At 32.3% G+C, this 72,089-nt stretch overlaps 2 protein-coding genes, 2 long non-coding RNA genes and 2 pseudogenes across 5 annotated transcripts; 1 reads left to right on the plus strand and 5 right to left on the minus strand.

Annotated features, from left to right (window-relative positions):
- Positions 1–6,653: 6,653 nt before the first annotated feature.
- On the minus strand, positions 6,654–10,128 carry LOC146914566 (receptor-like protein EIX2; annotated as a pseudogene).
- A 5,345-nt stretch (positions 10,129–15,473) lies between these two features.
- LOC146914567 (uncharacterized) lies at positions 15,474–16,692 on the minus strand. Its single transcript, XR_015016833.1, has 2 exons — positions 16,446–16,692; positions 15,474–15,729 (listed from the first exon to the last, which is right to left on the minus strand). It is a non-coding gene; the product is annotated as an uncharacterized LOC146914567 (long non-coding RNA).
- Positions 16,693–17,179: 487 nt separating this feature from the next.
- Positions 17,180–21,741, minus strand: LOC146914568 (uncharacterized). The gene is made up of 3 exons (XM_085717382.1): positions 21,316–21,741; positions 20,688–20,837; positions 17,180–17,621 (listed from the first exon to the last, which is right to left on the minus strand). The coding sequence occupies exons 1-3, from the start codon at positions 21,697–21,699 to the stop codon at positions 17,247–17,249; spliced, it is 909 nt and encodes a 302-aa protein (XP_085573508.1). The 5' UTR covers positions 21,700–21,741; the 3' UTR covers positions 17,180–17,246.
- Positions 21,742–33,461: 11,720 nt separating this feature from the next.
- Positions 33,462–37,785, minus strand: LOC146914569 (receptor-like protein EIX2). The gene is made up of 2 exons (XM_085717402.1): positions 34,160–37,785; positions 33,462–33,900 (listed from the first exon to the last, which is right to left on the minus strand). Exon 1 carries the CDS (start codon positions 37,733–37,735, stop codon positions 34,163–34,165), a length of 3,573 nt encoding a protein of 1,190 aa, XP_085573528.1. The 5' UTR covers positions 37,736–37,785; the 3' UTR covers positions 33,462–33,900; positions 34,160–34,162.
- Positions 37,786–44,094: 6,309 nt separating this feature from the next.
- LOC146914570 (uncharacterized) lies at positions 44,095–46,014 on the plus strand. The gene is made up of 3 exons (XR_015016834.1): positions 44,095–44,166; positions 44,335–44,404; positions 45,797–46,014. It is a non-coding gene; the product is annotated as an uncharacterized LOC146914570 (long non-coding RNA).
- Positions 46,015–58,328: 12,314 nt separating this feature from the next.
- Positions 58,329–68,984, minus strand: LOC146914571 (receptor-like protein EIX2; annotated as a pseudogene). Its single transcript, XR_015014290.1, has 4 exons — positions 67,864–68,984; positions 63,248–64,584; positions 58,913–59,806; positions 58,329–58,653 (listed from the first exon to the last, which is right to left on the minus strand). The product of XR_015014290.1 is annotated as a receptor-like protein EIX2 (transcript).
- Between the last annotated feature and the right edge of the window lie 3,105 nt (positions 68,985–72,089).

Below are 72,089 nucleotides of genomic sequence, written 5' to 3' on the forward strand. Positions count from 1 at the left end.
TCGATTATTCCTTCTGAGATCCTGGAGAAGAATGATGCACCTAACCTGGCTCTAGCTCAGGAGAACAAGAAGCTCAAAGAAGAAAATGAAAGGCTTGAAACAGAGCTACTAGAGCAGAAGCTGAAGATCTCTAAATTGGAAACTGATATGCAAAAAGCCAAGATCAGAGAAGACAACTACAAAAAGGAGATGGACAAGAAGTATGCTGATGTTCAAGAGCTTCTGAAGAAGATCTTAGAGAATTAAGCCAAACCCATAGTTGTGTTTTTTTTTTTTGCTTATTTTTTCTCTATCTTTTTAAGCTTTTGATATTCTTGGTTCATCTTTGCTTCTGATTCAGTTCTTTTCGCTTCTGATATTATAAGCTTCTGAATTCTTCTTGCTTCTGAATATCATTAACTGTCTATATCATGTGTGTTGTTATTTGCTTTGATAATAATGCTTGCTATGACCTGTTTATTTAATTTTTGAAGATGGTTAAAATGTTTTAAATTTATTTGAATTATGCTCTGAACCTTTAATCTTATGTTTTTCTCATCTCTTCTTTTTGTTTATGTCTTTTTGCTAATGACAAAAGGGGGAGTATATGTGATAGTATTTAAAGGCTCTGAGCCCCATTAATTAATATTTGAAAATTTTGAAAATTTCTATCCTTTTTTTGTTGTTGTTGTTTTTAACCTTAAAACGGTGTTTCAAAAAGGGGGAGTATCAAATTTCAAATAAAAATTAATTGAACCATTCTTCTTATCTATAAGTCAATTCTTTTAATTTTTTTTAAGCTCTGATATTATTGTGCGAAAAATGAATTTAATTAACCTGGATAGAACATAGGGGGAGCTTATAAACCTCACCTTAAAGACTATCAGACTCAGGGGGAGTTAGAGCTTACAAACCTCATAAACCCCATAGTCAACTCGTTAATTAGATTAACAACAATTGACAAATTTTAAATACTATTGTTTGTCATCATCAAAAAGGGGGAGATTGTTGGAACAAACAATCTCAAGACACATTGTTTAAAACTTATTTTGTTCCAATAATCATAACAAAACAACGACTTGGAAATTCTCCGATCTTCGGGGCAATCAACATGTCAAGTAATAGATAATCGTCAAGAACAAATGATTACTCATAAATTAATGATTTTGAAAAATGATCATTGTCCTTATTTTTTTTATCATTCTCGTGCATCATAGAAATTGGTCGGTTGTGTTGGAACAAAATATGTTTAACAATGAACCTCAAAGAGTTTTGATGATAACAAGGTATTAAAAATTGTAAATTGGACTAGCTAATATTTGTTCAAGTGTACAGGACCACAGTTAAAAAGTTACATCATTAATTGGTTCTGAATGAGCAAATAAAGAGCAAAAGAAAATGAAGCTTAGACGATTCTGAAGGCAATACGCTCCTGAAAGTGGAAAGCGCTCCTGAAGTCAAGCTGCTCCTGAAGATAGTAAAAGCGCTCCTGAAGAAACAGTGCTCCTGAAGAATAGTGCTCCTGAAGACAAGAGGTCTAGAAGCCACATTATCAGAAGCTGCATCATCAGAAGCTGCAGAAGCTGCATCATTAGAAGCTGCCTCATCAGAAGTCATTTCACCAGAAGCTGAAGATCAACTGAATTTGCAAAAGATTCAAAGATTGAAGAATCTACATTGTAAAAGCTGTCTATTGGATTCGGAAACATAGCAGAAAATTAGTGGAACATTGCAACGGTCATTTCAAAGGTGTTTGAAGGCATGTGCTTGCAATTTGGACGAAATCGTTGACATTGTACTATTGTACGAACTGTACAACCACCTTCTCCACTACTCTGTTTTGTTTCCACGCTACAAGACGAGAAAACAGCTCCAGAATATGGCTTCGCCTGCATAGATGTTCCTTTGGATAAGGAATGGATTTCAAATTGGTTCTTCATAGGACAACAACCAAATCAGGCAAAAGATCATTGGTGAAAGATCAAGCTTCAAACAACGACTCTTTGGTGTGCTGGCAATTTCACAACGTCTCTTTCACACCTCTATATAAAGGAGTGAAGACTTAGAGTTTTGGTAATGCAAGAACTCTAATGCTGAACGACAGACTCTCAATATTTTTACAAGTGCCAAACCTCTGCTGAAATTGTTCTGCATTCACTTAGAATTTCTGTGTCTCAAAGTCATATCTTAGAAATTCTTAAGTCCATTGAGTCTGTATCTGATTTGTATTGTGAGCACCTCTGATTGTATATCAAGTGTTCAACCTTAAACAATTTTCTGTGTAATTTTGTTTAGTTAGGAAGTCTCTTGCAGTTGTGCTTGAGCAGGAAGTCTCTTGATTGTGTTCTTGAGCAAAGGAAGTCTCTAGCTTGTGTGCTTGAGCAAAGGAAGTCTCTTGCTTGTGTGCTTGAGCAATTGTAATCAGATATTACTCTTAGTGAAATCTCCTTGGAAGTACAAGGGGGACTGGACTACTTCCGGATTGTGGATGGAACCAGTATAATTGCTTTGTGTCGTTCTTCTTCTCTCTCTCTGTTTTATTCCGCTGCATTTAGATTCTGATTATCACTTCAGAAGCTGTCTCACTTAGCTTCTGATCAGTGTGTTCAGTTTTTAGGAGAAACGAAGAATTTTTCAAAACACAATTCAACCCCCCCTTCTTGTGTTTTTCTCACCTTCAGGTTGTTACTTTCTCCATTTAATTTTAATTTTCTTTTTAGCATTTTTTTCCCAAAATAATTACCACTTCGAATTCAATGCAACATTTATCATTTTTTACGAAAGAAATTTTATATTCGTGAACCATTTGTGAGATATAGAACTGTCCTTTTCAAAATTATGTCATGATGAAAACAAGGACAGTTAGAAACATCATTATCACAATAAAGTAACGACTTGGAAATTCTCCGGTCTTCAGCACAATCAACACGTCAAGTAATAAATAATCGTTAAAAACAAATGATTACTCAGAAATTAATGATTTTGAAAAATGATCATTGTCCTTTTTTTTTTTTATCATTCTCGTGTATCACTGAAATTGGTCGGTTGTTACTTCTTTCGTTTCATTTTAATTTTCTTTTTAGGATTTTTTTCTCAAAATAATTACCAATTCGAAATTCAATGCATCTTTTATTATTTTTTACGAAAGCAATTTTGTATCCGTGAAACATTCGCGAGATATAGCATTGTCCTTTTCAAAATTATTTCATGATGGAAACATGGACAGTTAGAAAAATTAGTGTCACAACAAAACAACGATTTGAAAATTCTCCGGTCTACGGCGCAATCAACACGTCACGTCATAAATAATCGTTAAGAACAAGTGATTAATCGGAAATTAATGATTTTGTAAAATGATCATTGTCCTTATTTTTTTTATCATTCTCGTGTATCACGAAAATTGCTCTGTTGTTACTCCCTCTGTCTTATTTTAATTTTCATTTTAGCATTGTTTTTGGTCACAAAATAATTACCGCTTAGATATTCAATGCAACATTCAACATTCATCATTTATTTCACAAATATATTATCGTAACTTATTGAATTTCACTTTACTTAACTACAATTAATATGAGTATTTTATTAAATGATATTAATTTTACTATTGAAATTCAATTAACTAATCATTTTTTTATAAACGGCACACAATCTTAAAAAGACAATTATAATGAGACAGAGGGAGTACAATATTTTTATTTTTAACAAGAGAGTCTTACAAAAATAACACGAACGAAAAAGAAACGAAGCTACAAAAATATTTACCTCGCGCCACCATTAACGACTAAGTCATCGGTTATGAAAATCAAAAGTAAAACAAAGATACTTAGGGGGTGTTTGTTTGAAAGTTAAGAATGACATTTTCGGGAATACATGGCTTGGGAATGATTATACCTATGTTTGTTATGAGGTTGAGAAAATAATATTACTGAGAATGAAGTAACTTCTCATAACTTCCCTTGTTCTCATTAATTTATTCTCATGTAAGAAGGTGGTAATGTGCATTCCCATGACATTCTACGTAGAAAAAAATTGTAAATTTCAATTTTCCTTGGAATGTCAAGTTATTTGCCAAATACTTATTTTAACAAATACTCAGGAATCAAATTTTCATATTTTCATTCCCAGGTAAGTTATTCCTGAAAATAATTTGTGTATCACCAAAACAAACGCCCCCTTAACTTTCAACCACTAAAACGATAATAATTTATCTCTTTCCAACAATTGAGCAAAATACTCCTCTTTTCGTTTAAAACATCAATTATTCATATATATTTTTAAAAGGTCATGTTAACCAGTGCCCCAGGGGTACTGGTTAAGGAAGTTAAAAAAAAAGTTTTAAATTAAAAATGTCACTTTTTATACTTTTAAGACCTTGAATGCACAAATTCCAATGTAACATTACTACATTTGGCTTCCTTAAAACACTGGTTAAGCACTCGCTAACATTTCCCATTTTTAAATCACCCACATACTAGCAAGCCACAGTGATGGTTAGAAAACCTTCCCAACTCACTAAAATGAAGACTTTGTTCAACAAAGAAAAGTGGCTCACAGAAAAAATATCAAATCATGGCCCCACTAACATCCAAAGCTTTCCAAAGAAGTCGGAACCTAAGCATAAATGATATACAGTAACCTAAATGTAAATTGGGTAAATAGTATAGAACACACAAACATTATTAATATTTTTATAAATATTTGTATTTGTTTTAAAGAAAATGTTTTTGGAACGGTATCCTATATCTGTGCCAATATATAAAGGTAATACAACAAAAATTTGGGATAGACTTTTCTTTCATTTTTACCCTTCTTTTAAATTATGTTATTATTTTTATAATATTATCTAAAATAACAATTCAAAAATTAGTTAAATCTCATTAAAATATGAACAAACCACAACAATAGAAACAATATTGTTCATTTATTTGTCAAAAATATTGTATTCTCTCACTATAGGTGTAACATGTTCTTTTAATAAAAAAAAAAAAAAAGAGTAACATGTTCGATTCGTGTCAAATTAGAGTAAAAGTTCAGTACAAACCTAAGATCGAATTGAAGAGTATGTACAAACTTCAGTTAAATCATGTTTTCGTTGATGTAACAAACCAAACATCAGTGTTGCGTTGCGGTGCTACGCAAAACCCTGTCACATGTAATCATTCATTTTTGTCTTAACCTTTACCATAAGATTTAGATGCTTTCTAATCATTCATTTTAACATTCCTAAGATCAAATTGAAGAGTATGTTTCAAAATATTTGTCCTTTATTCTTTGAGAACAAAGTAAAATGGATTATGAACTTATGAAATAGTTTGAACCAAACCGTTTAAAATTTATAAGACCAAAATAAACGGATTATGAACTTCTGTGCACTGCTAAACCAGATTGAAAACAAAGAATGACATAGGCACTCATCCTTATGCCTCCTAATCTCGTGATTTTCTTCTTTGAGGTCACAATGTGAGTATACATGAAAGGATTCAGTTATTTGAAGTCAATGTCTGACCATTCCACGTCTGCATTGTCATTACTCATTCTTTTCCAATCCACAGTTAGTCGGTTATCAAATTGAACTACTGAAAGGATTCAGTTACTGAACCGTGTCACGTCAATTCTGTTCGGAAACCTTTAACAATTTGGTTATTTTTAGTTTGGTTCAAGCACAATTCATAGTTTGGTTCATTTTTTTATGCTAATTGGACTGAGAAGCCTAGGAAAAGGAAACTAATTACACTGCACAAATCCTCCGATTAAGGATAACTATTCTGATAATAAAGATATCAAACTTGAAATGATAAATGAATTTATGATTTTAATTTGTTTTATGACAAATTATAAGTACTTTCTGTAAATTTCAGCTCTCACCAGAATCCCAGCAGAAATTACTGCAACTGCAAGCTAGCTTGGTTCGACAGTTAATATCCTGCGTTGCTGCGAAAACTATTAGGACTTCAAATTGCATAGAATATCTATGTATTGAGAACTTGTGACTTCAATTTCATCTTTTCTTTATTTAATTTATATCTAAGTATTTGTATACCTTTGTTTTCCAGCTGCTTTTCATGTAGAACGCGTGGGAAAATGACATATGTATTTTTTTACTTGTAGAATACTTCATTAATGTTTATTGCATAAATATATTACACAGAATACAAAAGGTATTACAAGTTGCAACACCCAACTCAACAAGAGACTAGTGCACAAGAACTAAATGTGTAAAAGAAGGTGTCTTTTGCAAGTCTTGATTGTATAATAAAAGACAAATCGAGTGTTTTGAGACATGTTGGGAGCAAGGAGAAATCATGTTCCTAGATTTACAATGCAAATAATTCACAAACCATTCATAACAAAAGAGAAACCATTCATCTACATAGAGTAGGTCTTTGACTGCACACCTTAATCTGATTCACCACCAACGCATTATCGAGAAGATGCCACCCTATATAATAGTTTAAGTGTTAACCTCATTAGGTATAAAGTCTATAAAGTCTAAAATATAAATTTTTAGAAAACTTGTAACTTGAAACACAATATCATGAAAGATAACTTTTGAACATATATGGCTTACACTATCATCAAAGATTGATAGATACAAGTATTTAACAAGAAAAAATTACTATGAACACATTATTTTAGAAACTATGGAGACTAAAAATGAACAGTTTTTGAATAGAAATTATATGTAAAAAATATATTTTTAGATACTATAATGATATATTATGATGACAATTTTGATGTCAACTGTAAGTATATACGAGATGTCTAAAGTTAAAGTATAATTACCAGTTAAACTTTGAGCCCCCATCTGCATTTCACGTAAATTGTAACCACTAAGTTGTTCATGAACTTGAAATAAGCATGTCTCCATGAACGCTTGATTAGAATTGAGCCAAATACTCCCCAGAAGCCTATAATAAATCCAAGTGTCAGACTGATGTAAAATCCACGATCGAGAAGCTGATCTTCATCTTCTTGAACTTCTACTTTTGGTTCATGTGGTGGTTTCCCTTCAGCACACAATTTTACAAGTGGCGGCCCACAAAGATCGAGATTATCATCGTACCATGAGGGATCGAAACCTTGTAGTTGTGTACTCTTTGGTATTTCACCAGATAATTGATTATGTGACAAATCTAACACACCAAGCCGATCTATTTGGGAAAGACTAGAAGGAATTGAATCAAGCAACTTATTTCGTGACAAATCAAGAGAGTCAAGTGAGGTTAGGTTTCCAATATTTGATGGAATTTCTCCTGTGAAGTTGTTTCTTGACAAATTGAATGAGACCAGTTGAATCATATCTGCAATTTCAGGTGGAATCTCTTCTGAAAAATGATTGCTTGAGAGATCTATGACTTTTAGAAGAACCATGTCAAGAATGCATTCAATTCATATTGTTCTCCATAACCTACATTTGGGCCTGTCCTTATAACATAATGATGATCTGTAAAACCTTGTGATGAAGCTTTTTGAGTCATTAAAGTGAAATTTTTAATGCATTTGGGAATTCGTCCAGATAGATTGTTTAATGAGAGATCAAAAAGTTGAATGCTTTGTAGATGGCAGAGTTCCAATGGTAAACTTCCAAAGAATTGATTCCTTTGTAAGCTTAAAACTTGCAGCTCTTTTAATTCCCTTCCAATCCAATAAGGGATGTGTCCTTCTAATCTATTGTCTCTCATATCAAGCATTACTAACTGTGCAATTCATTAAGGAGAAAGGGATCTCCCCTGTTAAGCTATTGTTCCTCAACAGTAATGCTTGCAGTCTTGCAAGTGATCCCATTGAAGTAGGAATCTTCCCTGAAAAATTGTTGTGGCTCAAATCTACATAAACTAATGCCTTGAAATTGCTCCAACAGTCTGGAATTCGTCCAGATAATTGATTATTCGAAAGGTCAAACTGGCCTAACATTGCACCTATACCATTTCCACATAAGAATGAATGACAATCAGAGAATTTATTTTTAGACAGATCAATAACCATGGCACCTTGAAGAAATAGGGGAATAGGCCCTTCAAATTCATTTGATGAAAGATATAAAAAAGAACAACGATTTTGGACTTGAAGATTTGGAATTGATCCTTTGAGATTATTGTTTGAAATGTTGATGCTCGTGCACTCTTGTGATGATAGTTTAGCCCAAAACCACTCCGGAACATTATTTGAAATTCCAGCATTAGAAATATCAAGACGGTACAAGTGTTTTTGTGTCTGAATCCATTTAGGAAATGTAAGACCAAGTTTGCATGATCTCAATCCAATACCGCGCAGTTGAAAAGGTGGGACCCAATTTTCAGTAAATGTCAATGCTAGTGAATTGTCAGACAAGTCTAATTCCTTTAACATTGACATACCAGAAAAATGAAATTCAGAGATCACTCCACTCATAGAGTTCGAGTCCATCAGTAGTTTCCTTAGTTTTGTTGGAAATCGAATATCTTCTACTATCTTCCCGTCTAGCTTGTTTTTAGAAATATCAAATATTTCCAAAAATGAGAATATTGAAAGATCAGGTAGTGTGCCATTGATTTGATTACTGCTTACATCTAATTGTTGAAGTGAGTTTCTAGCACATTTAGATAATTGATGGATTATTACTTGAAGCTCACCACTGAATCTGTTATTGGACAGGTGCAATGATTTCAACTTACATGCATTCATCCAAAATGATTTTGGAATTTCCCCTTATAAAGAGTTTAATCTAATGAATAACTCTTCCAACTGAAATGGCAGGCTACTATCCCCAAGGATCTTTCCACTTAGTTGATTATGGGAAAGATCCAATGTTTTCAATGATGTAAATATAGAAAGGTCGGGTATAGTTCCAATGATTTCATTCAAACTGAGGTCTAACAATTGAAGTGAGTTTCTAACACAACCACTAGACAAATTTTAAAGAATTGTTTGAAGGTCTTCTGTGAAATTGTTTTGACTCAAACCTAAAGAACGTATGGTACATACATTCCTGAAGGATTTAAAGACCCCACCCTTCAATATGTTATTTGATAGGTCAAGTACCTCAAGAGACTTCATCACTATGCCATAGCCATTTGATGGTGGATCCACCATTTGATTATCACTAAGGTCAAGCTCAACAAGATTGAAACTTATATTTGACACCCACTGGAATATCAAAGATGACGCAAAGTTGTTATCAGAGAAATCAAGGATAAAAAGAGAAGAGGAAAAGTTGAACTTGGATTGACCAAGGAATGGATAAAATGATCAGAAAGGCCACAACTTCTTAGACTTAGTTCTCTCAATTTTGGTAACTTACCAACCATTTGCAACCAACTATTGGATTTATTAAGATTAGATATCGACCACATGTGAAGATGGGTTAAAGAAGTTAGATTAGACAACCACTGACCTCCATTGTGATCCTCATTGTCAATTGTTAGAGCTCCTCCTTCAAGATAAAGCTCTTTTAGGTTCGTAAGCTTTCCAAGTTGAGATGATAAATTTCCGTTTAAAGAATTTCCAATGAGATCGAGAAATTGCAAGTTGGAGAGATTACCAAGTTGAGATGGAATGTTTCCTTCCAAATGATTGTCGTTGATGTCAAGAAATTGTAACTTGGAGAGATCTCCAAGTTGATGAGGAATCAAACCATACAGATTATTCCACGAAAGGTTCAAGTATTTCAAATGCGAAAGAGACTGAAATTGAATAGGAATTTGTCCATCAAAATTACAATATGAAAGATCAAGGTATCTTAGGTTTCTTAGAGATCCAAAGAAACCTGGGATATAACTCTCTCTAAAATTATTTCTGCTGAGGTTCAAATATTGCAGTTGTTGCAACTCCAGCAGTGACTTATGGATGTCACCGCTGATATAAAATTTATTACCATCATCAGTACTAGAGTAATGAAAATCACCATGAAGGTCGAGCATAAGTACATGGCTAGTGAGGTTGCTGCAACCAATTCCATACCATTCGCAGCAATCTGCCGTCGTCCAAGATGACAACATGTCATATGGATCAGAAAGACCATCCTTAAATTGAAGGAGTGCCTGCCTCTCACTTTGAATGCATTTGACAACCTCTTTTGAACAAACAAGGTCTGCATGCAATACCAAACATATGAGAAATATGGTTTGAAGTATCAATTTCAAACAAAATGGGTTTATTATTGACATTGTGTATAAGTTGATTGAACTGTTGTGTTTACTTAACTACGGTGCAAATAGCCGAATTTATAAACATATATAACTAAAAACCATTTATAAAAAACAAAATGAGTAAGGATAACGTCGAAGACTAGAGACATTAATAAAAAAACAGAATAAGGAGATTTGGAAAATTCTGAGTCAACATTCTTAAACAAAAAATCTTATTTTTTTTTTGAATAAGCAAAAATCTTTTTTCTTGTTTATTATGTTCTAGTTTTTTTTCTTAATAGACTAATGTTTGTAATTAGCTTTTTTTACTGTAAATTTAATAATTAGTTTTATAATAATTTATTTTTTCTTTACCAATGTATTTTTTTTTAATATCAAATTTATTCTCGTCGAGTATATGCAAGAAGCATTGTGAGCTCGCAGAAAAAAGGTCAAAAATGCAAAGTGCCGCAAATATACGGAACACCAAGGCCCCAAACAAACCCCTACCAATGTATGAACTTTGATCTTTAACACCAACGACTCTTAGAAATTGTTGACTGAGGAATGCTAGGGTCACACCCTCTAACACACTCCAATAATAAATTGCCAAGTCATTCAAGTGTTACTTGTTACCGTTTACCATTATAGAGTGCAAACATTTATTTTATTTTTATTAATTTTTTGGATAGTAGCTGTTCATCTTCTTCTGGGCTTCAATAACCTCTCACAACAAGATTCTCCAACAATGACCTACCCAATCCTCCATTACATTCTATTTTTATTTTTTTTTGGTTAAAAAAAAGGTGTAACACAAAAACTTTCCAATAGTTACCTATATATTTTAGAACTACTCTTGTCAAACACGCTAAACCGTGGAGTTTTGATCGGATGTGATGCATTGGTGTTGATATAATCGCATCTCGTTATATTCTAGTTTTTAATAAACCTGTGTTATTTTTTATATTTTGAAGCTAAAAGGACATGCAAAAACATAATATATTATAGAGAAGATGTCAATTATGCCGGCACCAAAGTATTATTAAAATAAAAGAAAACTAGACTTTGCAGGCGGACCTTATTTGCATCATTATAAAAAGACTTAAAAATTGACTATGTTATTCCAAACAAAGTACCTTCTCTTAAATACATGAGAGATTCTAATTTGCATAGAGAAAATTAACGGCAAAGAATTACTCTAGTTTTGAAGTAAACCTTCATAACATAGTGCATATTGCCTTTTTCGCCATATGAAGAGTGTGTAAGTTATAATATAGGCTTAATTGCACTTTTGGCCCCCTATCTTTCCAAAACTTGCGGTTACAGCCCCCTAACTAATTTAAATACAAAACAGCCCCCTAAGTATTGAATCTTTGGCAGTTTTGGCCCCCCAAGGCCAAAAAAAAAATTTAAAAATGACACGTGGCACCTCATTTAGGGTGCCACGTCAGCGTTGGGGGCCAAAACTGCCAAAGATTCAATACTTAGGGGGTTGTTTTGTATTTAAATTAGTTAGGGGGCTGTAACCGCAAGTTTTGGAAAGATAGGGGGCCAAAAGTGCAATTAAGCCTATAATATATGATAGTACAACAAGTTGTGGATCCTAATATACATGCATATGCTCTTATGTTTATTTTGCTTGCACACTAAAATCTTGACTTAGTTGTAATCTTTACCGTTGGTGTGAACCAAGTATCTTTGTGTGTAACTATATAAATAATATTAATATAGCTAGTTATAATCTTTGTTATGGTGTATTATTTTTGGCTCATGGAGAATGTTTTGGTATCAACATGCAAAAAGTAAATGGTTGGTACTAGGCGATCAAAATACTCATTTCTTTCATAGAAATATATTTCTCTCCTTGATGATGATGATGATGATAATAATTGAATTTGTAATGTGGGTAATATTGAAAGAATGGTTCTGAATCTGTATGAATAATTTCCATAAAAAAAAAAAACAAAAAAAAAAACTGCATGAACAATTGTATGTGTCCTCTATGATTCACCTTGATCCCTTTGTTACAAATACTACATTTCATGGTATCTCTGAAAGTCACCTTACCATGTTGTATAGGTAACTAGAAATCTCTAGGACATGATGGATTCCACCCTTCTTCAAAAAACAATGGAGGATAGATTGAAACTTTATTCATAATCTCGTATTCGAGTGCTTTACCAATCCTACTAAAATCAGGGAGCTAAATCGAATCCCCTCAGAATAAGGAATATCATGCATTTTGTGATCTCCCAACATCAAAATAGTTTCATTCTAGAAAGATCTGATAACAATGTAATCTTATAGAAGGAGATCCATTCTCTTAACTATATGCAATGTTTACACCTCGTATCTATTATAGACGACTTGTTTCTTTTAATTATAACATCTTATTCAGTTTAGAACCTTAATTGTTCATTGCATCATAGCTCTCAGAAATAAAACACTCCAACCACTGTTTCCCTTGTTTCAATGGCTGTGAACTTCAATCAGTTTAATATTGGTTAGTAGGGTTTTGATATTGAGGTCAGTAAATGAGAAATAGAGAAAATAATTGGTGGATGAAAATAAGAAGACGAAATGATGTGTAAAATTGGCATTCAAACATATAAGAAGACGAAATGATGAAAAAGTAAACGCATGTAATCCACATGTACGTACTATGTTTTTTTTTACCATGTCATAGTACGAAGGGATCATTGCCATTTAAGAGTGATTGATCTCCATATGGGAACCTGTAGGGAACAACACACAAGGTGAGTTTTCTTTGATGAAAGTTTTAGTGTTTAGCCATAGATCAATAGATACAAGTTATAACATATTATCAATAATAAAGAAGGAAGAAGAACTGTGTACCTTTATATTAGATTGATGGAGGATAACCGCCGACAAGCATGAGAGGGATGACTACCCTCATTCCGTTTAGCTTTAGGTTTTCACAATACTGTTCAGAATAATTAACCGTCTAATGGGATGACGTTTAAATAGCTAAACGGCTGAGGGCAAGGACCTCTCATTGGGCTTATCTAAATGGTCCAACCCATTACGGTCCATTTAGTAACAATAGCCCAATCATTCAAATTCATCGTATAATTAGTGCTTAACGCAATAGACCATAATTTATATTATAAGATTAACTTATAATAATTTATTATTGTCAATCCATAATTAATTAATTAAATAATTAATCCAACAATCACCCACTTGGATGACAATACTCAATTACTAATATTTCACTTGTCATAAAGAATTAATTTTAAAATTATATGTATGGTCAAAGCACTAATCATTCAAAAGTGAAGTGAGCTTTAATGCTGCAGAAATTGAATCCGATAGGGAAAACAAATCATACAGGTCAAAGACTCACTTTTCAAACAAATGATGAATTTATAGTGACACATTTGAATTAAAAAAAAAAATGTGTCATTAAAGAATGGCCCAAGCATTTTTAAAATGCTATAACAAACTCCCACTAACCCAAAATATCATAGACTTAATCAAATCATTATGAGTTACAATACTCGTATATATAAGTCTGTGGTTAGTGGTTCTGCCAATGAGTTTTCAATTCCATAAAATTCATATATCCATATAGGTATAAGAATAGTAATTACTTATAGGGATAGCCTATAAAGAGAGAGTAATTACATTTAGTCAAAATCGATAAATGTTCTACGACATTCAATTAATCCAAGTTTTATAAAAAAATGTGACTATGAAAATCCATAAAAGCAAAATAGGAAATTCAATAATCCCCAAATTGGATTAACATAAACACTTAGTTTAAAGAAAAAGATGTGGATTAATGTGGTCACTAGAATGTCAATAACAAAATAACATTTATGATTATCTCAAATTATAAGTACCACAAGAACACAATATCATACTCGATAGGAGTATTGATATTATACATTGTACTTACTATTTATGACCTCAAAAAATGTGGAATGTTGGTAAAACAGAAGCACAATGTATATTTGCATGCCAAGAAGTTATTGTGCATATTCCAACAAAATTGACTTAAGCATCCAATTATGATGCTCATTGAGATTGATAGAATTTTAAAATATATCTCAATATAATAGAATGAGACTAAAGTCTCTTAAGCTATGCCATATTTTTTAGTGTGCACAAGAGTATATGGCAATGACGAGAATAATATTGTGTAATCATTTCTCTTGATCTCACATATATATAAACAAGAGTGAGATTTCTCATTTGAGCTCATAATATATAGTGTTGTGTACACACTCCCACTAATCTCACATATATATAAACAGGAGTAAGAGGGATTCTCATTAGTGATCACTGATATAAAAATATTATAATAATGTAATATTCAACAGTGGGATACTTAATTGCTAGTGCAAAATTAGTAACATAAGTGGTTATATAATTTTAACTAACAGAGTTTCGTGAACTCAACCACATAGGGATTCTCATTAGTGATCACTGATATAAAAATATTATAATAATATAATATTCAACAGTGGGATACTTAATTGCTAGTGCAAAATTAATAACATAAGTGGTTATATAATTTTAACCAACAGAGTTTCGTGAACTCAACCACATATTTTGCACATGAGCATAGCAGAATTATCAACACAAGTGGTAACTCAAGGATAATATAAAACCCCCATAAATACATATTTTATCATTGGCAGACATTATCAAAAATTGAGTTTTGTAGTTAACCACATATTCTGCATTTAGAATTAAGGAGAATGTAAATTTTAATTTAAGAATTTTATAACACAAGATCTCCTTTTTCACAATTAAAATTCCAAAGAATTTTATAAATATAGTAGCATTTATATCACAGACTATGATGATTATATAAAAAAAAAATTATCATCATATGAGTGAGATAAGTCTATTATTATTATAAAATAGGATATAAGACTCTATTCACAAATTTAGTAACTCACTCAAAACTCAAATGCTACAATTATACTTCCACACATTTGAGAAAATATCAGGTTACACGCAGCGGAAACACAAAAGACTTATACTTTATTATTATTGAGGATATAAGAGAAAATAGTTATAAACTTCCATAAGTATTAAAGAATAGCAATAATATAAAATATGTCAAAATATAGTAAAATGGTAAAATTAAATATCTCAAATATACCATTTATAATTATTTAGAATAGTGGTATAAATAAATTTTTCTCAATAGAGTTATTAAGAACTTTGAGATTTCGACATATTGCTATGTCACGACCCAAAAAAAATACTAATCGTGACCGGCGCACGAACTAGAACATTCTAGCCCGGCAAGCCTGTTGATTCAACTAGACAAACTATAAAATAAAAACAACTTCAATTCGGTTTTCACTTCAAAAAAAAATAAAAATAAAAGATAAAAAATATTTACTGAAATTTCGACAAAGTATCCTCTGTATTTTTAACATTTCCAAGATTTTAATCCTGTTTAAGAACTTGTATTCTCATTCAGAGTTTCAAATGACATATTTACATCTTTGTACATCTCAGAATAGAACATTCCTAACTCGAAGATACTCTGATTCAACATATACATAAACAAAAGAGACATTCATCAAGGAAACCTACCACCAAGAGTGACACAGATGAACTTCAAGTCTACTAGCATCTTTCTACTTAGCTGCTTGGAAATCTGAAAAAGAATAAAAATGAAAGAGTAATCCACAAGGACTTGGTGAGAGACAACAACCACCACCAACTAGAAGGGAAACACACAAGGGCACGATTATTTACTTTATCAAATCTATTGTCAATTTACAAAAAATAGTAACAGTCTAAAATTCTAATAATCTGCAACCCTTTATACGCATGAAAATCCACACATTGCATATACTTCCAATCAAATAGGTATACTTCAACGAAAAATCCAATATCGTATAGACATGAAGATAACAATACAAGCCTTTAAAAATAAATTACCGAAAATCAAAATAAAAGCCTTTAAAAATATATTGCCGAAAATCATAATAAAGCCTCTAAAATATATTGTTGAAAATCTTGATAAATAAACATTTAAAGAAAATATAGAAAACTCAATTTAGTGAAAATAAACAGAATGGACTAGCTCCATCTCGTTGATAGCCCTCTCCTCCTAATGGTGGCATTTCCATAGGGGCGGCTTCATCTAACTGATAGCTCTTTTCTCTCGAATCAAAACATAGTGTGAAAATATAGAAAACTTCGTTTAATGAAAATAATCAAAATGGGTGAATCGAGAACTAGGTCCATCTCGTTGATAGCCCTCTCCTCCTAATGGTGGCCTTTCCATAGGGGCGCCTCCATCTAACGGATAGCTCTTTTCTCTCGACTCAAAACAAAGTGTAAAACATTTTCAATTAGGGAGTTTACCTCTCATTGATAGCCCTCTCCTCCTAATGGTGGCCTTTCCATTGAGGCGGCTCCATCTAATGGAGTAACTACCTAATTGAATTAACATACTAGGTGCACCTAGGTCGTCATCATTATAACCATGATTTTCAAAACATCATTCTCAAAACATATCTAAAACCATATTTCACCATACAACGAAACTCTGTCAAAATATATACCATTAAATCTCAATTGAAAGTACACTACTTTATAAATCATCAATGAATCTAAATCCAAATTTAAATGTAGTTTATAATAATATATCAAAATAATTTTCAAAAAGGAATACATATTTCAAAACCATTGTTCTCAATATCTCAAAACTTATGCTGCAGTATGCAACCAAATCTCAATTTCAAATCTTTGCCTCAATAAATCATGGATACGTTCACCTAGAGACCATAATAATCGTAAAAACTCATTATAAATAAATACTCCCTCCGTTTCAAAATATAAGCAAAATTCACTTTTTAGGTTCATTCATTTAATGATGTATGTGGTCTATATTATGAACCACATACATCATTAAATGAATGTACCTTAAAAATGAATTTTGCTTATATTTTGAAACGGAGGGAATTGATAAAAGGGTTAATGGTGTTTTACCCCTGTAATATAGGTCATTTCGGTTTTTCCCTTGTACAGAAATTTTTGTTTTTGAATGACCAATTCCAAAAAAAAAAAAAATTACTAAAAAAAAAATACAGGGGGGAAAATCAGGGAAAATCAGAAATGACCTATATTACAGGGTAAAGCACCATTAACCCTAGTAAAATAACACTACAAAATTATAAGGTGGCATTGTTCATTTACTTCATCTTTAAGCATCTCGTGAATAACATTCTCTCCAAACCAACAACCACCACCACAAAAATAAATCCATCTACGAGCATCTATATAGTATCTGTCACGATCAGTAGTGTCTCCGGTCCATCTACCAGCTCCCATATAGGCTTTGTCACGAGAACTGAAAGTCATTTTTCTAAGCGAATTTGCACTCCTCAATAGGTGACTAGCTAACTCAATAATGTTTGTGGAGCCAACACAACCACGAAATTCCACATATTTCAAATTGTTATGAGAAAACCCCGTATATTCTCTTTTTTGCCTCAAAAATCCAACCATGTGTGAATGTTCCGGATGTAGATTTTTAATCTGAAAATTAAAAAATAAGCGCAATGCTTGTTGTTACGAAACAGTCAACGCATGAAAAGCACGAGCGTTTTTATTCTACTTAGTTTACGTTGACCAAAGTCTGATTTCCTACAAATTAGGAAGTAACCAATTTCTACTTCTTTTAAAATCAAAATCAAGACACGTAACATTTCTTCTCTTTTGTTTCTTACCATTTAGCATTGCTCAAAAAATAATGATCATAAATGTTGCGTATATGAAAATGTAAAAATTCCATTAGGCATATAAAACTAGGGCTGAGCATGAAATCTGAACCCGCCCCATTGGAAATAGCTGAACCGCCCGTAGGTTCACAGGTCCAATTAAAACGGGTCTCAGATAATAATAAAAAATGGGTCGCGTGGTTTAGACTGTCAGGCACAGTTTTTAAAAATCCAAAACCGTGTAGACCTACTACATACATACAAGAACATATTAATTTTTTTTGACGAAAGAACATATTAATTTATATATAAGGCCCGTTTGTTATAGCTTTTTTTAAAATAGATTTTTGTATTGTACTGTGTTTTTGTTATAATTTTTTTAACAAATAAATTTTTAAGAAAGCTTCATGAAAAATTCGTTTGAATAATTTATCTTAAAATGTTATTCCAAGTATTTCATCATTTTGTTATAATTTTTTTAGATACTAAAATTTTGAAAAAATCTCTAAAAAATAAAGTTATTTCAAATAGCTTTTCATAAAAATTATTTTCGAAAAATGTCATTTTGAAAAAATATGTGATTTTTACTATGTAAAATCTCGAACAATAGATATTTAAATTAGTGAATGTCAAAATCTCTTTTTTTTAACTTATACCAAAATTGTTTAAAATAACTTCTACTATTTTTGAGTAAATTTCCAAAAAATCCATTTTTAGAAATACAAAGAAAACTCCATTTTTTTAAAATCTGAAACAAACGGGACCATACTCCTATATTCTAAAAGAACTCTGAGCTTGACGTCTAAGTGTGTAGTTTTATCATATTGTTTTATTTCAAATGTCAAGTCTTATAACCAAAGAGATAAAGAGGCCAATAGTTTTTCATGAGAGTGTACTTGTATGCAACCGTAAACCAAAAGCAGACTACACAACATAATCACTTTGGTCTCCTGTTGTATAAGACTTGACATTTGAAATAAAACAATCTGATAAAAGCCGTTAACATTTATGCTTTATGCCTATATCATATTATTCCTTTTGTACTCGCACCGTCTCCACCGTTATTACTAGTTATGAAAAGAAAACTTGGCACCCTTAAAATTTTTTAAGGGTAATAGTCACTTTAATCCCTGATTGTGTAATGATTAGTTACAATAGTTTCTTTAAGTATCAGACTAGTCCCTGAAGTCAAAATAGTCCCCGATTTTAAAATGTTTCATTAATATTATCATATTAGTCCTTTAATATACTCACTTGTTGTCACATCAGTCTCTATGGAAGAGTTATTGTAAGCATTAAGAAATTAGTTTGGCGTCAAGGACAATTCTAACTAAAAGAGTACACAATCAGGGACAATTTTAGAATGTTGATGCAGAGGGACTATTGTGACCAATCATTGCACATTCAAGGAGGGACCAAATTGACTTTTACCCTTTTAAAAACTACTAACCGAAGAAACCCACCCAGTGCATAATTAAACCTCTTCGTAGTTTCCGACAAATCAAAACCAGAATATGAAGTATGATATGAAGCTTGTGAAATTCATTTCAACACATCCAAAATGGTACTAAAAAAGACATGCAGGAATCAAAACACGCCTACATTTTTTACAAAGCACTTCAATAAAACCCCAAAATTCAAAGAGAACAACTGAAACTTGAAAATCACATGGATAGAAAGATCCTTCATGGGGCAATGATTCAGAGTGTGTTCTTTTCTTTCATTCAATTGCGCTTGCGGCTATCATTTCCACGAAATTTGTAGGTTGATTAGTTATGCATTTATATCATTGTAATTAACTACGAGGGAGCTACTAATTGAGTTAAATTCTAGATTCATATTTAAGTGAGTTTAGCTCAGTAGGTAGGGATATTGCATATTACATGCAGGGTTCGAACCCCGGACACCCGACTTCTCCACATTTAAAATGTGTGAGCTAGCCACTAGGCTACTTGACCAAAAAAAATCTATTTTTTTTTAATAGATTCCTACTTTGATTATACACATAAAAATTTATCAATTTGTTCCAAAAATTAATTTAAGTAAAAAAAGGGAAATGTTAACGAGTGCCCCCGGACACTCTTTAAGCCCTTTAAATAATAACTTTTTAATGAAAAGTGATGTATTTGAATGCATTGGAAATTGTAACATTTGACTTTTAAAAAGAATAATTACTAAATTTGGGATGCTTAAAGAGTGCCCAGGGGGCACTCGTTAACAAGACCCAAAAACAAATTACAATGATCATTTAATCTCCTCCTCTCTTCCCCTTCTCTCTTGTGAGTCGTCACCAAAACCCTAGTTTCTTCTTTTTTGACCCAAAATCACCCCTCTAACTCAGTTTTCTATTTCCCTTTTATTGAAATAAGTTTTTTTACTTTTTTGATTTCGTCGCCTTAGTGCGACGTTGTTTTGTTCGTTGTTTGTCTTTCTTATTTCGTTCAGGTATTTGTTCGATTCAGATTGTCACTTTGATCCAGTGTAGATCAAATCAATGACTTTGGAGTCGTCAACGTTGCAGATCCGGAGACATGGACATGAGTATTCCAGATACTTAAATCTAGTTATATGTGTAGGCTATTAACATATGTTGTGAGTTTGTTCACATTTAGCGAATTTTCATTGTATCGATATACTCTCAATTTGAATGAATGAATATCGTTCATTTTTGTAAAAAAAAAAAAAAAAGATCATTTTTTAAGTTATCAATCAAGATGATTATAAATCATATGATATAAAATAAATTTTTAATTTATAAATTTCTTGACACGTGAAGACAGACACATTGCAAGTATTAAATACGGAAAATAAACTTCTAGTTCCATTGAAGTTAATAAAAAAAAGTGAACAACCAACAAAAGAAATTAGAGTTTGAATAACTCACCGTCAGAGAAAGTTTTTGGAGATGCTGAGAAGCCGTTGCAATATCTAAAATCCAAAAGTAGTCCCAACTAGGATCATATGCTCCCTCGATCAAAAACTCTAATTGTCTAAGATTTTGAAATCGAACCAAGACCTTCGTTAATTCCTTTATCTGTTTACAACAATAATATTTACAGTGAATTAAAAGCAACTAGTGATCAAATTAATTAAAAGAAACCTAGGAAGTGTTGCAAATTGAGAACCAATGTTTCAGAAATCGAGTGTTAACTCGCCGAGTTTACCGAGTTTACGTTTTTAGGTACCAAAATCATGTCAACTCGGAGGTAAACTCGATTTATAATTTAGTCATACTTTGCACTATTAGACTATTTACAATATTATATTAGTTTATATATGTTATGTAAATAATAAATTTTATTTAATTTTAATTCTAGGTAAACTCGTTCGAGTTCTCGAGTCGAGTTTACCTAAGCAAAACGAGCTGAGGTAAACTCTCGAGTTGTAAAACCTTGGTTGCAACGCACGATGCCGTTATCGCAATTTTCGGACCAACCGCTATCAGAGATTGGCAACCTATTATATACAAACAATAAACATCAACTAGCAAACATTGGTTTTGAGTGACTCACCAGTAAAGGGTTGATGGCCATAGATAAATTCTCAATATGTGATAATCTTGCAATTGGATTAAAAAGGTGTGGTGCATTCTCTCTCACAGCACAATTCCAGAAAACCTTCAATAACCTTGGAGCCGTAATAGATGTTATCCTCGTGGTATGAGCACTATATTCAAAGGATGAGAGATTCAATGCATCAATAGCTAACTCAGAAGGAGAGTCATTCGCCCAACCACAATCAATTATGTTCAAATGACGCAACATTGTACTGGTAATTTTGATTGAACTTATGAACACGCAGTCCTTAAAGGTGACGTCTTCAAGCTGGAGACATTCAGAAAACAAACGAGGCAAGATGTGCGTAGATAGATTTTCAAGTAGTAGTCCACCCAACATAATTTTTGTTACGTTTTTCAATACAGAAAACCCAACAGGTTTAGACAAACCTAGTATGAAGATCAAAGTTGAGGTCGGTCCTTAATCCCCATTCGTGAATCCATCCTTTGGACAATGAGCTTGTTTTCACCAAATCCTTCAAAGCTAACTTGGAAAAGATATAAGATATAATACAATCAGGCAACTCACTCTCGAGCTTTTTACACCTCTTCATTGCTGCTGCAAGCAATAACGAACACGTTATAAAATCGACTGGATACATCAATTACAAAACTCAATTGTTTCTTGTAATAAGAGAGGGACAACATCAGATGGGCGGCCGAGGGCAAGAAGTCTAAATTTTACAAATCGAAACAAAAACCCTAAATTTTTAAGAAAAAAGGATGAAAATCACATGATTTTACAATAATGCTACAACATAAATAAGTATCGCTTGGAGAGTAGAGACATAGAGATACTTGAGAAAAGCAGCTTAACGTACCTGTTTCTGATGATGAACGACGGCTTGGCTTGGATGAAAATAAAATACTGTGTTGAATTAGGGATTTCTTCATTTTTGGTTGTGTTATAGATTTATTGGTTTATTTTCATATATTTTGCAATTGTTGAATTTTTTCTTTATTTTCAGCAATATTAAATATGTATTTTTCTCAATGTTATTAAATATGTATTTTTCTGTCCTTGTAAGCTTACCTTAGTTAATAGGGACAATGCATAATATATACAAGATATGAGGTTCAAACTCCGGACACCACAAAATATGTATTTTTCTATATATGACTAAACAATAGTTATTCAACATAAACCAATAACTAATATAAACTCAATAAGTTTGTCGAGGCAAATACATCCATGTATTAGAGCAATTAATCCATCTACCAAAACCTATACAGAAATTGTCATCACTGTTGAATGTAATTTTCTTGAATTTTGGTTGAGTGTCGAATATTTTATTTTATTTTTTTGCACTAACCTCCGATTTATAGGATAATGGAACCTTATTAATCTGTAGTTCGATTGGGAGATAAGTAAAGTTTAACCGAGAATTGTTCTCGAGTTCTTCCGAATGATTTGTACTTTGATGGAGTTCATTAATCACTTGAATACAATTGTTTGGTTATTGACAAATCTCTATCTCTTCTCTATATATATACATATATACATATATTCTAAGCTACATTTTGCTTATGTGTCACCTTACCAATGCCCCCCTTTCTAACTAATCTCTCATACTTATGCCATGTGGCTCTCTTTTGTTCTTGATTCTTTACTAGTCATTCCTTACTATCTATCTTTCATTTCCCATCAGTTGCAAAAACACTCCATTTACTTCACTTCTTGCAAGTTACACAATGAATGCATTATAATCCATTTTATTAATATTGAGAGGTTACATTTTAAAATTATTCATATTCTTAATCAATCCTCTTACAAACACAAGTTTACTATAAAGCTCCTCATTTTTTTTGTAAGCTTATATATATGTTGCTTATGTTATCCTTTTCATTTCTTCTTCCATTTCATTTTTTGATAATTTTGATTTTCACTTCAAGCTTTGTGTGTGTGTGTTTCTATTTCTATAATTTTTCGTATTCTCTAATGGATATTTTTTCTTTGATTTCAAATACACAGGTTTTGGGAAAAGGGAGAGTTTTGTTGAAAGAACACTTCATATATGAAATGGTGGTTGTATATTTTTCATTGAAATTAAAGTATTTTTTCATTATTATTTTTTATTTAACATTGTTATGAGATCAAAAGTTCACTAAACATGTGGAAGGAAACATATTAAAAATGCATAAAAAATGAATATTTTTTTATTCATTTTTATTCCAAGCCAACATGTGGTTGTTGCTATAACTATTAGAGATTTTTCCTTCTCAACCAATTTCCATAAGATGGAGGAGGATTAGGATGGATCTTACAAGAAAATAAGAATCTTTATCCATAGGTATCTGTGTCTTTGTAATAAGAGAAAATACTCTGATTATATTTTTAATTGAATAGTTTCTTATAAGATCAAGTATCCTAGATAACTAATTGTAGAAGAACACATATATTCAAGGCCTAGGTAACTAATTGTAGAAGTACACATCTTTTTAAAATTCTGATGGAATGTTCTTGATCTTCGTGAAATTGGAGAGTCAAAATCATGTTTTGATGATTTACATGGAAATTTAACCATTGGCCATGGAATTGGTTGACCTTCATACTTTCTACCAATTGAGTTTCCTACAATTAAGAGTAAATTTGGGTGCATCTTATGAAATTGTATAACTATATTCACATTCTTTTGGGGAAGTTTTATTATTACTTTATTTTAAGGATAATTAAATGACTTTATTGCCATTTAGTTGTTTTCTTTTGATTAAGGTTTATTAAATTTATTAGCAATATTATTAGATTTAATTTAATAAAGTTTATATGGATTTTATATATATATATTTGAAAGTATGAGGTTAAGGTTGATATTCCATAACCCAAAATCATTATCTCCGGTAAATTTCTCGATATCCCACTTCGAACCCATGGTACTTGATTATCCTTTGACCCTTGCCCCATGGTGGGTGCCAATTGTTGCGAATTCGATGAGAAAACACACCACAAACTTGATGTGTGGCACAAACTTGATGTGTGGAGCAAGGGATAATTAAGCAACCAAAATCAAAGTGTATGGAACAATTATAAACACAAGCCAAAAGTAGAAAACAGCAAGAGACAGAAGAAGAGAGAACACAAGAATTTGTTGACCCAGTTCGGTCCAAATTGACCTAGTATGGGGAAGAGAGCAGCCCTCCGTTCCACTATATGATGAGTAACGTTACAAAAGAGATTTCAATGGGTTACAAGAATAAGTCTCCCGCCTAATTCTACCTAAATCCCAGCCTCTTCCCGTAACCAAGAGACTCAATCCTAATAGTGTTTCCTAAGGTGAATCAACCCTCAAACCCTAGTGTTTGTTGTTGCCTTCTAAACCCTTGTTTCAACCCCCTCTATCTCAAAGTTTACTCTGATACAAGGTCTATATTTATAGAGAAATATAACTCATAAATTTGGAACGAATATCACACTGAATATACGTTTCTTTTTTCTTTCTCCTTCAGTGAAAGAATATTTGCATCAAAAATATAATATTCCCTTTCAAAATATATTTGCAACAAATCGTCCTTACGGTACAAAAATATATTTATTGTTCATAAATATATTTTCAACACAACATATTTGAAACAAATCTTTTATATTTTTAGCAACAATATTCTCCATCCATCAAATTTTGAGTCATACTACAACAGTGTGTAAGTTGATTAACTGTTGTGTTTACTTAATTACAGTGCCAATAGACAAATCTTTATACTAACAATTTAGAGTTTTTAGAAATAGCTTATTCTAAAATCCTCTCCTCTAAGGATGTCCACATCATCATATTCCTATTTGGCATTTGTTCCAAAAATTCCTCCTAATTTTTAATACAAGCTTAATAATTATAATTATTATTAAAAACCGTTTTTTATTTAACATTAAATTATACATAAAATAGATAGTTGTTTCGATTATTTAACATTAAATTATACAGTCAAATAATTATTAATATAATTATTGTTTCGATTAAAATTTATATGTTACATTAAAAAATTGGTACGTTACAATCAAATAATTATTAATATTATTGTTTCGATTAAAATTTATATGTTATATTAAAAATTTGTACGTTACAATTAAATAATTATTAATATATTTAGTATTCGATTAACATGTATATGGTACATTAAAAATTTGATAGGTTACAAAATTATAATAAATAACTTGAATAAATTACATTTTGAATTTTGGTCCGTTACACTGTGACAGTAACCTACTAATTAAAAATTTAATTGTAGTAATTAGTTTTAAAGGTTATATAATTAATTTTTATTCGTTACAAAATTATATTACTTAATATTAATAAGATATTATTAAATTTCAAATGTTATGAAGTTAATTTTTTGTCGATTACATGAAATATAATCTAATCGTTTAATGCACATTTTATAATATTAAAGACGTTGATAATATTAATTTTAAAACGGTCAAATTAATAATTAATAGATATTAACCGTTGTGATACTATTTTTCTATATAAATAGCAGTGCTTTTGGGTACAAGTACACAACAATCACAAAATATAGTTCTTCTTTTTCTGTTCTTTGATATCTATATTCTATGTTTTTTCTGTAATTTTTTCTATTGCAAAGGAAAATTGCTACGAAACACGACTACATCTTTGATGTTTCACCAATATAGTTCTTCTTTTTCTGTTCTGTGATATCTATATTCTAAGTTTTTTCTGTAATTTTTTTCTATTGCAACGGAAAATGTCTATGAAACACGACTACATCCTTGATGTTTCGCCAAGAAAACAATCGTGGACATTGGTTGTGAGGGTTGTTCGTGCTTGGTTTGTTCAAGACTACAAAAATAAAAAACTACAATTTTCCATGGAGTTGGTTCTAATGGATCTAAAGGTACTGTTTACATATCGTTTTTGTTTTTTGTTTTTTTTTTGTTTGAAGTATAGTGTTTTAATCTTTGTTATCTAGGGTGATCGAATTGGTGTGTCTATACTAAGAATATTGATCTACAAGTTCAAGGAGCAACTCCAAGAGGGAATGATGTTCACGATTTCCTCATTTGATGTTGCTTGCAACAGTGGTTCGTATCGACCATCACGCGACGAATACAAACTGAATTTCACAATCAACACAAAAGTCAAACTATCTAAAACTGTTTTGTTCTCAACAAACGTGTATTCGTTTACACATGCATCTGATGTTTTCAATGATTTTTAGAACAACTATTTGGTTGGTAAGTGACTATCACTTTCTTCGTATCAGTTGGATTATTTGATATTGTTTATTTACGATAATACAATAATAAATTAATTACTTTTTGCTGAAAATAGTTTTATTTTTCAATATAAATGTTTTTTCAACCTTGATTTTTCTCATTCATATATATTTTGTTTTTTAATGGTATTTCAATGTTACACATTATTTTTAAATATTGTATAATTACTTTAGAGTTTAAATTAATAGGTTTAATAATTAAGTAACTGTTTAGATCTTTTTTTTAATGCTAATAAAACGTTTTGTTTAATATGATTCAAGTATACATTAACATTAAATTGTAATTTAATCATATTTTAATTTGCATTATATATGCAGATGTAATTGGAGTCACGACTGGAGTGGGTGTTGAAAGAGAATATAAGAGATGGTGGAAAAACTAAAATGAATGTCATTGAACTGGATTCAAATTGCTAAGCTTAACTTTTAGTATGTTGTTTTTTTTAACATGTATTATGGGTAAGCTTAAATGTGCTCTTTTGAAAATTTTTATGATAGGAATTAATGGATAAGTTTTCTGAAACAAGTCCCACAACTCCACAGGATGTGAACACGAAAGATGTTATTGACTCAGATTCTTAATCATTTACACCTCCTAAGAAGAGAATGTTGCCAATAAACGAAGATTGTGTGACATCTAACGCAATTGTTCAAAAAGAATGTGAAGATAGAGAAATAATATTTACAAGTGACTTGGTTACGTTTAAGTTGTTTATCCATTATGTCAATGTTATGTGTCGGTTATTAATGTAGTAGAATAAATTCCATGTTATAGACAATGGAATTATGATTTTCAATTGAATAAATCACTATTGTTGCATGTATTTTCAATGAAAAATCTTTCAGTTTTCATATTATCAATTTACGATTTACTTATGTCTTAAACTTTACACAAATTCAAAAATAAATATCATAATTAAATTAAGGATTCTATGGAAGAAGTTATATATTGAACAAGATACACCTTATCTCTCTTAACCCAATTAACCTTTCTAGATTCCTTACTCCCTCCACACAAAAACAAAAAATAATAATAATTAAAGATTCAGTGGAAGAAGTTATACTTGTGGGAGCCTTAAAGAAGGGAATAAATTAAACCAACTGAGGTGGTATTGAAAGAGAATACAAAAGATATAATACCAGAACTAAAATGAATGTCATTGAATTGAATTCGAAGGAGTGACCTTTATTTGTTTTTATTTTTTATTTTTTATTTTTAATATGAAATATACTATGGTATTTAATTATAATTTTGATTATTTATCAATTTATTTTGAAGAGATATCGGTTTGAATGTACTCTCTTCAGATAGTATGTTGAGGAATTAAACTCTTTGTTTATAATTATCAACTTGATTGTTTAATATGATTGGAAAGTTGTAACACCCACAACGTGGCTTTCGATATCCCGCCAGTTGGATACGAAAGGTTCCCGCCAGTTGAAACGGGCACTATCAGTAAGGATGACCCCACGTTAATAAGAGGAACCGAATCACATCGGAATGAGAGGGATCTGGAGGCCGTGTAGGTATGGGACTACATGGTTGAAGGAAGGCTTATAAGAATTGTTAGGTACTACCCATATCAACAAGATGCATCTTCTTTTCGGTAGCCCATTCCATAAGAACTCCACAGTTAAGCGTGCTTGGCTTGGAGTAGTACTAGGATGGGTGACCTACCGGGAAGTTTCCCGGTAAGCATGTGAGTGAGGACAAAGCATGCTGAAAAGACTCGTGTCGGTTTGTGGGGTTAGTCGGCAATCCTGAAAGCAGTCTGGGATGTTACAAAAGTAAAAATCTATTCATTTACTTAAATCGTTTTATTTGTTTCTTTAGGGATAGGAAAATCAATGTTACCAAATCTTTTTTCATCAACTAGGATCATGTTCAACCCTGAAATTATAGAGACAAATGAACTAAAGAAAATGCATTATTATTTTGGTAGAGAGAATTTTTTGGTCACACTTTACTTATGTCTTTTTTATGCTCCATATTTTGGTCACACTTTAACTTCAAAAGGTTCCATATAGATTATGATATTAGATGAGTTCAGTCTTTATAATGAAAACAATTCTACATTAAATCGAGGGAGTTGGCACATATCTTATACCTTTTTATTCCCCGCTTTTGGGTTTGTTGGTTTCAATTAGCAACTTTGAGAAGGAGAGATGGTTCTTTTTGAAAAATTGAAAATAATGATTTGGAAATCATAATTACGGTAAAGTAAAAGGACATTAATTTAGAGTGTTTTAATTTGTGACCCTTGACCTCCAATAAAATAAAATTGAGGGAAGATATTAAAGAAAATTGTTTTCGCATTTTTTCTCTCTTCATAGATAATTTGTTTCCGAGAAAAATATTACCTCCAATATTTTTTTAGGGACCCTTTCCAATCTTAAATATAAATAAATAATTAATTTTTTTAATCTCAAATCAAATATAACTTACTTTGTCTCTATATAATGTTGTTTATCCTATGTGGTATTATAGAAATAATCAGATTCAATAATTCAAGACTTTTGTCACAAAGAAAAAAACCCCAAGACTTGCCAGAAATGCAATTATTGCTATGATCACAACTCAAGCTTCTCTTTCTGGTAACCTTACAAAGCTAACAAATTGTCCAACTATCTTTGATTTTGTTATTTTGAAAGCTTTTAAAATGGATACTCATCATCAAAGAACACCAAAATTATCGAGGTTATTTGACAGCAACCTATCTATAGTTGGATAAAGTGTAACACTGGTGGCATAACTTAAGGCAATCCAAGACCAACAGCTTCTGTAGGCATCTACATTGTGTGCTTACCAGAAAAATTGGCATAATATTTGGATTGAAAGTGATTCAAAAATTGTTACCTTAGCCATCAAGTAATTCAAATTGTTCCTTGGCATATCAAAAATAGTTGACTTAATTGTCTTACTCTATTGCAATTAATGAATTTCATGATGTCCTATATTTTCAGATAGGAAAACTGTTGCGGAGATAAGTTGGGTACTTTAGGCCTGTCTATCAATGATTTTATTTGGTGGTCTTCCACACATGTTCAGATTAGTGAAAATTTAGTTAAGAATAGACTAGGTCTTCTATGTTATAGGTTGTCTTAACATTTTTAGGGTTTGGTTACCCCCCCCCCCCCCCCCCCCCCCCCTCCTTTTTTTTATCCTATCCTAAGATATTTTGTAATTCATGTAAGTTTATTTTTAATGACTTTTATATTCTCATGAAAGAAAGTTTTAAATAGATGACACTTTTGAAAATGTTGTATTATTTATGAAACCCACAATAATAATTGATAGAACTAAATTTTTGAATTTAGGTATTTTTGTTTATAATTGAGATCTGAGAGAGTATTGAAATTAAGTAAAAAATAATAATTTTATTAAGAGTGAAAAATTAAAACATAGGTAATCATATCCATTTGATAAATGGATATATTTGAATGACTGATAAATCAAATCTAATATGAACTCTTACTAATTTTCCTTAAAAAAAATGAACTCTTACTAATTGGTTTATTTTTTAGGAATATATTAATTATTTATAGTGTTTTTATCTTTTAGGCTTAATACTTTTGTTAAATGTTTTCTCACTTTCACAAAAATAATCATCTCTTTATAAAATTTAACATTTTTTTATCTCAATAAATGATGATTTATTGTTTCAATTTTAAATATGAAGATAAAATTCCACATAACGCCGAAATTATCGATGAAAAGAAACAAAAACAATGATATTTAAAAAATCTGTTAATATGTAAAACATGTTAAATAATTTTAAATAAAATGAATCCCGTGCGTGGCACGGGACATTACACTAGTTTATAACATATTGTAACTAACAACCATCTATGAAAAAAAATGAGCAAGGATAACGTCGAAGACTAGAGACATTAATAAAAAACAGAATAAGGAGATTTGGGAAAGTCTGAGTCAACTTTCTTAAACAAAAACAATAAAAAAATCATTGTAATTAGTTTTTTACTGTATATTTAATAATTAGTTTTATAATAATAATTTATCTTAATACTACGTTTAACTATGGAGTTCTGATCAGAAGTGATGCATTAGAACTAGTATAATCGCACCTCATTATATTATAGATTTTAATAAACCCGTGTTATTTTTTATATTTTGAAACTAAAAGGACAAGCAAAAACATAATATATATTATATAGAAGATGTCAATTATGCCGGCACCTAAATATTACTGAATGAAAAGAAAAATAGACTTTGCAGGCGGCAAAATAGTTGACTTTGCACTACTTTTCAATTTGCATAGAGAAAATTAACGGCAAACAATTGCAACATTTACTCATTAATTACTCAAGTTTTGAACTAAACCTTTTTTAATGTACCAACAATTATTTTAAAATGATATTTTTTCAGTTGATAGATATTTTTACGTCATTTTAGAAAAAGAAAGATATTTTTCCAGTCGTTGTAAAAGAAAGATATTTCTGTGTCGAAAAATATAAACGGATGGCATAAAGTGTGAAAATATTAGTACTGAAAAAGGTTTTTGTCTCTTTTTTATGCGTATTGTTACCTTAATTTTCGCCATCTGAAGAGAGTGTCTAAGTTATAAGGAGTTCATGTTGACACATTTCTGTGTTTAGCGAATTAAGAGACTTTTCATCAGATCCATGTATTACTATAATCTATGATAGTACAACACGTTGTAGATCCTAATATACATGCATGCTCTTATATTTATTATGCTTGCACACTAAAAGCATGACATAGTTGTAATCTTTACCGTTGGTGTGAGCCGAGTATCTTTGTGCATAACTATATAGACTAATCTTTTAAACTAGTAGGACCACAACGAACGACAAAACTGTTAGTTTCTAATTCAAGTTTTAGTTAGTTTTGATTAGTTTTATTCTAAGTTTGTTTAGGTTAACATGTACATGATTAGAAGTTTGTTATAAGTTAGTTAGAAAAATTAGCTTAGTTTGTTATGTTTGTTTAGATAGCTTACTAAGAAAGCAACGTGAACAAGCCCTTTATATAAGGCATACTATGGATTTTGATGAAATATAAGGCATGTTGTGAACAAGCCCTTTAGCTTACTATGGATTTTGATGATTATTTTGGAACTACTAACTATTTCACCCACCACATTGAAAATTCTCAACCGTGTTGGCCTTTCCACTTTATTTAAGGCCTCTAAATACCATTCCTTACACCTGCATTTTGTTCACGACCAAATCCTATAATTCTCTTTTCACCATGTTTCTCTTCAACTCTTGGGAAAGTTGGTTTCATTTTGACAAATTCTTCTTAAGGCTTTTGTGTTGTCTTATCGGTGAAAAAATGTATAAGATTCAACTAGAGACCTCTTTCCATCCTTTACCTCTTTCCATCCTTGTCTTAGAGGTAACTAGAGGCCTCTCTCCAGCCTTGTTAGTTATTCTTCGAGCATGGTTGCTTTTGGCCTCCGCGACCATCTGATTTTCTACCAAGTTTCCCTTTCATCTCCATTCTCTCTGTCCGGGTGGAATTCTAGAGCTTCCTTAGATCAAATAGTATAAGTTGATGTAAATTGTTGTCGATAATAATATCTCTAAAAGTTGTGATTATGTTGAAATATATGAATAAAGAAGTTTCATAAGGAGGTAAATGATAATGATGACGTAGAATGTACTGGTCTTGGTACATTGAAACCTCAATCCACCTTCAGTTTTTAGTTATAGATAATTTCCTCTGCTTACTAGTGGTACCCCGGCCCATATGAAGTTCCTGCAAATTCTTTCAGCCTTTTTACATACGGATGCTAGAAGAGGAATTATTTGCATAACGTAGCCTGGAATATTGTAAGCGATGATTGTGGTAAAATAATTCTTCCAGATAAAGCATTGTGGAAAAGATAAAGGTATTACATTACATTGGTAGATATGTTGATCCAACATTGTGTTGAAGTCTAGCAGTGGAGGATGGTTTTTGCCCCCTTCATATCAAATTTCTTTAAGAAATAGACCCACTTTAGTTTTTGAGTACAGAGATAAGAAAAGTAAATTTACTTTCTTCATTTTACTATCTAAAAATATTTAATAAAAAATTTATCAATGTACTATCATTTCTTATTCCAAGCTGTATTTTGATCAATTTAATGGTATCCTTCTGGTTGGAATGAGAAATTTTAGGGGTAAAAACAGTCCAAACAATCATGTTCTAATAAGGTTTCATAACAGTCTCTCTGTGCCAAAACAGAAGACCTTAGTAACGCAACCTTGTACTGTTAGCATTTCCCTTTTCTAATAATGTCCGATAATGGTGGTACTATTGATAATATTTAGTTGCTTTATTCTTAGGGAAAATTACACTCGCATCCCTTATGTTTTGTTAAAATGTCACTGACACCCCCTCTTGTTTTAAAACTTGCAATAATCTCCCTTAAATTTTCATCAAATAGAAAAACAATCCCTTTACTATTAACACCGTTAATTTTCCTTCAATCTTTTTTTATTTTTTTTAGAAAATTTTTTGTTAACTTTTAACGGGATTCTTCAATTGGCAAAAGACAAACATTCTTTTTTGTTGATTCTTTATACTTATGCTGACGATTTTGAAAATTCCAGGGTTCACAAACAATGCCTTTACTCACCTCCTTGCTGGCTTAGAAGTGGATCTTTTGGCTATCTTTGTCGATTCTTATGTTGATGTGGTAGATTCATTACCTGAATTCTACACTTGAGTTTTAGATGAACCTTTGATAGTAATGAAAGACAACGAAGGATCGAACTAGAAGATGCATGATTATATAAGCAAATTTCAGCCTCCACCATAATCCCAGCAGCAATTACTTCAACAGCAAGCTAACTTGGTTCGACAGTTAATATCACGCAATACTGTGTGAACTAAGAACTGTTATAACGAGAGTACAAAAGGTAATTTTTACTTGTAGAATACTTCACCAATGTTTATTTCTTAAATAAATGACAGAGAATACAAAAGGTAGTGCAAGTTACAACTCAATTCAACAAGACACTTAGTACATAAGAGAAAAATGACATAACCGCATATTACAAAGAGAAACCCCAACAATCTCTCAAAACACTAAATTTGTCCGGATTACACAATCGGGATGTGTAAAACAGGGTGCCTTTAGCACGTCCAGATTGTATATTCAAGAAAAATAGTGTTTAGAGATATGTTGGGAGCGAGGAGAAATCATCTTCCAAGAGTTACAATGCAAATAATTCATAAACCATTCATCTACCTAGAGTAGGAATTTCGCTGCACAGACCTTAATCTGATCCACGTCCAACGAACTATCGAGTACCCTTCAGTGAAGATGCAGAGTATTCTGCCACCCTATATAATAGTTTAAATGTTAACACAATATTGCAAAGGATAAATTTTGAACATATATGACTTACACTATCATCAAAGGATAAAAATATCTGCTTATTGCAATGGACCAAGAAAAAAAATCCTTTAAACTCTTCCAAATTACTAAGAACAGATTGATACCACAATGATATACTTTTAGATACTACAATGATATATTATGATGACAATTTGATGTTAAATGTAAGTATATATGAGAGGTTAACACTTAAAGTATTATTACCAGTTAATCATTGAGCCACCATCTGCATTTCACGTACATATTATCCACTAAATTGTTCATGAACTTGAAATAAGCATGTCTCCAAGAACGCTTGATTATGATTGAGCCAAACACTCCCCAGAAGCCTATAATAAATCCGAATGTCAGACTGATGTAAAATCCACGGTTGAGAAGCAAATCGTCATCGTCCTGAATTTTTACTTTTGTTTCATGTTTTGGCTCTCCTTCAAGGCACAATTTTACAAGTGGTGGACCACAAAGACCAAGATTATCTTCGTAAAATGAGGCATTGAAACTTTGTAGTTGTGTACTCGTTGGAATTTCTCCAGATAATTGATTATGTGACAAATCTAACACACTAAGCCGATCTATTTGAGAGAGACTAGGAGGAATTGAACGAAGCAACTTGTTTCGTGACAAATCAAGAAAGTCAAGTGATGTTAGCTTTCCAATATTTGAAGGAATTTTCCCTGTGAAGTTGTTTCTTGATAAATTCAATGAGACTAATTGAATCAAATCTGCTATTTCAGGTGGTATCTCTCCTGAAAAGTGATTGCTTGAGAGATCTATGCTTTTTAGAAGAAACAATTCATTGTTGTTAAACAGTTGTTCTACACCTTTCCATGTCAAGAATGCACTCAATTCATAGTTTTCTCCAAAACTTGTAGGCCCTTTTAAGATACTATAAGAATGACCAGTAAAACTATTTGGTGAAGCTTTTTGAGTCATTGAAGTGAAATTTTTAATGCATTCGGGAATCTGTCCAGAGAGATTGTTCAATGAGAGATCAAAGAGTTGAATGTTTTGCAGATGGCAAAGTTTGAATGGTAAACTTCCAAAGAAGTGATTCCTTCCTAAGCTTAAAACTTGCAGCTCTTTTAATTCGCTTCCAATCCAATAAGGGATGTGTCCTTCTAATCTATTTTCTCTCAAATCAAGCATTACTAACTGTGTGCAGTTCATTAAGGAGAAAGGGATCTCCCCTGTTAAGCTATTGTTCCTCAATAGTAATGCTTGCAATTCTACAAGTGATCCCATTGAAGTAGGAATCTTCCCTGAAAAATTGTTGTGGCTCAAATCTAGATAAGCTAATGACTTGAAATTGCTCCAGCAATCTGGAATTCGTCCAGATAATTGATTATTCGAAAGGTCAAACTGGCCTAACATTGCATCTATACCATTTGCACATAAGAATGGAAGACAATCAGAGAATTTATTTTTGGACAGATCAATAACCATGGAACCTTGGAGAAACGGTGGAATGGGCCCTTCAAATCCATTTGATGAAAAATATAAATAAGAACAATGATTTTTGACTTGAAGATTTGGAATTGATCCTTTGAGATTATTGTTTGAAATGTTGATTTTCAAGCACTCTTGTAATGAGAGTATAGCCCAAAACCCCTCTGGAACATTATCTGAAATTCCAGCATTCGAAATATCAAGATCCTGCAGGTATTTTTGTGTCTGAATCCATTTAGGAAATGTAAGACCAAGTTTGCATGATCTTAATCCTATAGAGCGGAGTTGAAAAGGTGGTACCCAATTTTCAGTAAATCTCAATGCTAGTGAATTGTCTGACAAGTCTAAATCCTTTAACATTGACATACCAGAAAAATGGAAATCAAAGATCACACCACTTAAAGAGTTCGAACTTATTTCAAGTGTCCTTAGTGTAGTTGGAAATCGAATATCTTCAAATATCTTCCCGTTTAGCCTATTTTCAGAAATATCAAATATTTCCAAAAATGAGAATATTGAGAGATCAGGTAGCGTGCCATTGATTTGATTAAAACTTAGATCTAATTGTTGAAGTGAGTATCTAGCACATCTAGATAATTGATGGATTATTACTTGAAGATCACCATTGAATCTGTTATTGGACAGGTGCAATGATTTTAACTTACACGCATTCATCCAAAATGATTTAGGAATTACCCCTTCTAAAGAGTTTGATGTGATGGATAAATTCTCCAACTGAAATGGCAACCTACCACCGTCAGGAATCTTTCCACTCAGCTTATTACCTGAAAGATCCAATGTTTTCAATGATGTGAATATAGAAAGGTCGGGTAGTGTTCCAGTGATTCCATTAGTACTGAGATCTAACACTTGAATTGAGTTTCTAACACAACTACTAGACAAATTGTGAAGAATTGATTGAAGGTCATCATTGAAATTGTTAGCATACAACTCTAAAGAACGTAAGGCACATAAATTCACGAAGGATTTAAATGCAACACCCTTCAATTTATTATTTGATAGGTCAAGTACCTGAAGCGAGTTCATCACTGTGCCATAACCGTGTGATGGGGGAGCCTCCAAGTGGTTGGTAGAAAGGTCAAGCTCAACAAGATTGGAACTTATATTTGACAATGACTGAAATATCGTGAATGATGTGAAGTTGTTATCAGATAGTCTTAGTTCTCTCAATTTTGGAAGACTACAGGAAAATCTATTTGATGGGAGATCCACTATTTGATTATCACTAAGGTCAAGCTGAACAAGATTGAAACTTATGTTTGACACCCACTGGAATATCAAAGATGACGCAAAGTTGTTAAAAGAGAGATCAAGGATAGAAAGAGAAGGGGAAAAGTTGAACTTGGATTGACTCAAGGAATGGATAAAATGATCAGAAAGGCCACAACCACTTAAACTTAGTTCTCTCAGTTTTGGTAACTTACCCACCATTTGCAACCAACTACTAGATTTATAAAGATTAGATATTGACATCAGATGAAGATGGGTTAAAGAAGTAAGATTACACAACCACGGACCTGCACTGTGATCCCCGTTGCCAATTGTCAGAGCACTATCATAATATTCTCCTCCAAGATAAAGCTCTTGTAGGTTGATAAGCTGTCCAAGTTGAGATGGTATTTTTCCTTTTAAAGAATTTTCAATGAGATCCAGATATTGCAATTTGGAGAGATGTCCAAGTTGAGATGGAATGCTTCCTTCCAAATCATTGTTGCTGAGATCAAGAAATTGCAAGTTGGAGAGATCTCCAAGTTGATGTGGAATCAAACCATTTAGATGATTCAATGAAAGATTCAAGTATTTCAAATGTGAAAGATACTCAAATTGAACAGGAATTTGTCCGTCAAAATTAGAATATGAAAGATCAAGGTATCTTAGGTTTCTTAGAGATCCCAAGAAACCTGGGATATAATTGCCTTCAAAATTATTTCCACTGAGCTTCAAATACTTTAATTGCTGCAACTCTATCAGTGACTTGTGGATATCACCGCCGATATAAAATGTATTGCCATCATCAGAACCAAAGTAATCAAAATCACCATGAAGGTTGAGCATAAGTACATGACCAGTGAGGTTGCTACAACCAATTCCATACCATTGGCAGCAATCTTCTGTCGTCCAAGATGACAACATGTTATCATGTACATCAATAAGGCCAGCCTTGAACTGAAGGAGTGCCTGCCTCTCACTTTGAATGCATCTAACAGCCTCTTTTGAACAAACAAGTTGGTCTGCATGCAACACCAAAGACATGAGAAATATGGATTGAATCAATTTCAAACAAAATGGATTCATAATTGACATTGTGGTCATCACAAGTTATGTATCAAAATATGTATGTAATTTGATTGATTGTTTTGTGTACTTAATCACATTGCCAGTAGCCGAATTTATAACATATTTTGATAAAGAAATAGTTATTATAGAAAAGAAAAGAGTAAAGATAACTTAGACGACTTTAGAATACGCTGACTTGGAATATTCTAAAACATACAATTTTCTTTTTTGTTTATTATGTTATATTATTTTATAGACAAATGTTAGTTTTTAGTGTTTTTTTTTTCTTCATAATATGATAGTAATAAGTAGTTATATTAACTTTTTTATTTGAATTAAAACCTCTATCAATTAACATCTTCAATTCCTCAACCTTCTACCTCGAACTTATTCAGCTACCTATCTCCTATTATATTTTATTTTTTAATAAACCTTTTCTTGAAAGAATTTTTTTTTTTTATAACTGTATATTCCTAAAAATATTTAAAAAGTTACACTAATCAATGATTGTGTTGATTTTGATAATTTTTTTCGTTTTTATTCTTATAATAAGGACGGAATGGTGTATTACATGAATCGCACAAAGCCTACAAATCACACAACTCTCTTCGAATCGATTGCTTCTTCTATCTTAAAAATCATTATTGATTCTTTTCTTCTATCTTATGAAAAGGTTTGTGTGTGGGTTCTATGTCTAAGATAGAGTTCAATGATGTAAGCAACTCTTGTTAATTAGAATTTTACTCGCTATGCAGAGGTTCAAGTTGTAGGCGACACCTTTGTTTATTAGCAACCTTATAGAAACGTTTTGACGTTATTATTGAAACCATTTTTTAAATTCAAGTGGGGGATTGTTGGAACATTAGTGTGATGTTGGAAAATAAATTGGAAGATTAAACACCAAGTAATCATACTTTGATCTAATGTTGTGTGAATTGAAAAAATAGAGTGTGGGGTCCCACATAAAATAGAACACACACATTAGTAGTGTTTAAATTGCGGTATTTAATTTTAAATACTTAATAATGATAAAAATAATAGTAATTATTATTTTTATTCAAGAATATCACTTCCCATAAATTTAGCTTATGGTGGGTTGTGATAAGAATAAGAATTTAATTGAATTTCTTATATTTCCTTCGTTCAAATCCCATAGTTTGTTTCCTCCACTTTTGTGGATTTGTTTCTTTTGATCCTACCCACAAGTGTTGTTGAACTGATTAGTGGATAAACTTCATTTTAACTTTATCCATTAAGAGTAACTGTTGTCGCAATTTGTGCTAAAACAGTTACAGAATCTCTATATAAATAGAGGACTCCACTCAGTTCAAAAATTACACCAAATCGCACAGTTGATGCTTCCTGTGCGGTTTCTCTCTTCTCCCTCCGACTTGTGTTAACGAGTTTCTTCTGCTTCTACTCCTTTCTTTCCCTTCGGAATTAAGAGTGTTCTTAAGACCATAGTCCCTTTTCGGTTTAATGTCCCTTCGGAATTAAGAGTGGTCTTAAGTTCATAGTCCGTTCGATAATATATGTCCCTTCGGAATAAAGAGTACTATTAAGATCATAGTCCCTTTTCGTGATAATAATGTCCCGTCGGAATTAAGAATGATCTTAACGGTATATAAATTATTTATAATTTTCTATTTGAGGAGAAATAAATTATTTATAATTTTCTATTTGAGGAGAAATGGTGGTATCACCATATTTGAGTGGTCGTAGTACCATATTGAAAGTTTGGAGAACTTAAAGGTTAGAATGGTGGAAACACCATATTTGAGTGGTCTTAGCACCACATAGAATTATAATAATACCATATTAAATTGGTTTCAGTATTAAAGAGTGGTCTTAGTACCCTATTCGAAGGTGTAAATCTCGAACGATTTTCTACAGTGCAGTAGTTAATCGAACAGTTGTAGCTGGGCTTGTTTTATCCTGGAGGCGGCGTGGTTGATAGTCTACCTTGCATAACTTTGGGTAGTGCCACGAAACGTCTTAAAGAGAGCGACCTGGTCGTGACTCAACCTAGTAACAACTTCGGTAGATAATAGAATTTGGAAATCCAAATTCAACAGTTTGGAAATCCAAAAACAACAATTTTAAGACGTTTCGATCTGCTATATCTACTGATGAAGTTACTTATTGAGGTTCAATTGTCCCTAAATACATTAAGGATAAATCAAACTATAGAATTACATCTTTTGACTGAAACGACGAAGTGCTTGTTGTTTCAAACAATAACACTAAAATTCATGAGATGTCAATGTTGATCTTATTTGATATTAAAAGCCACGGTAGCTCCATTTAATTTTGCCTGGCTTGTTTACCTTTCATATTGATTAAGAATATGACTTTTGACGATGTTAAAGAACTTTTATGCAATTACATAAAAGCATGATGAACCTATATTGGATATGAATTCATTCTTGCTATTGAAAAACCAAGATATGCAGCGAACATCTTCTGTGCTAATAATTTGTTAGGATGGATTCGACCGTAACATTAGTGAATTGTTCTATACCATCCTGGAATAACCATTTGGAAAAAAATGCGCAGATTTAATATTCTTAAATTTGTGTCCTTGGTTAATTGGTTGAAGGAACTAACATGATTTTAGTTCTAAACGGGTGCTAAAAGTCGGAAGTTAGTTACTCTAAAAAATAAGAAAGAATCTGAATTTCAGATTTCTATTGAATAAGGCTGAGTTGACTCAAATTTAAAGAAAGACTTGTGTACCATGCATTCTTGTGGGAAAAGACTGCACTTTGATGGTATGTTAAAAATTAAATTCTCCTTCTATTTCATTAGTTGTGTGATTTTAATATTTGACATATCAAAATTGACCTTGAACAAGTGTTTAATTTTAAACTTGAGTAACTTGGACTTAATTCCAACGTTATATGATTAGACAATTTTATTTATTGCAGTCAAGATATATGAACCAAAAGTTCATATAAATCAGAATTTAGAGAATATGAATATCTAAACATAATAAATTATGATATGTGTGAATTTGATGACACATAAATTAGAAATGATAAAATGATATTTTTATCATATTTATTGATGATTGTCAATGTTGGAAAAATAAAATTGATACGCTTGATATGTTCAATTTTTATAACAAAAAATTGAAATTTATATTGAATAGAGTACCCAAGTCCATGAACAAAAATTCTAATTAAGAATTTTTGAAGAAAAGACAATCCAACTTGTCTTATCTTTGAACTTGGGATTATCTGACATAAGTTCAGATTTCGCACCCAAGAGAGTTGAACTCACTAGTAGAGCCTATGAATGTGTATTCATCGGGTATGCGATAAATAACGAAACATATAGGTTTTATGACATAAATGTTAAAGTGATCATAGAATTTAAAAGATGACGATTTCTATGTAAATGGTTACCCCTTTAACTAAAGAATAGTGGGGGCACTAGTGGGGGCTCTAATGGGAGCACGACATTAGTGGGGGCAAAATAAATTCCCTTCTAAAAATTAAGAACTAGTGGGGGCACTATATCTAATCACATTCATGTAATTAGAAATAGTTATGAAAACATCATACAAGATGTTATAGAACCTCAAGGAGGTAAGAAAGCTAAAATTGCTAAAGAGTATGAGCTTGGTTTATACATTGGAAGAAGATTCATTAAGCCTGAAAGAAGTTATATCCTCATTGGATGCTGAATTATGGCAAAAAGCAATAAACGATGAAATGAATTTTCTCGAGTCTAACAAAACATGACACTTGGTTGACTTGTCTCATAGTTTCAAAACCAATCGGTTGTATTTGGATTTTGGAAAAAGGAACTAAAACATGATGGTACGATTGATAAATACAAGGCTTTCCTTGTAGTCAAAGGTTTTAAACAAAGAGAAAAATATAGACTTCTTCGACATTCATTTACCAGTCACGAAAATCATATCCATAAGAGTACTAGTCCCTTTAGCCGCCGATCATAACTCGATAGTACTCCAAATGGATGTGAAAGTTGCATTTTTTATGGTGAACTAAAAGAAGAAATCTATATGGAACAACTTGAAAGTTTTGCAATTCGTGGACAAGAAATCAAAGTCTGTAAGTTAGATAATTCTTTGTGAGGTCTAAAATAAACTCCTAAGGAATGACATGAAAAATCTGGCATTCTAATGCTATCGAATGAGTAAAAAGTGAATGAAAGTGACAGATAATATTTGAACGATCATATGTCTCTATGAAGACAACTTGCTCATATCTGGTTTAAAGATTCATGTTATGAATTATGTGAAATCATTGTTTATCAATAACATTGATAAGAAAGACCTAGACAAAATTGAAGTAATTCTTGGTTTCAAGATTACTAGATCAGAAAAGATAACCTTTTTTGATAAAATCTCACAAAGTTGAGAAGATCCGAAGAAAATGTAATTATTTCACCGTAAACTTGCAATCATATATTATGATCCAAGTGTAAAAACACTTGAGATGAAGTTAAACAAATAGAATATGCGAGCACCATTGGCAGTCCTTACAGGAGTACTCTTGATAGACTCACCTATACGAATGTGGAACTAAGGGCCGGTTCCTATGGGATTCGGGGCAGAATACCTAGAGCGTTCGTTAAAACCGGGATACACGTGCAAGGCCATAAACGCACGGGCTTTTACAATACACCTTATGAAAAGGTTTGTGTGTGGGTTCTATGTCTGAGATAGAGTTCAATGCTGTAAGCAACTCTTGTTAATCAGAATTTTACTCGCTATGCAGAGGTTCAAGTTGTAGGCGACACCTTTGTTTATTAGCAACCTTATAGAAACGTTTTGACGTTATTATTGAAACCATTTTTTAAATTCAAGTGGGGGATTGTTGGAACATTAGTGTGATGTTGGAAAATAAATTGGAAGATTAAACACCAAGTAATCATACTTTGATCTAATGTTGTGAGAATTGAAAAAATAGGTGTGCGGGTCCCACATAAAATAGAACACACACATTAGTAGTGTTTAAATTGCGGTATTTAATTTTAAATACTTAATAATGATAAAAATAATAGTAATTATTATTTTTATTCAAGAATATCACTTCCCATAAATTTAGCTTATGGTGGTTGTGATAAGAATAAGAATTTAATAGAATTTATTATATTTCCTTCGTTCAAATCCCATAGTTTGTTTCCTCCACTTTTGTGGATTTGTTTCTTTTGATCCTATCCACAAGTGTTGTTGAACTGATTAATGGATAAACTTCATTTTAACATTATCCATTAAGAGTAACTGTTGTCGCAATTTGTGCTAAAACAGTTACAGAATCTCTATATAAATAGAGGACTCCACTCAGTTCAAAAATTACACCAATACGCACAGTTGATGCTTCCTGTGCGGTTTCTCTCTTCTCCCTCCGACTTGTGTTAACGAGTTTCTTCTGCTTCTACTCCTTTCTGTCCCTTCGGAATTAAGAGTGTTCTTAAGACCATAGTCCCTTTTCGGTTTAATGTCCCTTCCGAATTAAGAGTGGTCTTAAGTTCATAGTCCCTTCGATAATATATGTCCCTTCGGAATAAAGAGTATTATTAAGATCATAGTCCCTTTTCGTAATAATAATGTCCCGTCGGAATTAAGAATGATCTTAACGGTATATAAATTATTTATAATTTTCTATTTGAGGAGAAATAAATTATTTATAATTTTCTATTTGAGGAGAAATGGTGGTATCACCATATTTGAGTGGTCGTAGTACCATATTGAAAGTTTGGAGAACTTAAAGGTTAGAATGGTGGAAACACCATATTTGAGTGGTCTTAGCACCATATAGAATGGTAATAATACCATATTAAATTGGTTTCAGTATTAAAGAGTGGTCTTAGTACCATATTCAAAGGTGTAAATCTCGAACAATTTTCTACAGTGCAGTAGTTAATCGAACAGTTGTAGCTGGGCTTGTTTTATCTTGGAGGCGGCGTGGTTGATAGTCTACCTTGCACAACTTTGGGTAGTGCCACGAAACGTCTTAAAGAGAGCGACCTGGTCGTGACTCAACCTTGTAACAACTTCGGTAGATAATAGAATTTGGAAATCCAAATTCAACAGTTTGGAAATCCAAAAACAACAAACACTTCAAACAAACTGAAACACACCGTTTCATATAAAGACATATTATATAAAAATAATAATAATAATAATAATAATAATAATAATAATAATAATAATAATAATAATAATAATAATAATAATAATAATAATAATAATAATAATAATAATAATAATAATAATAATAATAATAATAATAATAGATATATGTAGAACTTACTAGACATCCCAAATCAACCAATTTCATCACCAAATCAATCATCCTTAAGAATAATTGATCATCTAAGTAAAGCAACTTCATATTCAAGCTCTATTGGTAGAATTTTGAGGTTAGGGTTTGTGCTTTGAAGTAGAAGGAGAATACCCATATTGTCAGAGATGCTCATTGAGACTCTTTGAGGTATATTTATCAACTTACAATTCAATTAGTGTTTATTTACACATGAAGATTCGTTTAGAAATTATTTTGTAGGTTATAAGGGATAATATAGGGATTTTATGGTTAACTCTAGTTAGAGAAGTGGTAGAATGAATTTCTAATTCATTAGAAAATGTTATTGATGTTCAGATTCGGTGGAAATTGCTTCGGTGGTCATTCGGAAAGGCATCACTAGGAATTGAGTTCTTTCGTCATATCTGTGAGTTGATAACGATCATTATCACTTATTTTAATTATCGTTATTATCGATATTTTGTTGATTTTATATGTTAAAGTATTTATCAAATTGGGGAACACACCCTTTGAACATTTTTCTCGTCATTGTTATATAATTTCAAAGTCATCAAATTAAACTATACTCTATTTGGATTTATCTATGATTTATTGAGCAAAAGATTTGAAATTGAGGTTTGGTTGCATATATTATGACATGAGTTTTGAGATATGAAGAAATATGGTTTTGAGATATATGTTCTTGAGAATTTTCGATATTAATATGCGCTTCATTTGGATTTGGATTTTACTTGTGATTTATAAAGTAAAGAAATTGAAACGGAGGATTTGATTGTATGTAATTTCGTAGTTGTTTTGACATGTTGTGAAACGTGGTTTTTAAATATGCGTTATTCAAAGGTTGATGTTAATTTGTACGCGATTTGGATTTTGATTTGGATTTGAATTTGGATTTACTTATAATTGTAAGTGGTAGATTTTCGATTGAGTTTTGATGATACGTATTTTGAAACAAGTTTCGTTATGTTGTGAAATATGGTTTTAGCATTGTGTTTTAAGAATGAAGTTTTGAAAATTACGGTTATAATGACGACGACCTAGGTGCACCTAGTATGTGATTTCAATTAGGTAGAATTACCCCATTAGATGGAGCCGCCCCTATGGAAAGGCCACCATTAGGAGGAGAGGGCTATCAATGAGAGGTAAACTTCCTAATTGAAATTGTTTTAAACTTTGTTTTGAGTCGAGAGAAAAGAGCTATCTGTTAGATGGAGCCGCCCCTATGGAAAGGCCACCATTAGGAGGAGAGGGCTATCAACGAGATGGAGCTAGTTCTCGATTCACCTATTTTGATTATTTTTACTAAATTGAGTTGACTATACTTTAAAAACATTTTGTTTTGAGTCGAGAGAAAAGAGCTATCCGTTAGATGGAGCCGCCCCTATGGAAAGGCCACCATTAGGAGGAGAGGGCTATCAACGAGATGGAGCTAGTTCTCGATTCACCCATTTTATTTATTTTCACTAAATGGAGTTTTCAATATTTTCGTTAAAGGTTTTTTTTTTATTAAGACTATCGGCAATTTATTTTAAAGGCTTGTAATTTTATGTCTTTATGATGTTGGATTTTCGTTGAGGTATACCCATTTGATTGAAAATATTTATAACGTGCTGATTTTCATGCGTATAAACGGTTGCGGATTATTAGAATTTTATACGGCTACTAGATTTGTAAATTAACATTAAATTTTGAGAAATGTAAATAATCGTGCCCTTGTGTGTTTCCCTTCTAGTTGGTGGTGGTTGTTATCTCTCACTAAGTCCTTGTGACTTACATTTTTTTTCTTATATTTTTACAGATTCAAAGTCAATTGCGTAGAAAGTTGCTAGCAGATTCAAAGCTTTTGCAGTGTCACTTTTGGTAGGCCTCTCAGTTGGCTTCTCTGTATATATTTATATTTCAGTGTCCATTGATGTATTTGCAGCTATTTGGTAGTCTAGGATGTGTTATTTTGAGTTGTACAAGTATGAGAAAAAAATGTTATTTGAGATACTGGATGATGAAACAGGTATTTAAAACAGGATTCTTATCTTGGAAATGTTGAAGTTACAGGGGAAACTCTGTCGAAATTTCACTAAATATTTTTATTGAAGTGAGAACCGAATTGCAATTGTTTTTATTTTATAGTTTGTCAAGTTGAATTAATAGGCTTGCTGGGCTAGAATGTTCTAGTTCGTGCGCCGGTCACGATTAGTGTTTTGGGTCGTGACACAAACTTTTTCTACATAAAATATGTATTTTCTTTTATTTCTATTTTGACTTCTTAAAAAGTCTCATAATTAGACTTATCACTAAGGAAAAGACGGGCATTGTCCGTTTTTTTTTTAACAGCCAATATTATTAATAGCAGCCTAACGACACTTGTTAGCATTTCCCTATCTTTTACAATACCACCAGCGATATAACATTAATATACGAAAAATTGTTTAAGTGTATAATTTGAATTGTAAAAAATTTAGCCAAAAATCAATATCCTCTTCCCTTATAATATTGATAATATTGTTCCTATTGTAGTGAGATACTTCTTATATTAATGGGATTTAATTTTCTTAATTAAAATTTAAAATAATATTATTAAAGGATAAAATAGTAAATAAAATAGTTTAATCGAAGGATAAAATAGGTAAGAAAAAGTCAGCTTGAATACATGTCGCTGTCAACCATTGCACACACGTCAATACACAACTTTGATCATTAATATCTTTAATTATATATAATGAAAAATTATAAAAATATGATAATTTAAAAATATTCTTCGAGACAAATCAAACGACATCTTACATGCTAACATTTACATTTAAATATTAGTTAAAAAATATGATTAAAGTAAGCTATGTAAATAATGCAGATTGTAAAATTGTGACATGTATTTTGAAATGGACGAAGCATATTTTAAAATTATTTTCTCTATATATAGCATAGAATAGATAACAAAAGAATCTTACACAGTTTCGATACAAATTGTTGTGGACTTTTTTCAAAATTATGTCATATGATATAAAAACTTTTTCTATATAGAGTTTAAGTCGGCCCTAGTTTTTTTTTGCTCTCTCTCTAGGTTTTCTCTTTCAGTTTCTTTATTGGGGAGTGGTTTTGGGTCAATTGATTATCTGAAATCGCCTCCTCTTCATCTTTTCTCTCTATTTCAATCTAAATAAGTGATTTTCACACAGATCTAGGCTTTTTCTTTGTGATTTCATCATCTAAGTGTGGTGGTCTGTTGTTCATCGTCTTGTGTGGCGCTGTTTGATTTTCCGTCTTCTTGCGGTGTTCATTTGATGACTTGGATGCTATTAACTTTTTCTTTGTAGGCATTATGCTATTAACTTGGATGCTGTGAGTTCGCAGATTCATCCTTTACGTTATTAGCGGTGTTGAATGATGTAATCTCTCGATTTGAATGACTGAAAATCATTTTATTTTTGTAAAAAAAAAAAAAAAACTTTTTCCAAATACAAGGACAGTTGGAAAAATCAGTACTACAAGAAAACAAAGACTTGGAAACTCTCCGGTCTTCAGGGCAATCAACACGTCAAGTAATAAATAATTGATGACTTTTCTTTTCTTTTTTTTGAAGAAAAATAATTGATGACTTATAACCACTACATATAGAAAAGATTAATCAGAAATTAATGATTTTGAAAGATTATTCATGAAACTTGTGTGTACTAGTATTCTCATAAACTTGTTCTTAGGTGAAGGCAATAAATAATTTTAGGTGAAGGTACATCATTGTCTATATTTATCATTCTCATGTAACTGTCCCAATAGGGAAAGCTTAACCTCCTTTAAAAAAAGGGAAATCTTAACCTTTTAGCTGAAGGCACATAAATAATATTTGAAAAATACTAGTATTTAATTGTATTTTTAACATGACCCCTCAGACTAGCACTTTTCGGGATTGAATTGAAATGTGGACAATGCACTTAGTACACCTATCTTGTTCAGAAATTCAATATTTTTTATCATAAGAATGGTTTCTATAATTTCTAACATGTTAACGTTTTTCAGTTAAAATATCAATGAGGAATGAACATATGTAAAAAAGGGTAAACTTCGAAGTCTATAATTGAGCAATTGAGACCTAAGCTATCAAAACAAACAATTGTGAAATTTGAGATCAAAATCAAACAACTGTGAAACTTGGGGCCCATACCTCCATTTAGGTCAAAATATTAAGACTATTAATTTTCTAATCCTATGACATTCTCCCGCTCTCTGCAAAATTCCAAAAATACCCTTCGGATTATGAAATCCGAGTTGGTTTTCCCAGAGATTTTCGGATTAAATAATCCAAAAATCCCTTTTACCAGAATTTAAATACACTTTACTTTATTTTATATTAGTTAGATGCCAAAATAATACATATAAAATCTCATTTTATTAATATCATTAATACATTTACAATAAAGTTGAAGCTTAAATCTTATTACATAGAATTATTAAAACACCTAAAACTAATCTATTAGCGTAAAACTAAATTTGTAACACAAGAAGATGGGGAGGCTAATCACCATCTTCTTGCCTTACTTTATTTTATGTTTCTCGTTGCTCTGAAACAATTAGGAAATTTTCTAGAAGAAAGACGAGTTTCGGCTTCTGCTGGCAACATGCCAAGGGGTGGTGGTCCCGCTTATGGGGTCAAATCCATACGTTCGAAGAAGAAAGATTTGAATCTCATCGATCTCATAAGGATTATACCAAATCCCATCAATCGAATCGCGTTTTTGAGAAATACTAGACATTTAAGTCCTACAAGTAAAGCGATCTATATCTTCATAAGAAAAAGAAAAAATGTGAATAGTGATTGGATTGATGATAAAATAGAATCCTGGATCTTGAACAGTAATTTCATTGCTGATAAAGAAAGGGAATTCATGGTTCAGTTCTCTACCTTAACGACAGAAAAAAGGATTGATCAAATTTTATTGAGTCTGACTAATAGTGATCGTTTATCAAAGAATAACTCTGGTTATCAAATGATTGAGCAACCGGGAACAATTTACTTACGAAATTTAATTGACATTCATAAAAAATATCTACTAAATTATGAGTTCAATACATCCTGCTTAGCAGAAAGACGGATATTCCTCGCTCATTATCAGACAATGACTTATTCAGAAACCCCGTGTGGGGCTAATGGTTTGGATTTCCCATCTCATGGAAAACCCTTTTCGCTCCGCTTAGCTGTATCCCCTCCTAGGGGTATTTTAGTGATAGGTTCTATAGGAACTGGACGATCCTATTTAGTCAAATATCTAGCGACAAACTCCTATGTTCCTTTCATTACAGTATCTCTAAACAAGTTCCTGGATAACTATCCTAAAGGTTTTGATATTAATGATCTTTTTGATGATGATGATGATGATCTTTTTGATGAGAGAGAGGGTACCATTTACAGTCTTTTACCTAGGAACGAGGATAGTGGCTATAATTTGGATAGGTATGATAGTGACTATCTCGACCGTAACTATGATAGCCATTTGGAGTTTCTAAGTATGGACTATCCGATACCTGAGGATATCATACCGGAAATAGACCTATTTTTTATCACGCTTCAATTCGAATTAGCAAAAGCAATGTCTCCTTGCATAATTTGGATTCCGAACATTCATGATCTGGATGGGAATGAGTCGAATCTATTAGTGAACTCTCTTTCCAGAGATTCTGAAAAATCTTCTACTAGAAATATTCTTGTTATTGCTTTGACTCATATTCCCCAAAAAGTGGATCCCGCTCTAATAGCTCCGAATAAATTAAATACGTGTATTAAAATACGAAGGCTTCTTATTCCACAACAAAGAAAGCACTTTTTCAGTCTTGCTCGTATGCGGGGTTTTCACTTGGAAAAGAAAATATTCGATACTAATGGATGCGGGTCCATAACTCTGGGTTCTAATGTACGAGATCTTGTAGCACTTACCAATGAGGCGCTATCGATTAGTATTATACAAAAAAAATCCATTATAGACACGAATCTAATTAGATTCGCTCTTCATAGACAAACTTGGGATTTTAGATCTCAGATAAGATCGGTTCAGGATCATGGTATACTTTTCTATCAGATAGGAAGGGCTGTTTCACAAAATCTACTTCTAAGTAATTTTTCCATAGATCCTATATCTATCTATATGAAGAAGAAATCATGTAACGTGGGGGATTCTGATTTGTACAAATGGTACTTGGAACTTGGAACAAGCATGAAGAAATTAACGATACTTCTTTATCTTTTGAGTTGTTCTGCCGGATCCGTTGCTCAAAACCTTTGGTCTCTAACCGGACCTAATGAAAAAAATGATGGGATCACTTCTTATAGACTCCTTTATAATGATTCTGATCTAGTTCATGGCCTATTAGAAGTAGAAGGTGCTCTGCTGGGATCCTCACAGACAGGAAGTCCGTTTGATAATGATGGAGTAACATTTCTTCTTAGGCCCGAACCAAGGAATCCCATAAATATGATTCAAAATGGATCTCGTTCTATCCTTGATCATAGATTAGTATTATACAAAAAAGAAGAATTGTGGGGAGTAACTTTCTATACCACAATTTGGGTATCCTTAATTCATTGTGGGGGCATTAATGAATTACTTATCATGGTTTTTAATCGATAGATTATTTACGTAATTAATACTCCACCTTTAGAACTCTCATATTTACTCTCTTAGTATATTTTTTACGTATAATATCTACTAAAAACTGTTCATTTTGAGTTCTTACAATTTATTATATTTTTATTTCCATTAAAAGACGTATATATTCAAAAGTTATCACTATAAACATTTGTTAGCTAATCTTGTGTTTCAAGCGTCAACATTTATGAAAATTATATTTTAGACTTCATATCTAAAGTGGTTAACACTTAAAGGGTACTCGATAGAGCGTTGGTGGTTGAATAGATTAAGGTGTGCAGGCTTGAAAAGTTATCACTCTAGGAAGATGAAGGTTCCATCTTTGCCGGCCACATTCTTCCTGTCATTGTAAGATAATTTCAGCTTTGCTCGATTTAAAAGTTCTTGTTGAATGAAAACCTCATTCAATCAGGTCATTATTATTGTTTCCTCTAATTTGACAGAAAAGCAATTGAAGAGAAACACAAGAACGATAAAAGTAATCATGGGGTTTCCTATCTTTTACAATACCACCACTCCACCAGCGATATAACATTAATATACAAAAAATTATTTAAGTGTATAATTTGAATTATAAAAAATTTAGCCAAAAATCAATATCCTCTTCCCATATAATATTGATAATATTGTTCCTATTGTAGTGAAATACTTCCTATATTAATGGGATTTAATTTTCTTAATTAAAATTTAAAATAATATTATTAAAGGATAAAATAGTAAATAAAATAGTTTAATCGAAGGATAAAATAGGTAAGAAAAAGTCAGCTTGAACTTGTACACCCTCTGTTTTAAAATACATGTCGCAGTCAACCATTCCACACACGTCAATACAAAACTTTGATCATTAATATCTTTAATTATATATAATGAAAAATTATAAAAATTTGATAATTTAAAAATATTCTTCGAGACAAATCAAACAACATCTTACATGCTAACATTTACATTTATATATTAGTTAAAAAATATGATTAAAGTAAGCTATGTAAATAATGCAGATTGTAAAACTATGACATGTATTTTGAAATGGACGAAGCATATTTTAAAATTATTTTCTCTATATATAGCATAGAATAGATAACAAAAGAATCTTACACAGTTTCGATACAAACTGTTGTGGACTTTTTTCAAAATTATGTCATATGATAGAAAAACTTTTTCTATAGAGTTTAAGCCGGCTCTAGTTCTATCTCTCTCTCTCTCTCTCTCTCTCTCCAGGTTTTCTCTTCCAGTTTCTTCATTGGGGAGTGGTTTTGGGTCAATTTTTGATCTGAAATCGCCCCCTCTTCATCTTTTTCTCTCTATTTCAATCTCTCTATTTCAATCTAAATAAGTGATCTTCACATAGATCTAGGCTTTTTCTTTGTAATTTCATCATCTAAGTGTGGTGGTTTGTTGTTCGTCGTCTTGTGCGGCGCTGTTCGATTTTCTTTCTTGTTGCGGTGTTCATTCGATTCATCTTGAAAGATCGATTATCCAATAAAAGATTTGGGCGTCAACGTTGCAGATCCGGAGGCAATGGATATTCTGGTCACTTTAATTTTATCATATATTTTTGTAGGCATTATGCCGTTATATGCTATTAACTTGGATGATGTGAGTTCGCAGATTCATCCTATACGTTTTTAGCGGTGTTGAATGATGTAATCTCTCGATTTGAATGAATGAATATCATTTTATTTTTGTAAAAAAAAAAAAAAAAACTTTTTCCAAATACAAGGACAGTTGGAAAAATCAGTACTACAACAAAACAAAGACCTGGAAACTCTCCGGTCTTCAGGGCAATCAACACGTAAAGTAATAAATAATTGATGACTTTTCTTTTCTTTTTTTTTTTGAAGAAAAATAATTGATGACTTATAACCACTACATATAGAAAAGATTAATCAAAAATTAATGATTTTGAAAGATTATTCATGAAACTTGTGTGTACTAGTATTCTCATAAACTTGTTCTTTGGTGAAGGCAATAAATAATTTTAGGTGAAGGTACATCATTGTCTATATTTATCATTCTCATGTAACTGTCCCGATAGGGAAAGCTTAACCTCCTTTAAAAAAAGGGAAATCTTAACCTTTTAGCTGAAGGCACATGAATAATATTTGAAAAATACTAGTAACACAAAATTTAACACACTTTTCAACATGTGTCCAGCATTTCTCATACTATTTAATTGTATTTTTAACATGACCCCTCAGACTAGCACTTTTCGGGATTGAAGTTTACCTATATCTAGTTCAGAAATTCAATATTTTTTTTTATCATAAGAATGGTTTCTATAATTTCTAACATGTTAACGTTTTTCGGTTAAAATATCAATGAGGAATGAACATATGCAAAAAAGGGTAAACTTCGAAGTCTATAATTGAGCAATTGAGACCTAAGCTATCAAAACAAACAATTGTGAAATTTGAGATCAAAATCAAACAACTGTGAAACTTGGGGCCCATAGCTCCATTTAGGTCAAAATATTAAGACTATTAATTTTCTCATACATTCTCCCGCACCCTGTAAAATTCCAAAAATACCCTTCGGATTATGAAATCCGAGTTGGTTTTCCCAGAGATTTTCGGATTAAATAATCCAAAAAACCCTTTTACCAGAACTTAAATACACTTTACTTTATTTTATATTAGTTAGATGCCAAAATAATACATATAAAATCTCATTTTATTAATATCATTAATACATTTACAATAAAGTTGAAGCTTAAATCTTATTACATAGAATTATTAAAACACCTAAAACTAATCTATTAGCGTAAAACTAAATTTGTAACACAAGAAGATGGGGAGGCTAATGGATTAATGAATTACTTATCATGGTTTTTAATCGATAGATTATTTACGTAATTAATACTCCACCTTTAGAACTCTCATATTTACTCTCTTAGTATATTTTTTACGTATAATATCTACTAATAGGCTAAATTTCGAAGACAGTGGCCATGTGCACGACAGAGTAGCAGATCTTATAATAATTTTTGATATTAAACAGATACCATTAGATTCCACGGATGTTATTTTCGAAAACGAATGGAATCGTGTGGAGTGTACACTATTTAGCCTCAGAAACAAACTTTTCATTGATAAAATAGGAATCAGTGTATTCAAACAAGGAATTAACATGGAGGACGTCCGATTCTCCAATCCAGAATTGCCGAAAGATAAAATTGGAATCAATGTATTCAAACAAGGAATTATGGATAAATTATTTTATTTTCCTTCATATACTTTGCAGATGTACTGAATATTTCATATCACAACAGTTAACAACAATAAGTTAGGAAGAGGTCTATCATCATACACACCTGTTATCGACAAATCTCCTCACTTAAGAGATAATGTTTACATCTTGTATCTATTATAGACAACTTTTTTCTACTAAATATAACATCTTATTCTGACTAGAACCTTATTTGTTCATTCCATCATAGCTCTCAAAAATTAAACATATCTGACCATTGTTACGACTATATATGAATGGTCAATCAGTTTGATGAGGCTCTTTATTTTCTATTTGCTCTCAAAAGCCTCTCTTTTGGATGCAGTCTTTATGCCTCCAGATCTGAGAATATTTGAAGCAGTGTCATGCTTCAAATGAGTGAGTGGTTGTCTGGTTGTATGATGGTCTTTTTATGCTTTCCTAAGTCAATTTTTGGAATTGCAACTGTTGTGCTCTCATGTTCAATCAATTTTGAGGTTTTTTTTTTCCTACGTGTATTCTTGTGTTTTCGATGTCTGTGAACTTCAATCAGTTTAATTTTGCTTAGCAGGGTTTTGATATTGAGGCCAGTAAATTATAAATAGAGAAAATAAATGGTGGATGAAAATAAGAACACGAAATGATGTGTAAATTTGGCATGTATACATATTTTCGTTAGGTAGTAAAAGCATGTAATCCACATGTACTATATTTTTATATCATGTCTTAGTACGAAGTGATCTTCGCCTTTTAAGAGTGATTGATCACCACATGGGAACCTATAGGGCACAACACACAAGGTGAGTTTTCTTCTCCATTTGAATCTTTTTTTATACGCAAGAGTCAGGATCGAAGCTATGACTACTTGCTTAAAGGGATTCAAATCCATTACCACTTGTACAATTCAATTGTTGGTCACAAGTACTATATCTACGAATACAAATTGATTAGAAATTAATCAAATTAAACCATAATAAAGACATGGAATGAAGAAAAAAAAAATCAATTTAAGGAAGAATATGCTATCTATATTTTAAAATTATACAAACCTAGAACTGCTTGAAATTTTTGTATAAAAATCTAAACGTGCTTATTGTAAAACCAACCTTATGTTTGAAATGAGCAACTTTAAGGGGATATGCTGTCCAAAGCAAATATATTTTTGTAAATCCACTTTTTAGTAAAGATACCATCTGAAGGTGCAGATTCGAAAATGGTTATGAAGGAAATCCTTTCTTTTACACTAACAGAAAAGGTACATATATATTGTTCGCCATTAACATGCTTTTTTGCAACTGCATTTAACTTCTCCTTTCTAACATGCCTTTCATGATAATTGTTGCCGGGTGGATTTGTGTGGAAAATAATTGTTCAAGAATTTGTCCCGCGAGCCATCCATGTGACCCATGCCCACCCGTTCGACTAACCGGTGTTACTACCCTTTCAAGAATCATCTTTTCCTTGACCTTTAAGTCGAATCTGCCGTCTGAGGCCACTACGAGTTGCTAGATGGTACCCATTTCTTCTACGAGGCCTGTAAAGAGGCATTGAATGGGACGGTAAATGGATTTTTGTCAAGAAGATGATGGATGGAAGGAAGAAACACAGGGGGTGGTTTGAATCGAATATGAGGGGTGATTTTGGAATTAAGGAATCTGTGAGTAAGGTAAGACAAGAACAAGATGAAGAGCAGGCGCAGCCATTTGTGTTGTGATGTTTGTTGTACAATCATAACTATAATCAGAAAATCTCCTCAGTCGTGAGATAATGTTTGTTGTACAACTTGTATCTATGTAGACAACATGTTTCAATTCAATATAACATCTTATTCTTACCAAATTCTTATTTGTTCTTTGTATCAAAGTTCTCTGGAATTCGAACTTTACATCATGTTCAACTTTTGCAATTGCAACTGTTGTACTATCATATTCAATTCTTACCAAATCCTTATTTCAATGTTTGAGCAATCCAAGCGTGGATAGTCGTCCACATTTTGGGCCAAAATATATCCTTCCCACTATACTATGTTCAAAATACGGGCCTGACTGCCAATGACGGGCCTCCGGCTCAACAGGCGGATAACGCTGATGCATCGGAGGAGGCGGAGAAGGATACGGATAGGGTTACGGCGATGGATAAAAATTTATATTCATAATTACATCCTCCGATCGACGGATACGAAACAGACGGAGGCGGGGGCGCCACAGCAATCAGTCCCACACAAACCGGTGAATAACAAGGCGGTCTGTCACAAACTATATTAAGCAGATTTTGAAATAAGTCAATCGAGAGATACGATAAAATGGAAGAAAAGCAGATTTTGTACAATCGGAAGTTACACTATGATAAATTGATAAACTTTTGAGCAAAACTGATGGACCGTAGAGCAATTCTATTTGGTTTTGTGCAATAGGAAGTTACACTATGATATATTTTTCCATGAAATCTGCAATGAATGAGTGCCTAATCTTCTACTAACAGAGTGTGAAAAACTGAATAGTACTAACTCCCTCCCTAAAGATATTATTGCCATTCTTTCTAAACAGAGTGCAAAACAAATTCTACATTAACGATATATTCTTACATGTTGTGTTAAGTTTTACTCTCATGTATAATTTTTTTTAGATGACTGTGAACATTGAAGATGTATCACGGAAGAAGATAAAAATGTATTACATTACTAACGAAGTGTGAAAACACAGACAAGCTCTTTTGGCTGTCTTTATCGCTTCTAATGTGGATGCGGTAGATTCATTACCTGAAGTCTGCACTTGAGTTTTAGGTGAACGTTTGATAGTAATGACAGACAATGAAGGAATGAACTATATGTCACGTTTTCATTACCTGTAGTCTGTGTCATTTTAATCGAATTAATGGGAGGTGAGTGTAATTTTCCTTATTCTTATCAATGTCATGTTTCTCTGCAATTACTCTACTGTAACTCTATATCAGTATTGTCAATTGTCATAAACTAACTATCTTACGCTTTTAGGTGAAAGAAACATTAATAAATTTTTGTTGTATGTTCTTTGGGGTTGAAATGTGACCATAAATACATTTTAATTCCACCGGTGATGTGCTGAAATTCTGTTAGACAAATACATTTTTTGAGCTCTGACTGATCTCAAGGAGGCCATTCTGATGCTGTACTGAACTAAGTATTCTTTTAGGTTATGGATGATGGAGAACTAGTTTTTTTTTTTTTTTTTTTTGACTCAATGATGGAGAACTAGCTGGAACAGAACTGAATGGAGAAAAAGAAAATCTTAATATATATGGCAGTAAAAAATTAAATTTTGGATCATTATTGGTTGATTTTCCTTTAAAAGAACTACGATTTGTAGTTTACACACAAAAAACAAACTATATCTATGCATTCTTATAATTCTCTATCATTATTGAATTTTCTTGACTTGATGGTTAACCCATGAAGCTTCTGTATGGAAAACCACTAAGCTTTTTATATTATACGGAAGCTAAAAACCAAAAACTGCTTCAAATTAAAATTTTGACACATTCTCGCACTATAATCTTAATATAAACTTCTAAAACTTCTAGGAAAATGACAGTAAAAAATTCAGTAAAGTCATGGCGTAGAAATATCTTAATGTCATTGCATTGGGTTTTTAGCAGCGGCTAATTAGTGGCCGCCGCTACAGTCAAAAGCTGGCTCTGTAGAAGCGTTGCGTAGCTCTGCTTAGGAATAAAAACAAAAAATTATACAATGTCCTGATTAAGTTGTGAAACGGAAACATACGCGCAAAATTGATGTCTATTACATGTTTTCTTTTTGGTTTCTTCATTGCAGTATATGAAAAATATGAAACTTGAAATGGTTAAGGGTAAATGGATTTATGACAAATTATATGGCTAGTCCTGACCAGAATCAGTTTGACATTCTTCCTGTTCTTTCTGTCATTCCTGAGGTAAGTCAAATAAGGTTTCGTAAACAATTTCACAATTTGATATTCTTCATTACTTCTATTGTATGACTATAGAAAAGGTGCTTATATTGTTTAAAAAATCATTCATTTTAATTATAAGTATGCAGTGTGTGGATAGTTTTACCCTGATAGTTTAAAGTCAACATTCTTATAATTAAGATATGAAACTTGAAATTCTAATTTGATCTATGATTTTAATTATAAGTACTTTCTGTCAATGACTACTATGCATTTAAGACAAATTCACAAACACAGACAAGTTCTAAGTAATAAACAATTTCACATTTTGAAATTCTTCATTATTGCTGATGCATGATTGTATAAGCAAATTTCAGCTCCCACCATAATCCCAGCAGCAATTACTTCAACAGCAAGCTAACTTGGTTCGACAGTTAATATCACGCAATACTGTGAGAACTAAGAACTCTTATAACGAGAGTAAAAAAGGTAATTTTTACTTGTAGAATACTTCACCAATGTTTATTTCTTAAATAAATGACAGAGAATACAAAAGGTAGTGCAAGTTACAACTCAATTCAACAAGACATATTACAAAGAGAAACCCCAACAATCTATTTCCTTGAGGATTGTTTCTCCTCTCCCCTCAACATCTCTCAAAACATTTGTCCGGATTACACAATCCGGATGTGTAAAACAGGGTGCCTTTAGCACGTCCAGATTGTATATTCAAGAAAAATAGTGTTTAGAGATATGTTGGGAGCGAGGAGAAATCATCTTCCAAGAGTTACAATGCAAATAATTCATAAACCATTCATCTACCTAGAGTAGGAATTTCGCTGCACAGACCTTAATCTGATCCACCACCAACGAACTATCGAGTACCCTTCAGTGAAGATGCAGAGTATTCTGCCACCCTATATAATAGTTTAAATGTTAACACAATATTGTAAAGGATAAATTTTGAACATATATGACTTACACTATCATCAAAGGATAAAAATATCTGCTTATTGCAATGGACCAAGAAAAAAATCCTTTAAACTCTTCCAAATTACTAAGAGCAGATTCGATACTACAATGATATACTTTTAGATACTACAATGATATATTATGATGACAATTTGATGTTAAATGTAAGTATATATGAGAGGTTAACAGTTAAAGTATTATTACCAGTTAATCATTGAGCCACCATCTGCATTTCACATATATATTATCTGCTAAATTGTTCATGAAGTTGAAATAGGCATGTCTCCAAGAACGCTTGATTATGATTGAGCCAAACACTCCCCAGAAGCCTATAATAAATCCGAATGTCAGACTGATGTAAAATCCACGATTGAGAAGCAAATCTTCATCGTCTTGAATTTTTACTTTTGTTTCATGTGTTGGCTCCCCTTCAAGGCACAATTTTACAAGTGGTGGACCACAAAGATCAAGATTATCTTCGTAAAATGAGGCATTGAAACTTTGTAGTTGTGTACTCGTTGGAATTTCTCCAGATAATTGATTATGTGACAAATCTAACACACTAAGTCGATCGATTTGAGAGAGACTAGGAGGAATTGAACCAAGCAACTTGTTTCGTGACAAATCAAGAAAGTCAAGTGATGTTAGCTTTCCAATATTTGAAGGAATTTTCCCTAAGAAGTTGTTTCTCGATAAATTCAACGAGACCAATTGAATCAAATCTGCAATTTCAGGTGGAATCTCTCCAGAAAAGTGATTGTTTGAGAGATCTATGCTTTTTAGAAGAAACAATTCATTGTTGTTAAACACATGTTCTACACCTTTCCATGTCAATATTGCATTCAATTGATATAACATACCTCCTTTAAAAGAAGTAGTGTCGATATAATACCAATGATCGGAAAAACCTTGTGATGGAACTTTTTTAGTCATCGAAGTGAAATTTTTAATGCAATTGGGAATTCTTCCAGATAGACTGTTCAATGAGAGATCAAAGAGTTGAATGTTTTGTAGATAGCAAAGTTCTACTGGTATACTTCCAAAGAAATGATTCCTTTGTAAGCTTACAACTTGCAACTCTTTTAATTCGCTTCCAATCTGTTTTATCTTGGTTTTCGGGTGTCAAACATTGATTACGTTTGAACCTTTTAAACCGGTGATATCTTATTTTTTCTTGGGAAGGGAAAAAAGTAAGCAAAACCCTTGAGAATCGAGGTCCGGGAGTTGTTTTCGCTACGGGAAGGTGTTAGGCACCCATAACGACTATAGTATCCTATAGGAACCGTCTTTAATTTCTACGCGCGCGCTTTATTTTTAAATGCTATTTTGAAAGATGTTATTTAAACCTAAGAGTTTCTAAGTGAAGAATTGGAGGGAGAAGAATGTTTTTGAGTTTTTATTTTAGTTGAATTGAAGGAATTTTGTTCCTTGCCTACGTACCCGATTAAGGGATCAAATCCACCGTAGTTCTCTCTCAAAAAATGTTTTTTGTTTTTGTTGGTTGATTTTAAGTTTGAAAATTGGAGTTTGAAGAATAGAAAGAGGCCTCAAGGGCATGAGATTGGGAAATTGTGAGGTTGAATTAGTCATTTGCAAAAACAAGTCAAAGTATGATTAAAGTTTGTTGAAATTTGATTAAGAAAATGAAAAGAAAAATCAATGGGGTTTTGACCCCAAAGTTTATTGTGAAAAAGATTTGGGTGAAGTTTGTTCATATTTTTTTGGAAAATGATTTTTTCTAAGTATAAATCCTAGGCATACATCTAAGCATACAATCCTAGACATACATCTAAACATGCATATTCTAGCTATATACCTAAAGTGATGTGTGTGCATGTGTCGGTGCTTGTGTCGGTGTACATCATTAGAGTCCATTGTCCTTTACATCATACCCTAGATACATTCTATGGCCTCTTTGCCAAGAAAATTAAAAGTGCACAAAGGAAAAATATTACAAAACTCCTAAGTGTTTACATTCTAATTTTGATACAAATTCAATTGCAAGAAAGAAATAGAGATGAATATGGGATGAAATGGAGATGCTTATGAAATGATGAAACATGAAATGAAAAGAGTTAGTAGCACCTGACAATATCAAAGGAAATAAAGCAAGAGAAACACTAGAACATAAAGGATAGAAAATGAGTGCAAACATGGCTAAAATTTGTTCATAGAATGCAAGAACCATATGACCTATAATTCTCACATTCCAATGCATTTTTAAAGGTTTAGAAACAAGCCTTGGAATGGGAATTAAGGCAACATGAGTTACTTGGCATTTTAGAACAAATTTTAAGCATATTTACATTATTTAACTACACAATTAACTTGTAAGCTAAGTAACTAATCAAGATTCATACTCATGCATTAATATCAACACAAACAGTAGTTAAAACTCCCTCAAATCAAGTGGCATAGGTCACAAGTGCCCATCAAGCAATAGGATTGAAATCAAGCAAAGTTTCATTCATTTTTTAGCACAAAATATGACAAAAATAGCAAGAAAATTAACACCTTATTTTTAACCAATTTTAACATATGAAAATTATCACAAAATGCTACAAAAATATCAAGAAGCCTACATGAATTTTTTTGGAATTTTTTAAAGGTTTTTTTTTAAGCTAAAAATTACAAGAAAATTGCTAGTTTTAATCAAGAATGGTGAAAAAGTCACATATATTTTTTTATCAAGTTTTATTGTGAAACAAGGTTATGAAGCATCAAGAAAATTATCAAAAAAAAAATGTGGACATTTATTTGGAATTTCTTGAAGAAATTTTTATCATGCAGGAGGTGTAAAAAGTGGAAACAGTGTGTAAAATAGCAATAAATTAGCAAGAAAGCGAAATTCAGCAACAGAGACCCAGGCCCATGGTCCTTGATGGATCCTGGATCATCCATTGGCTTTACAGCCTTTAGATTGATCCAGGTCCAATTTTGACCAAGATCCAAGGGCTGAAGACGCACAAGACAAAGTGGATCAAATCAAGCACGCATCAGGTCCATACAACTCATAACAAGACGGATCTAACGGTCTAAACATGAAGGAGCACAGAACGAACACAACACGCGCGCGCGTGGGATCAAAGGCAGGGTATATAAGCGGTTTGCAGAGAGAGAGAGAGACACAATACACATACATTTCTCTCTCTAACATAAGTTAGAGAGAGGAGCTCTGCAACAATGAGTCTTCTTCTCCGATCTTCTTCCGGCGAGTTCAAACATGCCGGTACGGTGGTCCGCCAGTGGCGCCGCCGTACCGGTGGAGTTTTTCAAAGCTTTTTACATCCTTGAACTCGTCTTCTCCTCCTCTGATTCGAACCTTCTTTGTTCCTTCTTCTTCTCTCCCAAACTGCTCTGTGATCGTGTAATTCGTTAATCTAATGGCGAAATTGCGCTTGAATTGCAGAGCTTATGGATTCGATGATGACGATTTCGTAAGAAATCTCTGAGAACCTGCTTCAAACTTGTTGAAATCGTTGGATTCTGTTGCAATTGATTGCGAATTTGAGACTGTTTGATTCGTTTTTGGTGAAATTTGTTGTTGAATGGTGTAATGGATGAGGAATTCTATGCGAATTTGTGTGGATTGTGTTGTTGAGAAACGGTTAGGGTTTGAAGATGATGAGTTTGTTCATCATGTTCTTGAGCTATTCTGCGTTTTGATCTTTCTGTGGTGGAGAGAGGAATGGAATTTCTGTTTTTGATTCTGTTGTGATGTGGCACTGTGTGTGTGGGTCTCTGTGATGAGTTGGCTTTTTATAAGTGATGACTTGTGCAATCTGGACAAATAAAAAAATGACATGTGGCACAACTTTGTAACAAACTCTTGGACAAATGGACAAATGAGAAACTGACATGTGTACAGACCTGATGACTTGGACAAAAAGGACTAAAATGCAATATTAAAAAATAAAAGGACCAAAAATGAAACAAAAGAAAAAAAAAAAGAATAATAAAATTGGTAATTTTGACTAAACGTAAAGTGAAACCGATAAAAAACACAAAAACGGACTAAAACGAACAAATGGCCTAAATGAGGTACTTTAAAGTACCTCTCTGCCGAAATTTCGTGTGAAATGACCAAAATGCCCCTGGGGCTGAAAATGACTCAGATGCAATTGAAAAATGGATTTTTAACAGAAATTGAATCAAAGACTCATACAAGCAAAATTAAAAGACTCAGAGACAATTTTTAGGATTCAAACAGGGCTTTAACACATGAAAAGACTAAAATGCCCCTAGGGGCAAAACTGACTCAAAATGACTTCAAATGCAATTCTTGAACTGGATTTTGACATAGACTTGAAATGAAGACTTATTCACACTACTTGAAAGGACTCAAACAAAATTTTGAAAGACTGAGAGAAATCTTGACATAGGAAATGACTAAAATACCCTTACATGTGAATTTTGCAAATAACATTGAAATAAAATGCAGAGAAAGATGTAATTGATCAGAGACATATCAAATGACTTATAATGCAAGAAAAGAAGAATTGAATAAGTATTTTTAGGTCCAAAATTAGGGTATAACACAATCCAATAAGGGACGAGTCCTCCTAATCTATTTTCTCTAAAATCTAGCATTACTAAATTTGTGCAATTCAATAAGGAGAAAGGGATCTCCCCTGTTAAGCTATTGTTCCTCAATAGCAATGCTTGCAGTTCTACAAGTGATCCCATGGAAGAAGGAATCTTCCCTGAAAAATTGCTGTGGCTCAAATCTAGATAAGCTAATGCCTTGAAATTGCTCCAACAGTCTGGAATTCGTCCAGATAATTGATTATTTGAAAGGTCAAACTGGCCTAACATTACATCTATACCATTTGCACATAAGAATGGAAGACAATCAGAGAATTTATTTTTGGACATATCAATAACCACGGAACCTTGGAGAAATGGTGGAATGGGCCCTTCAAATTCATTTGATGAAAAATATAAATAAGAACAATGATTTTTGACTTGAAGATTTGGAATTGATCCTTTGAGATGATTGTTTGAAATGTTGATGCTGCTGCACTCTTGTGATGAGAGTATAGCCCAAAATCCCTCTGGAACATTATCTGAAATTCCAGCATTTGAAATATCAAGATCCTGCAGGTATTTTTGTGTCTGGATCCATTTAGGAAATGTAAGACCAAATTTGCATGATCTCAATCTTATATGGTACAGTTGAAAAGGCGGTACCCAATTTTCAGTAAATGTCAATGCTAGTGAATTGTTAGACAAGCCTAATTCCTTTAACATTGACATAGCGGAAAAATGAAAGTCAGAGATCACACCATGTAAAGAGTTCGAATCCATCCTCAGTGTCCTTAGCTTAGCTGGAAATCGAATATCTTCAACTACCTTTCCATTTACCTTATTTTTAGAAATATCGAATATTTCCAAAGATGAGAATATTGAGAGATCAGGCAGTGTGCCATTAATTTGATTCATGCTTAGATATAATTCTTGGAGTGAGTATCTAGCACATATAGATAAGTGACGAATTGTTACTTGAAGCTCACCACTGAATCTGTTATTGGACAAGTCCAATGATTTCAACTTACATGCATTAATCCAAAATGATTTAGGAATTACCCCTTCTAAAGAGTTTGATGTGATGGATAAATTCTCCAACTGAAATGGCAAGCTACTACCTTCAGGAATCTTTCCACTCAGCTTATTACCTGAAAGATCCAATGTTTTCAATGATGTGAATGCAGAAAGGTCGGGTATTGTTCCAGTGATTCCATTAAGACTGAGGTCTAACACTTGAAGTGAATTTCTAACACAACCACTAGACAAATTATGAAGAATTGTTTGAATGTCTTCTGTGAAATTGTTTCCAAACAGATTTAAAGAACGTAAGTGTAGACCAAGATTTTCGGGTGTCAAGCCATTGATTGGACTTGAACCTTCAATCTACCGGACTTGCTCGGTTTTATTCTTGGGAAGGGAAAAAGAGATTAAAAAACCCTTTTTGGATCCGGGGGGTCGGTTACGATTCGGGAAGGTGTTAGGCACCCGCGTCGTTCACGGTACTCCGTGAGAACCTCTTTCTAACTTTATTTTTATTTAGAAAATTATTGCTTAAAGTATAAGTGAAAGAATGGAGGGAGAAGAAGTTGGAGTTTTGGTTATTTTCATTTGATCGATTTGAGAGGAATAAAGCCTCTGCCTACGTACCCTTAAAAGGGATCAAAACCACCGTAGTTCACTCTTATAAAAATATTTTTGTGGGTTAGGTTGATTTTAATTATTTTCGAAAAATGGTTTTCAAGAAGGAGATTGAGGGGCCTCAAGGCACTAGAAATAAAAATAGAAGTGAGGTTGTTTCATTTTATTTAAGAAATTGAGTCTAAGTTTAATTAAAGTTCAATTAGGAATTTGATTAAGAAAATAAAGGGAAAAATCACTTGGATTTGGATCCAAGGTTTATTATGAAAATAATTTGACTTTTGCTTATTTTTTGGAATGAAAAAAAGGTTCTACTAAACTAACATTAAATTGGCGTAACGATGCAAAAAAGTAAAGCAAGCATGGATAAAATGGTGTAGTGTCGGTGCTTGTGTCGGTGTGTGCAATTACTAAGCTATTACATACCATTCCTAAATGCAAAGCCCACAACAAATTACATCATTCCCCTAATTATACACACTAATAATTATGGGGCTTTGCAATAGGAAAAAATGAATAGATATAAAAATTTAAAGCAAAGCATGATTAAATGAGATATAGAGAAAGTTTAAAAGCATCAAATACCAAAATGCAATGCGATGATAAGGCATAAAATAAAGCAAGATGCGCATGTAACAAATGCACAAGACATTAGAAAGAATGCATGACATAAAGCTTTAAAGCCAAGAACACAAAAAAGATAAAATATGGGAATCAAGGTTTTAAAATGGATGAGACAATATTAAAAATGCGTGAAAGAAAATTTACCATGTGACATTATGAAATATAGTGAAATATTAATATCAACAGCAAAAAAGAGCAAATAAAATGATAAAATGAACACATCTATTTTTTTTTTAGGAGTTTTTGGCGAAAATTTGAATGGAATAGGGTGTAAGTAACACAACAGAGGGGTTTCAGTAAAAAAGTAGAGAAAAATGAAGCTGGGCCTTCACTTTGATCCACTGGCAGGGGATTTGATCCTGGCCGTTGGATCGTTTGATCATAAGGCTGAAAAATGACAATGCACGCAGTACTAACACAGTAAATGTAACATGAGATTGATCAGGGAGTTTCAGTGACCCTTAGATCTACGAGGTGACAGATCCAACGGTCACTAAGCCACAACATACACAAAAACAAGCAAGACCTATGGGAACCAACGAAACAGGAACCACCGGATCACCTAAGAAGATAGATCTGATGGTTGAAAGAGAAAAGGAAGGAACCAGAATAAACCGGTTCAACTCAAGTGAACCGGACCGGTTTATTCATGGTTATAAATCCTCAAAATCGGTTTAAAACTTCATAACTCCTCTTCCTCTCTCTCTCTACATAATTTTTAGTGAGAGAAGCTCTCAAATGAGAGTCTTCTTCTCCGATCGAACACTCCGCCGCCGGCGCGGTGGCCGGCCACCCTTAGGTGGCGGCGCCGCCGCCGGCGATATTTTTTTGCTCCGTTTTCAAAAATTTTTTTACATTTTTAAATATCCTTTTTCTTCCTCTTTCTAAATCTGAACTTAGATTTTCAAGACGGAGTGTTGATCGGAGTAGATCTAATGTTTTTTGTTTCGAAATTTTTTTTTACAAAGATGAACATGACAACTATAGTAGCATGAGAAGAGAGAGCTCGATATACCTTGCTAAAAACGGAGAATAGGAAGACTCAGAAACGGAAAACTTCAAAAGGAAAATCTTCAGATCAACTCTTCACGAATCCGAACCCACTGCTTCGTTGCTACTGCCGTTATTGTTGTTGTAGATCGAGAACACTTGCGGCTTGAGTATTTTGAGTCCGAAACAGTAATGGATTGGTAGAGCTTTGTGAGAATTGGATCTAAAAAAACGTGGATGAGATCCGAACTTACGAAGGTAGTGTGAAATGGTTACTTGATGTGATTGTTCATACTGTTTTTGGTAATGTTGTGATTTGAGTTGTTGATTTGTGTTTTGGTTGGATCTGGAAAAAAAATCAATCGGTGTTCTTCAAGTTGTTCTTCATGTTCATATGCTTTTCTTTTGATTTTTGTGGTTTGATTCGGATTTGGGAAAAGAAAAGGGAAATTAGGGTTTCTGCCGCTGCCACAGTGTAAAGCCAATGATTGGACCCCTGCTGCCATAAATGACAGTCTATTTATAGACTGTCATTTTAGGGTTTCAGAGCCTGAGCGAAAAAAGACCATAATGCCCTCATGTCTCTGATGAAAAATGCCAACACAACAAAAACGAAAATTGGGGACCAAGTCTCCTATAAGACCAATGACAGACTGACACTTGGACAAGACTAAAGGACTTAAGGACTAAAATGAAATAAGAATAATAATAATAAAAAGAAAAAAGAAAATAAAAAGGATGGTGAGTTTTGACTCACGTGACTAAAACTAAATATTAGTAAAAATTATAATAAAAATAAAAATAATAATAATAATAATAATAATAATAATAATAATAATAATAAAAACTAAAGACTTTATCTTAAATGAGGTATTTTAAAATACCTCTCTGCCGAAGTTTTGACTGAAATGTCTAAAATAACGCGGCGTTTTAATGTGCGAAAAAACATCTTTTTAAAGCGGTTTAAACACGGACAAAGAGGAAAATTTGAATTAAAAGCTTTTAGAGGAAATTAAAATATAAGTAAGACGTTAAATACTTAAAAAGAGCGCGTAAAATATTTTTTTTTTTTTTTTTTAAAAAAAACTGACGCGCAAAAGAAATAATTACACGAAACTTGGACAAAAAGAAATTCACTTGGAACTGTAAAATAAAGCTTCAAAAACAAGTTTAAAAGACGACTAAATGACTTTAAATAATTAAAACGAGAAAAGAGTTTGACACTTTAAAATACGACTAAAAAGAAATGACTGGTCCAAAATTGGAGTATGACAGTAAGGTACATACATTCATGAAGGATTTAAACACCCCACCCTTCAAGCTATTATCTGACAGGTCAAGTACCTCAAGAGACTTCATCACTATGTCGTAGCCATTTGATGGTGGATCCACCATTCGATTACCACTAAGGTCAAGCTCAACAAGATTGAAACTTATGTTTGACACCCACTGGAATATCAAAGATGACGCAAAGTTGTTCCAAGAGAGATCAAGGATAGAAAGAGAAGTGGAAAAGTTGAACTTGGATTGACTCAAGGAATGGATAAAATGATTAGAAAGGTCACAATTTCTTAAACTTAGTTCTCTCAGTTTTGGTAACTTACCAACCATTTGCAACCAACTATTGGATTTATCAAGATTAGATATCGACCACATGTGAAGATGGGTTTAAGAAGTTAGATTAGACAACCACTGACCTCCATTGTGATCCTCATTGTCAATTGTTAGAGCTCCTTCTTCAAGATAAAGCTCTTGTAGGTTCGTAAGCTTTCCAAGTTGAGATGGTATCTTTCCTTTTAAAGAATTTTCAATGAGATCCAGATACTGCAAGTTGGAGAGACGTCCAAGTTGAGATGGAATGCTTCCTTCCAAATAATTGTTGCTGAGATCAAGAAATTGCAAGTTGGAGAGATTTCCAAGTCGATGAGGAATCACACCATCTAAATAATTGTTGGAAAGATTCAAGTAGTTCAAATGTGAAAGAGACTCAAATTGAATATGAATTTGTCCACCAAAATTACAATATGAAAGATCAAGGTATCTTAGCTTTATGAGAGATCCAAAGAAACCTGGGATATAATTGTGTTCAAAATTATTCCCATTGAGGTTCAAATATGTTAGTTGCTGCAACTCCATCAATGATTTGTCGATATCACCACTGATATAAAATTTATTGTTATCATCGCTTAAATAATTTCCATGAAGGTCGAGCATAAGTACATGACCAGTGAGGTTGCTGCAACCAATTCCATACCATTGGCAGCAATCTTCCGTTGACCAAGATGACAACATGTCAAATTCATCAACAAGGCCTGACTTGAATTGCAGGAGTGCCTGCCTCTCAGTTTGTATGCACCTTACAACCTCTTTTGAACAAACAAGCTGGTCTGCTTTCAAAACCAAACAGATGTGAAATATGATTTGAATCAATTTCAAACAAAATGAATTCATGATTGACAATGTGGTCATGACAAGTTATGTATCAAGAGATATTTGTAATTTGATTGATTGTTGTGTGTTGTTACATTCCCAATAGCTGAATTTATAGTATATTGTAGCCAAGAGCCATTAGAAAGAAAGAAAAAGAGTAAAGATAACGTGGAAAACTTTTCAATCATGCATAGTATAAAGCAAAAGAATATTGCTAGTTGTCCGGAACAACCATTCCACGAAAGCGTCCCGAGCAGATTTTTACACAGTATCATTATTAAATTATACCCCACCTCTCCCTTGTATTGTGGGCCAGGAAAGAATTTAATTGGGTGATGGCTTTTCGGGATCAAATCGGGATGATTTTTTTCGAGGTAAATAGCAGCACTGAAAACAAAAATTCTCTTCCTTTGTTTTTTTATAGGCCGATGTCAGTAATTAGTTGTTATAATAGTATTCTTTTTATGTCATCAAATTTAAAATAAGTTCTATTTTGGCTTGTTAAAAAAAACATAACATTTAGCTAAAAATAGTGGGCAGGGTAGCCCACACACCCGTTATGATCTAATTTTTCATAACCATTTATATTTTTTTAATATTTTGTTAAACAAAAGATATGAAAAACCATAATATAAAGAGAGAAGAATATCCTGAGGGGTCATGAAAAATCTGTTAATAGACTTGAGGGGACATAAATCAAACTTAGCCAACAAAGAAATAAAGAGCACCTTATTTAACAAAGTGATTTTGTAAAAAACGATAAAGAATGTTTGCGATCAAATTATTTTTAATTTTTACAATATTATAACAAGACTAAAAGAATTTGAAGAATTTATCTAAATATTTAAAAACATTCAAAATTTCCATTCAACACATTTTTTTAGTGCTCCTAATATTACATAATTGTATGAGCGATTTTTTTAGTGCCCCTAAATTTTCATCCTGGAAAACTATTCTTTAGGCTTTCATTTTTTCGACAACTTGTTAACGAAATTTTTCCATAAAATTGCATGATAAAGGCAAGCATTACAATTTAAAAACTTTGCCAAAAAAGGGACCTTTATTGGAAAACTTTAAAAAAGAAAAGAAAAACGAGTTTGCACATTAAGAGTGTCTATCAATCATTATTCAGATGAAAGCACATATGACCATGAAAACAATGACACTTTCGAAAGCAGCATTACAGTTTAAAAACTTTACCAATAGAGGGCCTTTATCAAAAAACTTCATATTAAAAAAAGAAAAAGAAAAAAAAAACACTACAAAATGTCTCTGGTCTTCACTACAATTACAAAAGCGGCATATTTACAAACAAACTTATCACGTAATCACATTTTGCATGATAAGATCGAAGAGCAATGATCGTGTAGTCAAAACTATAAATTTAAAATCTAAACATATTTTTTTTAGGTAGTCACCATATATAAATTATTCTTAAAAAACATGTCACCATAAAAAGAAGAATTTTTTTAGTTACACTCCATGTATTCTTAGTTATAACTCAAAATAACAAAATTACTCTTAAATAAAATTTAATTTTCAAATTCACTCATTCACACAGAAAACTAACGTCTCTTCCTTCTTTCCTCTTCTGAAACTCAATTTAAGTTGGTCATGTAAACTGAGTTTACGTGTACATATACTTAAACTCAATTTAAGTAGGTCATGTAAACTTAGTTTAAACATGTCATGCAAACTGAGTTTGAGGGTACATACTTAAACTCGGTTTAAGTAGGTCATGTAAACTTATTTTAAGTAGGTCATGTAAACTGAGTTTAAGTGTATATACTAAAAGTTACATTTTTCTTTAAAGCAAGCAACTATTTTTTATCTCTGAATTTGTGATATGTTGTCACTATAATTTTTAAATGTATTAAACTTACAAACACTTATTAGAAAGGCCAATAACGAAAGAGTGTGAAGATAACGCAGAAGACTAGTCTTTCATAAAAAACAAAATAAAGTGACTTGGAGATTTCTTAGTCTTTTTTCTTAATCAAACAATCCTTTTTCTTTTTTATTATGTTCAAGACAAATATTAATTATCTTTTGACAAGATGTTAGTAATTATTGTTGAATTTATAATAAACCGTAGTCAAGAACCATTTGTAAGAAAACGAAGAGAGTAAAGATAACGTAGAAGCCATACTAATCTTTTCTGTATCATTTCAATTTTATCGGATATCCCCGAAGTGACAGGATAACGTAGAAGACTTTAGAGTGAAAATTATCAGACAAGGTTTATCATTCATACTTGTCTCTAGTGGTTAATAATGTATTTCCTAAACTACACTAACCATTATATGTATCAGTACATATCAAAATTGAGATAAGTATAAGCTTGATCATAGTAGTAGAATCAGTTATTCTTGAATTTTCATAAATTCATCGGCAAAAGTTATGGTGCATAAGTCTTTTCTTATGCACCATGCATAAACATATCACAACCGTCAGATCAGGGACACGTGTTATAATCTTGTGCTTCAGCTCTACATTTCCCCATCTCTCTCTGCATTTAACTAACAAACTTCTCTTTCTACAAAGATAATTCCTCTCTCTACTCTCTCTCTATTATCTCATGAACAACGCTGCCTATCACCATCTTCTCCGGTGAATTGTTCTTCTCCGACGTGGTGGCCGGTGGTGGCACCACCGCGCCGGAGTTACAAAACTCTGTCGTTTCAAAAAGTTTTCACATATTTAAACATCCTTTTCTTCCCTCTATTCATTTTTTAAATCAGTTTTTAGCAAAAACACTTAATAAAGCCTAGATCTAGAAATTACAGTAAAGTAAAATTTCTCAATCCTTTTGTTTTTGACCTTCTTCTCACTTCTGGATTCGTTCTCAATTTACGCTCTTCTCCTTTTGATGCGCGAGATTTGGTGTACACAGGCTTGGAAACGGTTCCGTTTTGCTCCTTCTTCCCTGGTCCGAACAGATTCTGTATGTATGAATCTGGCTCGGTTTCTGTTGTTGGAATCGAAAATGAATGGTGTGGTTATGGCTATGTTTGAATCCAACTTTGAATGGGTTGAACAGAAACAATGCGTTGTTGTGATTCGAATTCGGTTTGAAGTTGTTGTGAGTGTGGAATTCGAACTGTTTGTGATGTTACTGTTGCTGGAAGAGAGTTTTGAGGATGATGATTGTGATGAACTAGAAATGATAATT

This window comes from Medicago sativa, chromosome 6 (assembly GCF_051527215.1).
Source record: "Medicago sativa cultivar Bolivia chromosome 6, Bolivia_mono, whole genome shotgun sequence".
Taxonomy (NCBI): domain Eukaryota; kingdom Viridiplantae; phylum Streptophyta; class Magnoliopsida; order Fabales; family Fabaceae; genus Medicago; species Medicago sativa.

Coding starts and splice junctions, on each gene's coding strand:
- LOC146914568 (XM_085717382.1), bottom strand. CDS start 21,699: ATGTTGGGTGGACTACTACTTGAAAATCTATCTACGCACATCTTGCCT. Junction 20,838..21,315: donor TGGCCATCAACCCTTTACTG/GTGAGTCACTCA, acceptor TGTTGTAAACAG/ATAAAGGAATTAACGAAGGT. Junction 17,622..20,687: donor TCCAAAAACTTTCTCTGACG/GTGAGTTATTCA, acceptor TTTAATTTTCAG/ATTAAAAATCTACATCCGGA.
- LOC146914569 (XM_085717402.1), bottom strand. CDS start 37,735: ATGACCACAATGTCAATTATGAATCCATTTTGTTTGAAATTGATTCAA.